The sequence below is a fragment of the Accipiter gentilis genome, chromosome 17 (genome assembly GCF_929443795.1).
Source record: "Accipiter gentilis chromosome 17, bAccGen1.1, whole genome shotgun sequence".
NCBI classification, from domain to species: Eukaryota; Metazoa; Chordata; class Aves; order Accipitriformes; family Accipitridae; genus Astur; species Astur gentilis.
In genome coordinates, this window is record NC_064896.1 from 12,318,220 (window position 1) to 12,388,619 (window position 70,400).

General features: G+C 44.6%; 2 protein-coding genes across 4 annotated transcripts; both read left to right on the forward strand.

Moving 5' to 3' along the window:
• The first annotated feature begins 244 nt into the window (after nt 1-244).
• Nucleotides 245-14,249, forward strand: TNNT3 (troponin T3, fast skeletal type). Of its 2 annotated transcripts, none has more exons than XM_049820789.1 (10): nt 245-290; nt 4,423-4,441; nt 5,262-5,307; nt 6,151-6,267; nt 6,597-6,674; nt 6,923-7,036; nt 7,240-7,349; nt 8,211-8,301; nt 11,299-11,339; nt 13,836-14,249. In XM_049820789.1, the coding sequence occupies exons 1-10, from the start codon at nt 260-262 to the stop codon at nt 13,882-13,884; spliced, it is 696 nt and encodes a 231-aa protein (XP_049676746.1). In that variant the 5' UTR covers nt 245-259; the 3' UTR covers nt 13,885-14,249. The 2 variants fall into 2 exon arrangements, with proteins under 2 accessions (XP_049676746.1, XP_049676747.1); XM_049820790.1 differs by lacking the exon at nt 245-290 and adding an exon at nt 428-470.
• Nucleotides 14,250-15,763: 1,514 nt separating this feature from the next.
• Nucleotides 15,764-27,279, forward strand: MRPL23 (mitochondrial ribosomal protein L23). Of its 2 annotated transcripts, XM_049820793.1 has the most exons (6): nt 15,764-15,858; nt 16,047-16,169; nt 17,027-17,109; nt 18,997-19,070; nt 20,170-20,244; nt 26,934-27,279. In XM_049820793.1, exons 1-6 carry the CDS (start codon nt 15,833-15,835, stop codon nt 27,096-27,098), a joined length of 546 nt encoding a protein of 181 aa, XP_049676750.1. In that variant the 5' UTR covers nt 15,764-15,832; the 3' UTR covers nt 27,099-27,279. The 2 variants fall into 2 exon arrangements, with proteins under 2 accessions (XP_049676750.1, XP_049676751.1); XM_049820794.1 differs by lacking the exon at nt 20,170-20,244 and having other exon boundaries at nt 15,824-15,858.
• Nucleotides 27,280-70,400: the final 43,121 nt, after the last annotated feature.

Genomic DNA, 70,400 nt, shown 5'->3' on the forward strand with positions numbered 1-70,400 from the left:
TCCATGCTTACTACTACTTTAACCTTACAGCATCTTTAACTCCTGACAGCCTCTCCAGATACCTTTTCTCCCTGGCTTAATTCACTAATTCCTTTATTTTCTTTTCCTCCTTTATTCCCCTCCCCCCTTCATGCATTCCTTGGTCTCTTTCTCAGGCTTCCAAGAGCTTTAAATATCTGTTCTGTTTTGTTTTTTTTTTTTTTTTTCCCTTTTTTTTCTTTTCTTCTCTATTTCCTGTCTTTCCATCACTGCCTGCACCATGACACCAGCAGAGGAAGCCCCTGAAGAAGGTATGTGATGCATCTACAGACTCTCACCTTTTTTCTCTTTCAGCGCTGAGGAAACAGTGTTAAAAACACTGACCTTGTTCAAGAGCAAAGAGAGCACAGGAGGGAAAAGGTCTCTCTGGATAGCTTTGGATGAACATGGAGAAAAGGGCTGTATGTTTGCCAAATCAAATCACCAAAAAGGTGTTTTTTTCTTCTTGTTCGATCTCTGGAGAGTCCAAGGTTCCCAGCGTAGCAGTGAGGGAGTGGGGACAGTTGCTCTTAGGAGAACAATGCTGGTTGTGGATTGACTACTCTGCTGCTTCTCTTTTGCTTTTATCCTTCAACCTACAGCTGATGAAGGCGGCGAATACTATGATGGTAGCTTGGTGTTGTCTTAGGACAACAAAGTTACCTTTCTAACATCTCACCCTTTTTTCTGTATTTGTTTTTGTCCCTCACTTGATTTTAAACTCAGGAACTGGGCCAAAACATCTCTGCTCCAAAGAATCGCTCACTGTGCATATCCAATCACTCTTGGGGAGTCACTGTTGCACTGAGAGGCCTGTACATCCTCATTAGGATAGTAGATGGTGAAAACCAAGCTCTAGAAGCTTGTCCTGGACTTGTCTTTTAGCTAGAACCTATCGTGTCATAGGTTTCATCAGCAAACCTTCTCTATCCTCCCAAAAATCAGGAAAGTATCTCTTAAATCATAGTGGCATGCTTGAAAATGGAGCTGAGCCCTGGATAGACATGCCTTTCTCACCCAACCTTAGAAGGTCATGGTCTCCAGGCCTGAATCTACAGATATTTAAACTTCTGCTCCAGCCATGCACTTAAAATTGTGCTAAACATCAAGCATGTGAATAAATTTATTCAGACTGGTGGGGCTGGCCATGGGCTTAAGATAGTGTGTTCATAATACTTGGTTGAGTGGGTGCTGGAGCATGTAGGTGGGACAAGGCTGATGTGAAAGGACCAAATCTAAATGTTTGCAGAGTCAGTTTTGCTCTTGTATGTGTGTAAGATAACTTAGGCCCCCTGGGCCAAATTCAAAACAAGTTTAAATGTATAGACTGACTCACAGGCTTTTACAGGCCTTTGAAGTAGCTTGGTTGTGTTCTGACTGCCCCAATCCCTAAAACACCTGGCCAGCTGTTTTGAAAGACAAAGCTCAGTGCCACTTGAAACCACCCTGCATTGTCTCTGTTTCCTTGTTTTGTTTTGTAATTTTTTGTTGTTGTTGTTTGTTTGTTTTAATTTTGCTCATTTTTCAGGCTTTTTCCTTATTTAGGGAAATATGCTGAGGACCTTTCTAAGCCCCTTTCTCTCCTTTTTTTTTCTCTTTCTTTCCTTTTATTTTTAATAGCATATTAACCCCCCGCCCCCCCCCCCCCCCCCAAGGACACAGTGTGAGTTAGATATGTTGCTTCTGAGAAGTGGGATTAAGGGAGGGTGTTTAGGGATTTCTGAATGAACTAAAGGCAGTTCAGATGGATTCAGAGAGAAGGGGAGCACTGTGTGAATATCTCATAGATTGCGCAGGAGAAAGCAAGGTTGTAATTATGGTTGTGTACTCTCCCTGTGCTAACCCTTTTGGAAACCAGAAACTCAGAAACTGTCTAACCACCAGGGCAGTGAACTTGGATTTCCAGTGGCTCTTGCCTTCTTTTGGCAGGGTTGTATGTGGGGATTTTGTCACAGTCCCATGGTTCATTGGCAGAATAACCAGAATGTCAGTGAAAATCTGCCATAGGAACAGGAATTGGCTATGACAATTCCTGCTTGTCAACCAATTTTGGCCCAGTTCCTTGACTCAGTGTCTTGAAAGAAGGGCATTTCAAAATAAATCACAACCATGGGCTGCTTTTGGTGCATACAGTATGGACCAATGCTGGGTCATGCACTGCAAAGGACAGATTTATTACTGTTCGTTTTTTTAATAAAGGCTCCTATTTCTTTGTCATCCCCTTTTCTGGTTTTCTGGAGGTACCTTTAAATAGTCTAACTACAATTTCTTATTTCAAGACCAACTAACCTTAATTTTTCTTTTTATTTTTACAATTGTTTGTTGGTTTAATTGTTTAAAGTGCTGATTTGGTGGCAGCTGAAACCAAATTTGCAGTTATTGACAGACAGATGTCGATCCTGGCAACCAAGGTCAACAAACAAAACCAGTCATTTCCTGTCTACACCCCCCCCCCCCCCACCCCCCCCCCCCCCCCCGCTCTGAAGTGTTGCTAACTGGCAGAAACGTTTCTGAAAATTATCTGGGTATGTCACGAGGGAAAGGAATCCTGTGTGAATAACATCCCTGATAGACTGGTTAATCATCATTACTTTTCCTCTCTCCAGATTAAAAAAAAAACAATTTAACTAATGTGTTAAGAAGCTCACTGGCTATTTGAAAAGCAAAACAATTTAAAAAATAACTGGAGAAATATAGAAGTATGCTGTTGGCTAATAGTATTTTTCTTCAGGAGCAATTTGTGGCTTCCTTTATACGAGTGCTCTAAAACACTTTTCTAATTACATGCTGTTTATTTTATTAGCATTGCTTTGGCATCTAGAGGCCTCAACTGAGATTTGTTTTGGTAGGCAGTGTTCTTGAAGTAAATGAGAAAAGTCTACCCCCCCAAATTTCATTACTGAAATTGGTATGGGAAAGTGTGAGAGAAAGGAAAGGTTGGTTTCTGATCTCTTTTACGCATGTCTCATGTCTTTTTTCTTAATTATCTCAATAACCCATTTCCAGCCACCTTCTCAATTTTTTATTACCCAACATCCTTGCAACTGATGTCTCTAAATATTTTCCAGTATCAGTTTTTGCTATTTTTTTCCTCTTATAATGTTTCATTTTATTTTATTCTATTCTGTGTCATTTGCTATTCCCAATTTCCTCCATCAGTCCCAAAATAGCTGGATGCAATTTGAAAAAATATAATAGCTTTCTGTATCATGATATGGCTAGCAGGGCTTGTGCACCGCTCCTGAGGGGAGGCTGTTTTTACTTTCACTTTACAAAGCTGGTTTTTTTTAAACCAGATTCAATAGACACTGAGCTTTTTACCTCGGTTCCTCCCACTGAACCAACACAGGGAGAGTCTTGTACCGCAGAATCCAGCAGCATCCCTGAAAGTTCAAATGTAGTGTATGGTTATGAAAGTCAACCTGGGTCCCTGTGAGACTGGGTTTAATTTACTTCTGTTTGTGAGAATAACAGTGCTGAACTTGCTGGCATTACACTGGAGTTAATAATTAAAGTTTAAAAAGCATAGCAGGGAGGGGAATTGAGCACAAGCAGAAATGTTAAGCAAGTAACTCGTAAGACAGCACATTTCTGAGAGGCAGGGAAAGGTCACTTGTTGCATGGGAACACTTCTGACTGCCAGAGGGCCCAAGGTGACGGTCTCTGTGATGGTTTAGCCTGCCTATCAGGGCATTCTACCTCTCCTGGAGAAGCAATACGCGAAATTTGCATGTACCTCAGCAGGAGAGGATGCTTGCTAGAGAGGATGGCCTTTTCAAGCTGGGTTTGAGGAGCACCACACAGTGCAGAACAATAAGCGTCTTCCCCATGGCACCAAGGTATCTCAGGGACATGTGCCCTAAGCTATCTTGGGAGTCAATGAACCTGGAGAAAACGTGTGTCAGGAAGCTTTTTGCCTCCTGGCCTCCATGTGGGGCATTTGAGCAAAACTGGCAAAGCCTAGTTATCATTGACATTACTGTGAATTCAGGTTAACTTTAGTGAAAGAAGTGCTGATTGGAAAAGGCAGCATTTTCTTCTACCCTCCAGCCCAGCTGTCCTCCTTACAGCTTTGGTAAGGATGGTTTGAGAAAAATAATTTTACATTTACATGAAACCATTGCTTTCCAGATGCTACGTTTGGGACTTTTACACAGTCTCTTGATTCTTTTCTGCCAAATTCTGTTTCAAGGGTAAAAACAGATTCACTCCTAGCAAAAGGGGTTTGTGAGTGTGTGTATTTCTTTTGGAAGTCCTTGAGAATTAACCAGTTTCTCTGGGATATTTTCCCCAGGATTAAATCTCCCTTCCCTCCTTTTACTTTAGCAGCTGGCATGATCTCTGTTGTTCTAATTGTTCTCCCTCTTTTTCCCTTCCTGTTTTGCTCCATGTTTCCAAATACAGAAGAGAAGCCTAGAATAAAGTAAGTATGAGGGGCAGGGAGTTTCAAAACCCTGGCATCATTTTTCTGATCTAGTAGAAGCTGTTGTCTATTAGGCAAATGGCCACTAGAAGCTTTTATCCAACCCTCCCTCATGCAACATCCAGCTGTTCCTGCTTGCCGTTCCAGGATGTCTGCTTCTACCAGAGGATGCCTTAGCAGTAGTTACCGGCCAGGGTCTTAAGGCCAGTTCCTGATAAAGTCAGAGGACTCGTGAACTGTCCAAGATACAGTGGTCTCGCAGTACCCCAAGATATAGGCAGCTCAACAGTAAATCCTCTGTAAATCCCTCTGGCTGGGAAACTACCCATCCATCCAGGACTGCTGACAGTGGGAAGGGTGGCAAATGTTGGGCTGGGCTGACTTGAACTTAACTAAGGTTTCCTATGGACGTGTGGCTCTGGGTCCCAGCACCTTAACTTCCCACTCTGCCAGCTGCCCAGAATGGAGCGTGCAGCGCTGCACCAACAGCCTCGTGGACCAATGCCTTCCCATGTGATAGGGAATGACCATAGGCTTTGGGAATGAAAAGGGTTTTTAGGGGTAGCTCCCTGCCCTGCGTGACCTTCCAGGAAGGACAATGGTCCTTAGTCCTATTCTGGAGTAGTTTTCCATTGACTTGCTGTTTCACCACTCTATCTCCATCAACATTCCTCCTTGTCAGCATCATTCCTGAGGGCAGGGCAGGTCAGGATGTGGTATTTAAAAAAGCTGCCTGTTCTTTAAGATGAAAATCCTTTTTTGTTGTTGTTTGTTTGTTTTGTTTCTTCTTTCTTTTTTTTTTTTTTTTGACTCTCTGCAGACTAACTGCTCCTAAAATACCAGAGGGTGAGAAAGTAGATTTTGATGTAAGTATTCCTGAAACTGGCTGTGTTTGTCTGTCTGTACCTGAGCCATATACACGTGTGCAAACCCACATAACTCCTCCTGTATTGGATACTGCTGAGGATAAAGTAAAGGACAAAAGTATGGATGCTTTGCTGCCCGTTTTCAGTGAAAGGCTACTCTCTGCTCCCTGAAACTCTCTGGATGCATTCCTTGCTAATGTGACTAAGCTAAAATCATGTATTTCTTTTTTTTCTCCTTGAATCTTTGAAGCCAATATGTGAAGAAAGGAGAAAGTAAGTGTTCTAGAAGATCCCAGATCCCCTGTCCCATTGTTGTAAATGGTTTGAAAGTTGCAGGTTGAAATAAAACAGGCCTATATGCATCTGTTGCTGAGAAACACTACCTAAAATGACAATATAATTTTAATAATAAACAGAGATCCAAATACCTTCCTAGAAAGTTGATAGAAAAAAGAAGCAGGTCTGGTGTTGAAAATCTCCACAAAAACATCTGCTTTGCCCAAAAATGCAGGAACATTTTCTAGGTAAGATTCATATCCCAAAGAGGAGGCAGCTAAGTATATGCAAATATAGGCAGCTAAGCAAAGCCAGGGCTAAAATACAGTGTAGGGGAATGGGAGATGTGGATTCTGTTCCCTTCGGGGCTCCTGACTGTCACCTGGATGAGTCTCTGACTGTCTCTGTCCTGCATCAACAGCCATTTAAGCTAATGCCATAGATTTCTACAGATACCTGCAGACATTTTCTGCTTTTGTTTCTCTGTGTAGGCAGGGTGCTGGGAATGTCCAGGGCATGTTCCTAGAGCAATATAGGCTTACTTAATGCATTTGCCTGCTCTTCTAGGACATCCAAAAGAAAAGGCAGAACAAAGACCTGATTGAACTGCAGGCCTTGATCGACAGCCACTTTGAAGCCAGGAGAAAGGAAGAGGAAGAGCTGGTTGCCCTCAAGGAGAGGATTGTGAGTCCTTATACTGCCATTTCCCTGTATTAGATTGAGAGATCCTCTGTAGATGGGAATTTGAATCCATTAGTCCACTGTCAGACTTTGGCAGAAAGCTGTATTGCCATGTACAGAAGCGACTGCTCATTCACCACCAAATGGCTTCTCCCCACATCTGTCCCCTCTCTCAGCCTCTTGTTTTACACCTGAGAATTGCATGAGACCGTTCTGGCAAGGGAGTAGGTAGCTCACTCTCTACGAACCAAAGCTCTTGGTGGTAGGGTGTAATACTGGAGGTAGATAAAGCCACAATGATGACTCAATGCCTCTGCCACTGCTTCTTGCAGGAGAAGCGCAGAGCTGAAAGAGCAGAGCAACAGAGAATCCGGGCTGAGAAGGAGAAGGAGCGTCAGGCAAGGCTGGCAGTAAGTGTCTTTGCAACTCTTGACTTGTCTCAGCATCAAATTGGAGATCTCTAGTGACAGAAAAAACCTACAGGTTCTGCCTCTCAGTGTGAAAAAGTGACCACCTTCTTAAAGCAGGGGCAGGAAACAGGAGTTGCCAATTCTTATCAACATGCTTATCTGATCACATTCCCTGCAGTGACACTGACTGTTGGCGAAGCTGTCAGTCTCCCCTAGAGTAACTTGCTTGTGTGTGTTGCACTCCACAGGAGGAAAAGGCAAGGAGAGAGGAAGAAGATGCCAAGAGAAAAGCTGAGGATGATCTCAAGAAGAAGAAAGCTCTGTCCTCCATGGGTGCCACATACAGTAGCTATCTGGCTAAGGTAAAAAGCATGGATTGGTGGATGAAATATTAAATGTTAAACCACAGGGTTGACTGGGAACAGTGTTTATTACAAGTTGAGAAAACAGCTCAACTTTTCTTCTTCCGGATCCCTAGCAGCTTGTCTTATATGCTCTGTCACTGAAATAATTTAATTCAGCCTGAATTTCTGCAGTCTAATGTTAATTAATGTTCTGAAAATAGGCTGATCAGAAGAGAGGAAAGAAGCAAACAGCTAGAGAGACAAAGAAGAAGGTCCTGGCAGAGAGGCGCAAGCCCTTGAACATCGACCACCTTAATGAAGACAAGCTGAGGTAACATGCTTATGCTAACTTACTGGATATAATCCACTGAAATTTGGTCTTACTCTCCTGGAATCTCTGCTGGTAAAAATATGAGGTAGAGGAGAGGGCCTTCCTTGAAATTCATCACAGGACAATGTTAAGTTGTGCCCTTCCTTGATCTGGAGAATGGAGGGGAAATGGGGATGAGGAGAATTGTTGAAATGGTTTGGTAGCCATCTAGCCATGCTCCTGGCATAGCTCCATTAGCCTCTCCTGCTAATTAGGATTAGTCATTTACAGGACTAGGTACAAACTTGAAACCCAGCTCTGACATTAGTTGAACAAGCCTAGAGACTGGTATCTGTAGCATTCCCAGGGGTGAGTTAGAGCTGCTAAGGTACGAGTTTGGATCTCCACCGAGGCTGGAGGCTTGGGTGCAGAGCAGTCATCAGATGATCGTCTGGACTCCACACATTGCAGTTTACACATGATTGAAAGATGAGGTTGGCTCACCTCAGCCCTGAAACAGATGAGATTGCACAATGGCAGCTGCTCTGCTTGCCTGGGTGGCCTTCAGAGTCCTCCTTCCTTCTCATCTGATTCCCCTGGAATCCTTCATTAAGAGTTAGGGGGAAAAACAAATCTGTGGGAAATACGTTAGTGTGTGACACATGCAAGAGTGCAAGTCTTAAAGGTTCTCAAGTGAGAAGGTGAGAAAAATGTGACCTTTAAAATGGTCAGTAGCTTTCAGAGAACGGAAAGGGCTTGCAGGAAGATGTGTGAACTGCATTAAATAAAACATAAAAAGCCTTATTGCTAGTGATGTGAAAATCATAGAAAATATATGACATGGTATGTTTCTCCCATTTTGCTTTCCCCATAAACACACAGGGACAAGGCTAAGGAACTGTGGGACTGGTTATACCAGCTGGAGACTGAAAAGTATGACTTTGCAGAGCAGATCAAGAGGAAAAAATATGAGGTGAGTTGAGAAGCTATTTTGCTAATGGCACCAGGTCCAATATGTAAAAATCTCTGTGACTGCTCTGGCAAAAGCCATGTGGTGATGTCATTTGGGTCACCAATGCCCTTTTGCAATATTTAAGCAGCAAGACACCTGGAACTGCACTCCCCTAACATACATATTTGGACTGGATTTCATATTTTAGGCTGAAATTGAATAGACTGCTCTCAAGGTTTTCAGTGCCCCATGGAAAGGCAATCCCAATGGAAAATGGACTCTCCACCCTCTGCTCAAACACATCTTGTTCATTCTTATTTATCTATACGTAACTGTGGCCTGAAAATTCTGTAATTCTTAATTCACTCATCTCCATTGCAAAGTAATATTTCTAAATCCATCTTTGATTTTACACTTGAATGTTGTAAGTTTATTCCCATTCAAGACAGATTCCCTGTGGACTGAGCTCACTGGGGTCACTGAAAACTGTCTCCAGACAGGAGCATCTGGCTGAAGTGTCATATGGTAACAGAAAGTGGATATGTTTCCTTCAGTCACAGGACAGGGCTGCACTCATCTACGTCAGGTTTCAGTGGCTGAGAAATCCTACTGGATCTCTCTCCTTCTCGCTCTCCTTTTAATTCCCAATCATACAGACACATCCTGACAGGGAATGAGCAACACCAATGTAACTATCTCAATCTCTCTTAGATTTTAACACTGCGTTGCAGGGTGCAGGAGCTTTCCAAGTTGTAAGTACAATGAACTTGCCTGTATAACAGCAGAAACAAAGGCTACCAAATGCATGAGCCTGCTGCATGGTCAGAGGCCAGGTGCCAGACAGAAACTGGCACTTGGCTCCAACTGCAGAGAGAAAAGAGAAAACTGGATCTTGTGTCTCTCCCTTCACTTCCTTTTTCTCTCCCTTTCCATTCTTTGCAAAAAGATGAAGCGGTAATTTAGGAAAAGAGTCGGGGTCCAACAGGGATGTGGCTAAAGACCTGAGCATGCAACCCACTCAGACCATCTTGAAAATAATCCCCTATCCAAAACTCTAGCATTGCGTGTGTATGTGAGTCACCCTGATGCACCTGGGATACATACAGAAGCTTAGGGATGCATGTGTAATAGGTCGAACTTCACAAAAAACAATGGTATGGGGTTTGGAAAGATTCTCCACCTTGTGGCACGTGCTTACCCACATCCAAAATACTGGAGAGGGCTAGCTTAAGGATAACAGGTCAACTGGGTGTGGAAAAACAGGAATTAAGGCAGTGCCAGGGGAGACACATATGCTACGGTAACAAAACCTGTGCATAAACAAAGGATGGGTGGCTGCTGATGAAAAGCAAGGAGAGAAAGAACAAAGAATGAGCAAAGTAGAAGGAAAATGCACAGCTGAGATGGGAGAAGAAAAGTAGAAGAACAAAGGGAAGATGATAGCAGGAAAAAAAGTGAGGAGAAAGGTAAGTACAAACAGCAAAGGGAATGAAGGAGAGACAAGCAAGGATGCAAGGGAGAGAAAAAGGAAGGAACTGGGACACACAAGAGTGGAGCTCTTCTTTAGCTCTAATGTCTGTTGCTCTGGTGCTTCATTGGAAAGTGAGTGTTATAGTCACTATCACAAGGTTATCATTGAAGGTAAGTCTTAAGTCCTTGGGTCAAACTGAAGACAGCTGATTCTCCTCCACTCTTGGGAAAAATACTCAGTTGCAAAAAATAATTTGAACTGCTGTGGCAGATATTAAAACTTCCATGAGTAAGTACAAGAGCAGGTGATTTGCTGATCTTTCCTTTCTTGTGTTGTCCTGTTCCCGCTAATGTTTCAGTCTCTTATTTTGCTTCTGTTTGCCACGGAAAGAGAAGAGCCAGGAAATACCGATTGTTGGGCCAACCTGAATGTATGACTTTTGTTTTTCTTGTTTTGCATGCGGGGAATGTCAAGTCCTGCTTTAAATATTCAAATGTTGGGTCATCAGTTCTTGGACCTGCACAGCCAGTGGAGGACTTCGCCTCTGCTTTTGGTGTAATTCAAAGCATATGTCTTGGCAAGTGCATTTTTCCACGCCAGCAAAACTAGGTAGAACCCTGACTTGGTTACAAATGAGAAGGTGAAGGGGCAAAAGAGGTCTCTCTATCACACCCTAGCTCTTGTGGGCTTTTCAAATACCTGAGCTGGAAGAGTCCTAGGATTTCAGTAGCAAGTCCAGGGCTATGGGCTAGGACTGAGGTGTTAAGTCAGGCCATAAGGTGTTCATCCTATGCAAGGTAGGTGTTTGCTTTCCCATGCATCAGGTTGAAATATGCAGTTTACCCATGGATAAACAAAGAGACACTCCATCTTGTAGGACAGACTCTCTAGTGGCTTGAAGGTCTTCAGAGCCCTCGCTTCAACCTTTTCCTCTGCGGCTGCTGAAGCTCTCCTTGAATATTTTCTTCTTCAGCCCCTTTAAAAGTCATCTTCTCTTATTAGGTGAGTGGCTGGGAAGGTGGTGACTGCTGCAAGGTCCTCACCTCCTGCTCTGCCAGCCAGCAAAGGTACTCCAGCAGAATCTTCCATTCTTGAGGTTCCCATCCAAAGACCACTGAAGCTCTTTCAGCTTACACATTTCCTAATGTGTAGGAGTAGGGGGAAGAGTGAGAAGGTGAGGTTGACACATACAGGTGATGGAGCCATCCAAGAGCTTTCCAGCTAGCCAGGCTGACACTCATTCTGGTTCACTTGCCTGCAGTTTGACATGTGAGTTTGTAGGAGATTAATTTGTATACATAGGAATTCTTCTAATAAGGGCTATAAAATTCTAGCTCTTCTTTCCCTTGACATGTGAAATTGGCTTGCAGATTTATTGCCAAGGAGCAACATTTCTGTCATTCAAGCAAGGGTGAGCTTTTATTTCAAAGGAAGTATTAACCCCTACTATAGGCACCTCTTTCCAGCACTTCAGCAGATGAAACTCCCCTCTCTGTGAGGGAACAAGGTTTATCACTAAAAACCCTGGTCATGTATGTTGTTTGCAGATTGTCACCCTCAGGAACCGGATCGATCAGGCTCAGAAGCAGTAAGTACCTATATCCCCTTCCTAGCTCCTGGCTTGGGGATATCTTCTCAGTGTTCAAAATAGTCACTTCAGCCTCAACACCAACATTTTCTTATTGCAATGAAATGAGGCTAGAGATGGAAGGGCAACTCCCATCCTGCCTCACATTGAGAAAATGAATGGGAAACTGAAGTGAATGTAACAGCTAACAAGAAAAAATCATGTTTCTTCACACCATGTCTGCAAAATTTTCATCTGTTTATTGCTGGGGTTTTCAAACACCTGACTGAGGTGCTTTGAATACTTGAGGGAATACAACCATTGTTTACGACGGGTAAACAAGTGGTTGCTAAGATGATAAGGAATGGTGTGTAACAAGACTAACATCATGTGATTACTGTTGTGAGTTCTTTTCACTTATCATCTCTCTCCCACTTGCCTTCCCACAAGACTTCTATTTAATTAGATTTTTTGAGTCTTACATCTTTAACTGTTCTAGGTATTTACGGTGAACTTAGGACAGACCAGGGCTAGACAAAGTCTGGGGGCCAGGGCATGTAGAAAACTAACAGACTCAGGGAAGGAACTGCGGGGAAGTAAGGGAGGAGAGCTCTCCAGTGGTGGGATTTGATCTTCACTGTGCTTCTGTATCTTAGCAAAGCCATGCCAGGAATGAAGTGGTGGTCTTTGGTGATATCTTTGGATGATAGGAGTGACCAGACACTGCCTTCCCACTTCCCCAAGCCACCCTGCTTTATCAGATGAATGTAACACTGGGGGCTCAGTTGTCTGTAGATGCCAGGCTTGACCTTCCCGTGGTATTTTCTGTACAGAGCTGTAGGCTGATAAATCTCAGCAGAATGTGCAGCTGCAGGAGGATGCCATGGTTTGTCTGGGTGTTGCTGCTCTTCTGAGGGGCACCACCACACCACCCACAACAGGCTGTACCATTACTGCATGCTTGGTCCCCCAAAAGACATGATACTCTCTCAGGACATCATTTGAAAACGTTGCACTGAGAGGCCCACAGCTCATGAGATTTCTGTGTACTTAAATTTCTATGCACACTAGACTGTATCATTCCAAAGCAATGCCCGCTAATGTGTTATACAAGGATCAAATGATCCTTTTGCTTCAGACTTTATTAAGTCTCCTTAAGCACACTCTAAAGATTAGGCATAACATCAAACCTCACAGGCGCTTGTGGAGATAAAAGAACTCTGCCTTCGTTTGAGGACCTATACAGTTTCTATACTGGGTTTTGAACCCGCAGAAAGGCTGGCAAAAGGGACACTGAGATAAGATAAGCAGAAAACGCTTTGCGCTCTCTCTCATATAGAAGGTCAATTTTTTCGAATAGACCAAGTCTTACTTGGTCAAAAGGTAAAGTATCCACTATGTGTACGTCTGTGTCACTGTGCTATATCTTTCTGTAAATATGGCTAGCGCTCTTGAACCAATCCATGGGGCAGCACCACAAAAATCTCCCCAGATGTGTCGTCCACATTTTTTTCTGCTCCCTGGAGGAATCAATGATTCTGAAGAAGGCCTCTCTGTTGATAGCAAGGCCCCATCACCTTGTGCTTGGCCCCCAGCCCCATGATCTGCTATGTCAAACAGCTGCCCCCAGTTTGCATGTGCTTTGGTTCAAGAAGCAGCCTCATCACTGTATGTGTGAGATGGAAAGGTTTGGTGGTGTGCCAAGCCCCCAAAGCCAAGGTGCTGCCTATGGGAGCCAGTGCAGAATCTAACTCGACTAACTTCACGCCTGGCTCCTCTCTGACTCCAGGCGTGCGTGCTTCTCAGTCAGAAGGTAAGTGGCTTGCATGTAGGATTGCCCTTCTGTGTGCAAGAAGATACTATTTGGAGAGAGTTTGCCTCAGGTGTTTTGTGTGGGGAGTGTAGCTGGACTGCTCCCACACACACCACGAGCAAGACGAGGATGCTGATATGAGGGGAGGCCTAAAAAGTTGTTTGGACTGTTTTGGAGTCTCTTGCTTTTGTGACATAAGGAAGCAGCCACTTGGCTTTGCTAGAGCAAAGCAGTTATTAGTTGTATTTAAATTATTGCTCAGCTTTCTGCCTCCACTACTAGATGACTAGAGCATCTGGGGAATTTGACCAGAGCTCCCTGATAATGAGGAAATCTTGTCCAGAAACAGCTCTAAATCCTAAAATCCAGATCATAGCAGATTTGAATTCAGGAAACATAGTCTGCGGCTGGATAGGCCTGTCATTTAGATTTAGGACCACCTGGACTTCTGTCCTGATAATGCAGAAAGCTGGACAGGTCCACCTCTTTCAGGCATGCACATCCTGGCCTTTCACTAAGAGCCTGAGGAGGAATCTCTTTCCACAATATCGACAATATTTTTCTCAGGATGTGCTCTATGACAGGTGTGCCCAACATGTGAGAAACAAAAGCAGCTCAAACATAATCTAGGCACCAGAAACACGCAGTGGTCACAGAGCCCCACCGCTTCCATTGTGCTGACATGTTTTTCTTTTGTATTGTAGCAGCAAGAAGGCAGGAGCCAAGGGCAAGGTTGGCGGGCGCTGGAAGTAAAGAACGAGGCAGGATGGCCCTTAGTGGCATGCCGAAACCATGCTGGTCTCCTCTTTCTTCCTTCATGAATCACTTGTGTTCCCATGCCTCAACGATAACAAAAATTGCAACATCAGTCTGGGTTGGCTATTGCTGCTGCTTTTCTTCTTTTTCTTTCTGGAGGGGTCTGGCGGCTTCCTCAGTCAAAAGGAAGGAGGTTCCCTGTGGAACTGAGATGACTCCTTGCTGGCATCTTCAATTCCTGCTGAGCATGTCCTTTATCCTCCTGACACAAGCCCTATGCTGTCCTGTAGATTGCTGTGTACAAATCTCTGGATTTTGTAAATAAAGCATGACCAGTACCTACTCCAATGACAGCCCTCTGGAATGGTGTTCTCTACTTTATTTAATAGCGTCCCATTTTGCAAGGATTTGGGAGTTGGTCCAAATTCTTACTTACTACTGTTCGATCCAGCTCTACAACTAGGAATGAGGCTCAGTATCATCAACAAAGACCCAAGACTGGGGGCCTGTTTTACAGCTGCTATCCAGGCAGATAACAAAAGCTGACTGTTCTGGCCAAGCTCATAATCTGGATGCCAAATGGAGTTAAAATTGACTTAAAAGTTTGAGTGATGAAGGGAATCGTAGTACCAGGAACAAAGGAACAAATCCATAGAAGTGGTAGTTTTCAGCACACAGCATTTCTTAAATGCAGACAAGTCACAGTGCAATATAGAGAATGATTCATTCAAATACTACATTACGATGTTTATTGAGGCAGTTAACCTAGATATAATACTAAAGCCCAATACTAAAGTGTGAATTACGTGGTTAATTCAGTGTAGATGTCAAAACACAAGTGGCTGTTATTAAATTTGGGATGTGAGCTATTCTGTAGGGCCTTTTGTCTCTGCCAACCCTTGAAACGCCCTGTTGGAGGGAAGTCCACCAGGGGTGGTGGTTCTCTCCTGTGTTTCCAAACTTCTGGCTGTTTCTGGTGCCTACGTTCACACTCTGGCTCTCTGTTAGCACGTGCTGTGGCGTCATAGATTTGAGAGAGTCATTTAGGTGGGAAGGGACCTTCAAAGATCATCTAGTCCAACCCCCGTGCTGTGGGCAGGGACATCTATCACTAGATACGGTTGCTCAAAGCCCTCTCCAACCAGACCTTGAACACTTCCAGTGTGATGGGGCATCCACAGCTTCTCTGGGCAACCCGGTCCAGTGTCCCACCACCCTCATGGTAAAAAGTTTCTCCCTTATATCCAATCTAAACCTACCCTCTTTCAGTTTAAAACTGTTGCCCCTTGTCCTGTCATTGCAGGCCTTGGTAAAAAGTCTCTCTCTGTCTTTCTTATAAGCCCCCTCCGTATATTGAAAGGCCACAATAAGGTCTCCCCGGAGCCTTCTCTTCTTCAGGCTGAACAACCCCAGCTCCCTCTGCCTTTCCTCACAGGGCAGGTGTCCCACCCCTCCCACCATTTCTGAGGGCCTCCTCTGGACCCGCTCTAACAGGCCCATGTCTGTCCTGTGCTGGGGACCCCCGAGCTGGACGCAGCACCCCTCCTGGGGTCTCACCAGAGCGACGTAGAGGAGAAGAGTTGACTCCCTCCTCTAACCATGAGCGAAAGACCGTGTTGAGGGCTGCAAAGCAGGTGCCGTTTTGCAGGCACTTCCCCCTGCCTCCCCAAGCCCCGTGGATCCTCTGGGGAACCCTTCCCCGACCTAAGGCTGTGTGTGTGTCCCCCGAGTGGGCCCAGGGGCCGGCCGAGCCCCGGGCGGGTTGTGGGGGCAGCTGTGAGGGGAGGGGGCCGCCAGGGTGAGGGGGTCAGAGCCCGCCCGCCTCCCTCACAGCCCCCGCCCTGCGCCGTGGCGCTCCTCCGCTCCAGCAGGGGGCGAGAGCTGCCGTCGCTGCCCCGCCGGGAGCCGCTCTCGCGCCGCGTTGCTTCCGGGCCGGGCCTCGGTCATGGCGACGGGTGCCAAGAAGGCCGTGTGAGCGGGCCGGGCCGGGCCGGGCCAGGCTGCGGCGGGGAGGGGAGGTCGGGCGGGCTCGTGGGCGGCGGTGTGTGGGGGTCGGTTGGTCACTCACTCAGTCGGTCGGTCGGTCGGTCGGTCAGTCAGTCAGTCAGTCGGTCGGTCAGTCACTCGGTCGGTCAGTCATCGGCGGCGTCTCCCCGCAGGTACCCGCTGTTCCAGCTGGGCGGCCCGCAGCTGCGGATCTTCCGGCCTAACTTCTTCATGCTGGCGGTGCGGCCCGGCGTGCCGCAGCCCGAGGACACCGTCCAGTTCCGCGTCTCCATGCAGTGAGTGCGGGGACGGCGGGGGGACGGGGGCACGGCATTGCTTACCACCCCGCAGCGAGAGCCGTCGCGGGTCTAGGCCTGCCGCGGAAAGGGCCCAGCGCCGCCGCGGAGGCGCAGAGGGACCCCCGCCGCTTCTAGAGCACACACCCAGTGCCACAGGTCCCGGCACGCTGCCTCTTGTCGCCTTCTTCTGGGCTGCAGTTTGCCTTGTTAGCTGGGGGCTGGGAAGGCGAAGTGCCAGATAGCACCCTTTGGGCTGGGGGCTGGGGCTTCTGCATCGGGGAGACCTTTTAGAGGGCTGCAAGGGCACCAATTTAAGTACGAGCTTTGCTTGACTCCTCTTTCTGAGCGTTAGTGAGGCTCAGCTTTCCCAGGGATGGCCTTCGGAAGAAGGAAGTGCTTATGAAAACGATCCAGAGGGAGCAAGGTGATGTCCGGGTATTTGTCAGGGCTCTTTCAACATGACCAGTCTGGTTGCACATGCTAAAGCTCACAAGCCTGTGGCAGGTCCTGAAAAGATTAGAAACTGCTCTTCAGAAGATTGGAAAGGGTTCTCGGCTCGGGCAGTGAGAAAGCCTACCCACTCTTGCTGAATACACAATATATCTTGTGTTTTGACTGTTGAGGCTACAGAAGATAGAATATTTGTCATTATTACAGTTTATGGATAATGAATTGCTGTAGCAGTGCATGATCTATGGTGAGTTTATGCTTTTGTGCATACCTTGGTTAAAAGGAGAAAACGTACTTACTCCAGAGTATCAACCAGTCTATAAATACTCTGGCTCTGTTTTATTTTATTTAAATGTTTATACTTTTCCTTCTTTCTTTACCCAAAATGTTTTTGCATTGCCTAGAATGACAAAAGTGGATATCAAAAATTACCTTGAAAAAATATACAATGTGCCGGTAGCTGCTGTGAGGACCAGGATACAGTATGGTAAGTGCAGTTGAGTAATCCAAAGGGGTGAACATACCATCCCTGCACAGCCAGAATAGACTTTTCCTATCAGAAGGCCCATTAGATTTCAAGAAACTTTGGTTCCAGGTGCTTAGCTGGTGACATCTATCAGCTCAGTTGTTTATTTGTCCCTTCAAATGAATATGCACCACTTCATATTTGAATGCTTTGGTTAGATTATGACATAAGTTTAGTTTTAAGAAGAAAAATCTGAATTTAAAAAGCCTTGTCATCTTGACAGTTATCTAGCTTGTGCTTTATGCTTTTGTAGTTGGTACTGTTTCTCTTTGAAGACCTATGGGTGTCTCACTTCAGAAGGAACTGCTTCATGTGTTTTAATAAAATTAGTAATTAAACTTAATTTCAGCCATAGCCTTTTTTAAAAAAAAATACGTGAGTTGACATTACCTGGCATGCACACAGAGGAGGTGATGTGGTCTAACAAAAGGCAAAGTTTGTAGAGCAAAGAAGAGTATTCTATTAGACCAGTAGGTAATAGCAGTAAAACATCTTGACAGACTTTCAATTTTTCATCACCTGTTGTTACCACATTTCTGCTACAGACTTGTATGCTTCCACTGATGGTGTTTCTCCCCTGTGCCACTCCTACAAAAAAAAAAACCCAAACCCAAGACCACAAAAAACCCCTCCATAGAACCAACCCAATAGAAAAAGAAAAAATGTTCCTAGTTTAAGTTATGCTGAACTCTGACTTGGAGCAGAAAGACCTATCTCTAACTGAAATAAGCTAAGTTTATATAACGTCACCTTTACATTTGAATGCTTCCTTCCCTAGAGCTGCTCTGACTGCAGTTTCGATGCAGTGCAAAGCCAGCAATATAATTTTCATGTTATTTACTTTTTTTGATCACCAGGCAGTGCATTAATCAAATGGAGAGTGACTTGGTTAGGACATCTTTGATGGCTGGGTTTTTATTTTATCATGCAGTGACTCTAGCAAAGGAATTGATTGATGTGTTTACAATGGTAAGAATAGGGTTGATTTTAAAAAAGGGATAGGAAAAAAGAGCTACAATAATGAAAAATGGAGAATGACAGAAAAATCTTCAAAATAAGGTTGTAAAACTCAGAACATAGAAGAAGAAGGAAAGATCATCTGTCATATGCTTATGTGAAAACCAGAATTAAATAAAGTCTTAAATACCAAACACATGCAGTTCCAAGCAGCACTGAAAAACATTCAGTGAAAAACATTCATGTTTGTCCTTAGAACCATTTTGTCCCCCGCAGGTAATGGAAGTGATAGTAGAATGTATATATTCTGGGGTAAAAGGTGGTTAGAATGTCTAATAATTTTAAAGCTTTAATGTCTGCCTAACATGTAGGGAATCAATTGAACTTCCCACTCAGCTGTGACCAGCATACTTGCAGAAGGTTGAGGTGCTTTGGGTTTTTTGGATGTGGAGTGTAATTTCCTCTTGTATAAACAGTAGATCCAGCTCATTATCTGGGTAGTAAAAATTGAAAAGTTGAAGCTGTTTAATGGTCATTTCCTCCTTGTCTTCCTGAAGCTGTTGATGTTGGGAGGACAGTTTATCACTCCTGGCCCCCTACTCAGGAGACTTATCTCCTTGCTTCTTTGCAAACTTTTATGTGTGAAGTGAAAGCACAAAGGCTGTCAGCAGCCTGAGGCTGGTGATGCCTCTGTTCCCTACTTGTAAACGAGGAGAGTAGTGTCTACCGATTTCAGTACATTTTAGTAATTGTCGTGCTGTGCTGGTACTGGAGAAAGAGTATTCTTCTTAACAATAAATCAGAACTAGTGAACTCCCCTCTTCAGGTTGGCCTTGATTTGGGAAACTTGAAGTCCTGGGAAGTAAAAAGTGGGACTCTTCATTTTTGCAGGTGCAAACAACAAGAGGGATCACAAGAATCGTAGAGTGAAGAAGCCAGATTACAAGGTCGCCTATGTACAGCTGGTGAGTTAACATGGATGCTTGTGGGGAAAGAGGAGGGGACTGTTAACCAGCCAAGCTAGAAGTAATGTTCAGTGAATTGTCCAGTTGGCTGAGTATTTCTGCCAATACTCTAATAATGATATTTTCTTTAATACATTCCAGAATGTAGAGAGATTTAAATGACTCAGTCAAAAATGAAATTCAAACAAACGGTTAGTTTTCAAGTCCTGTATTTGTTTGAGGTCTGTATGTAAGTTATGGTCTGATGTCATATGGTGCTGCTTTGCCAGTGAGTTTCATGCTGACCCTGTACTCTGTGTGTGCTGGAAGGTTCATGACTTGTGTGGTTGATTGCTGAAATGTCCAGTAAGTGAAAGAATATATTGTAAGAGTAGGGAACTTCTTATTAAAGCTTTGGATTTCAGAGAAGACTAAGGCATATTCCTTGGAGAGCTTTTAGTCATGTCTAACAAGCGTGCTTTGTGGCTAAACCGGGTTCTGAAACGTATGTTGGTTGCCCAGTGGAAAAGGATCTTCATGTTCTTAGGAGTTTCTTTCATAACAGGAGCATATTATAGTTTAGACTTCTCTTGGGCTTACCTATGTAAAAAAGAAATGCAACCAGTGACAGAAAACCCCTTCACATACCAAAATTACATTAAAGGAATGCTATTTATGGTTGTAAAACCATAAGCTCAAAATTACTGTTGGCAAGACACCCTCAGTGTTGCTCCATCCTGGGACAAGGATTCAGTGTGGGGGGAACACTGTGCGATCTTAAAGACTGCGTAAGATTTTGTATGGACTTGGGGTCAAACTAAAGAGGCACAGACAATGGGAAATCTGATGCTTTTTTTTAATTTTTCAAAGTTTAAATGTGCTTAGATGTTTTTCTCTAAGACCCTTCTGGGAAGGGGAGTGGAAAGAAAAATGAGGAGAGTGTGTTTTTCTAGACAGCCCTTGCCTTTAAAAGAACAGTCTAAAGTACAATGTTAATAGGAAGTAACAGTGTATTTAGATGACTAACATTGATGTACTGTGCTGAAGGTAAAGGCAACCTCATCTCTGTGAGGATTTTGCATTACAATGACTAGACTAAAAAACACCTTCCTTTTTCAAGGAGGAGTCTCTGCTTTGGTGGGCAAATTCTCCCTCCTGGATTGTCTGTTCTAGGTTTTTGTCTGCGAGAGATCAGGTATGAACAATTCATTAAGAACACAGCTGAGGAATTGAATGCCAGGAGTGATGTATCTTATAAGTTGCTTTCTCTTGAGTGTTGTTCCTTAGTAGGTAATTGCAGGCACTTTGTCGTGGCCTCTTGCTAGTGACTTCTTTGCTTTTAGAAGCTCGTTTCCCAAGATTGAAGCAGACATGGATCTTTAGCAAACTGTGGCCAGGTCTCCAATTTTATTTCACTGTATTTAATGCAGTCTAGTTTTGTTTGTCTGCTGAGTTGAGAAGGAGGTAGCCTGCAACCCATAGATACTCAGGGGGAAGGAGTGGGAAGCAAAATGCTGCTGCTCTGTGGAGCAAGCCACTCATTTAACGCACTGCCTTTGTGCATTTATTTCACGTCAAACTTCTGAACCTAGAATAATTGCTATTACCTTAAGGGTAGCTTCGCGGTGGCATGGGGAGTTATCCAGACTAGCTTGGGTACTGGAGGCAGTTGCACAGAAGTAACTGTGGTCATTCCTCCAGACTCTCATTTTGTTTGCTGGGCAATGCACAGAGCCCTGCTGCACTGTGGCTGAGGACTACTCTTGGTACATGAGACAGCAAGCGTCCCTTACCGCGTTGTCTTATACTATAGTACCACCATAATTTTTTAAAGAATGCCATTGTTTTCTGTCTGTCCCATTAACAGGATCAGGGGACCACCTTTTGATGTTGTATTTCATCTCAGGTGATGGAATCCTGACCATTTACTGAACTCTTGTCGGTGAAGCTTGGTCTGCGTGTTTTCCCCTCACCTCATTCCTGGTCTCTTTGCTCTCTTTTTTTCTATTGTTGTTCATGTCTGTTAATTCCTTTAACATTTAGGTTTGTCTGTCCTTCCCCCTCACACCCCCTTCCTTTCTCTTTTTCCTTTTGTTCTTTGCTTTTCATCACTAGCTCTGGTGTTTCAGACAATGAACTCCCAGTTCTGTGTTCACACCAGCTTTAAACAGTGGGTGAGGCCAGAAACCCAGTGTCATTTCTGAAACTGAAGCTTTTGCCTTCATTCTCATTCATGGTGTGATTCAGGCCGTAACAGGCCCCATGCAGTCCATTGTTAATATCTGCCTAATTTAGAAAAGTCTTTGGTAACCACTGTAAAATCCTTATTTTCATGAGAATTAGTTTGCATCTGCCCTGAGTCAGAGTAGCTGGGCTTTCCCACCATTTTTACCAGCTGTGTTTTCTCTCATTAATCCAGTTTCAAGTTAAAACTGCTTATGACTGGAAAAATAAGGATGTGTTTTTGGAAGGTCTTGGGTTCATCTTTCTGTTGCCCACTAGGTGGAAGTATTGTTCTTTCCAGCATGACTTGGTAGCAGCTGTGGTGTAGTTTACCTGAATGAAATTGAGTCTATTCACGTGACCAGTTATGCTTCCCTGCTTCATAAAACATCACCTTATGTGTCCCAGCACAACATACGTGTCCATTAACTTACTGCAAGTGTCTCAGAGGTGGAAAGTATATGAAGTCATAGTCAACATACCCTTAGGTGTCAGATTAGTGCCCCAGCTGTTCCACATGTAAGAATTGTTGTCCTTTCTTTTCCAAATACTATTTCTTGGAGATTCAGAGCTGTTTACTTTATTCTCAGGCTGTAACTGGACAAATACATGATCTGTCCAAGCATAATATTTTCACACTAAAAAATACCTCAAATCATAGAAGGCTGTGGATCAACAATATCTTGCCATTCCAGAGCCTGCCTGCCTTTTTTCCCCTTTTGGAATGTGGTGAGGAGGGTTTAAGTTAGAGACTTATGGCCCTGGGTATCAAATGCTACTCTTTTTACACTGTTCTATTTTTTAAATTAAAAACAAAGCTATATATCTTTGTGGAGTAGATAAAATGAATGTAATACAGCAACCTTTCTCCTTACTCCAATACAGTTATAATTATTCTACTGTTATTAAAAAAAAAAAAGCCAGTGGGAAACTTTACAGTTGCATCAACATCAGGGAAATTAAAAAAAAACAACATCCCCTCCTCCTCCTCCAATATTCTCACTGGTTTAGTTCAACAGGTGTTAGCACCCGTGGGAGCACAACTGTAGACAAGCCTCTGGAATCCAGACCTATTTTTAATTAAACCTGTTTTGAGAAATCTGATGGAGATGGCTGTAAAAAGGAGTCTGACCTTGTCAACATTAGGACTAACACCTATTTAGCTGTATGAATGATGGCACTGGTGGGAACATTTTTGCAAATGCTTTCTCCTCAAACCCCATTTAGAGTGTCCGGTACATTCATAGTAATTAACTCATTTGCACATCAGATGTGACAGCAATTTTCTTATGACATGTAGTGAATTCAGAGGAAACTTGGGTCCTCTGTATGCTGTGTCATTCCTGTGTGGATTTATGAAGTTGCTTTCTGTGCTGTTTTGCCCTACGTTTTAACATCAGATATTACCACTGCAATAGTAGGAGAATCGTTCAAATGCAGTGGATTATTAAACTTAGCTGCATTTGCTGCTACTGCTGGACTGAATCCCGTGCTGTTGGGAGTCCAACTTTTTTTTAGTTACTATAAACATCACTTTTCTCCTAATTCTGAAGGACAGTAGTAAGTGCTTCAATTATCTAAATAATCAGAAGATCTCACAGTTGTTTACATGATCAGTGTTTGCTGCGTCATTCCTACACAATAATATCTGTGCTGACCTTCCATTCCTAAACTTTCCAAGGGATGCAAATGTCAGAGAAGTATAAGTGAGTTTGTGCCTGATAATCCAGAAATTTTCTGACATGAGGCTCAGTGGTGGAAGGGCTAACACTTGACTTCATAGGCCTAATTATGGTCAGTTAACCACTCGTTAAAATGAATGGAGGCAATTTGTACCACTCGAGGTGGTAACTCCTTCTACAGACTCAGAGAACAAGGTGTGTTTTCACCCTTTCTAATGCAAAGGCTTGAAATCCAAGGGAAAAATACCTGTTTGATACTAAGGTCACTTTTTATCTAAGGATGTTAGCATTTAACAAATGAGTCTTTATAAAGCCTTGTATATAAATCAATTTAAGATTTGGGTAATGCTGAAGCGAGAATTAGAGTTGTGCAGGAGCAGAAGTTTAATGGCTCCCATTTCTGTTATCTAAACACTGGACCACACATCTTGTACATAACCTTAGAATTTGTAGGAAAAAGGAAGGTCTCTGGGAAGACCCTAAATTGAGAATAGCACTTCATAAAATCATCATGTTGCTTTTATTTTTCAGGTGTTTCAGTACCGCCTCTCTGACTTGTTTTGGTTTTTTCTTCTTTTTTTTTAACATTGTAAGGGCTTACTTAGGTATAAGGGCATGTGGTGGTAGAGTTTATCCTAACAAATCAGTATCAGTGCATCACCTCACACTGGTGAAAAAGTTCTTTTGCTGGCAGCGCAGTATTCATTTCCAAGACAGACTAAATTATCTGAGTAAAATTACTTTTTTGCTGGTGTCTGTCTTTTTTAGAGGATTTTCTTTCAGCACAGTTACATCAGGTAGGAAGGTGTTCTTATTTTCTACCCCTTTCTCTGTTTCTAAGTTAATTATGCTGGCAGAAGTTCTAAAGGAGGACCAAGCCCTAGCCTTTTTAGAGCTTATTTCAGCTTATGTGAATTTCAGTAATTCAGTAATTAAAAGGATGACCTTGGTTAAATGGCTTGCAAAAGGTAAAACAGTGAAGAAATGAAAGGTTTATGAATAAGCCAAAATTTTGCTTTCTGATTGAATATGCCAACATTTCATGTTCTAGCAGTTTGTAAACCAGATAAAACCCTGATGAACTTGGTAGAAATTTAGTTGTTTGCTTTATTTCATTTAGGATTTCATTCTGAGGATGCATTTATCACATGGTTGTCAAATGGTTGCTGTATAGAAGGGAAAACTTTTACAAATAAAAAGCATAAGAAAAAGCAGCACTGCATAAAGGAGTGACGATCCCTCCATTCCTTTGGTAGGGTTTTTTTTGAGAAAGTGGCATAGGAGCTTGAACCTAAGTAGGCTCTGGCATTGTGTGGAAGATGCACTTGAATGTAAATATGCCTGGACAGACTCACAATCCTTTATGTAAGTTGATGCCTTTTGGTATTTTTGAAATTTTGAAATACCCAAGATACAGGCTTTTTCTGAAAACTAGCTACTGAGCATGCACAACAGCTATTTTTCATACAGCTTTCATCACTCCAAGGTCTTACAGTGCAGTATTACTGCATAGTATTGTTACTTAAGATTTATCAACCTTCAGTTCTCAGGGTGTAATGTCTTGGCTGTTTCAAATCGTGTCTGGCTGCCAGCCAAAATCAGAATTTCTTCACAAAACAAGAGCTAGAAAGAGCCAACTTGTCTGTGCTGATTTTGATTTATTAAAAGACTCCAGATACAGATTGACATTTTCAGCTCAATATTTGACTTTCACCAGCCTTGAAACGGGAACTGTGAGCACTTTGATAAACAGCTGAAAGGTTTGTCTGGTTTTGCTACAGCCTTTGTGCATACCTTTTTTGGTGGTTTTTTTTCCCCTCCTTTTAAAATAATAACTGTTTTGCAATGCTTAGTGAATTACCATGGATGTTGTTAGTATGCTTTAGGGACAGTTTTCCTTCATTCTCCAATAAGGGAAGTGCATTGGTCCTGGAAGCATACCAGAATGGAAGTGCTGCATAACAAGAACAGTCCCTTACTACACTGTTACCAATATAAATAGTTCTCAAATTTTCAGTGTAGGTGGTATGCCTACCATGTTAGCCTGAACTGTTTTCTGACTTGTTTAACTAAAATGGCTTCCTCTCCAGGGCAGATGAGTCCTTAGAATCAGCCCTATCTGTTCTATAGGTACCAGGGGCCTGAGTGACTCACCCACAGTGCAGTTAGAACACAGTAATTTTTTGTAATATGAACAAATTCTTTTCCAATGGTTCTGTGTGCTAAAATCCTGGGCAGCGCTTGGCCTCAGGGGTTCTTGCTGCTGATCCTCCTACAGGAAGAGTTTCAGTAGGCTGCCGTTTTGGGATTGTTCAAGGACATTGATAAGGCCAGTTTCTGTGCCTCAAAATGGAGCTATGCTTTAATTGTCATGAACAGCTATTACAAGCATACCTGTTGGTAATTTAAAGGTACAAAAGAGTTGAAAACCCAGAGTATACACTGTGGAAAGGTAAACCTTGATTTGTTCCAGTTGATCTTATCCAGGCTAGAATCAAGCAAAGAGCAATGTACACAGCAGCTCCCTTGTTGTTTTTGTAGTATGGTCAGGCTTTTAGGAAACCCCCAAGAAGTATGTACTACAAAAACAACTGGAGCATTGCTGGGTATGAGTTGATATTTCCTAGATTCTAGTCTGGATAAGCTCAACTGGGATAAGTCATGCTTTTTCTTTCCAAAGTGTATGCTTGAGGTTTAAATTCTTTCACACCTGTAAATTACCAGGTTGAGTGTATATGGCTAAATGAAACATAGCACACATTCACCTGGGTCCAGGACATGGTGACGGGGTTTTTTTTGATTTAATTATGTCACATTTCTGATCCCAAAATGTAGTATAGGTAGCTGTGTTGTGGAAGGTTGCTTTCATGTCCTTTGTGGAACCATTTCATAACTGGGCCTCTTGTTTGATTATATTTATTGCACAAATGTAAAGAATGGCTGATCTGAAAAAAAAACCAAAGCAACCCAACTGTTTTCACCTGAAGCAATTAAATGCTTTTGTTGAGATTTCTGTATGTGGCATTCTGCCAAAGAAGTTAATGTATGGTAATGTTTGTAAGTATTTTGGAGAGTAATTTTAGAGTTATGAGCTATCAGTTAAGAGTTTTATTATGCAAAGTCCCATACAGAATGGAAGGGCTAATATTGTTGGGTTTAATGAAGTTGTGCTTAGTGCAAACACCACACGTAAATAAGTAGGTAATGTTAATGGGATACAACATTTCCACAGAATAATGGTTTCCTGCTGTTAGATAAAAACCAGAGACCAAGCAAATGTTTATTTTCCAAGTGGGAGACATAGATCTGATGATGATGTTTCACTAAAATGACTTGTCTGTTAGGCAGAATGACTGATGCAAATGTAATCACTTTAATCTCATTAGTAATGTATGAGACAGATTGTTCCCACTGTAATTGTTTTACACTACAGTCTTTATTCCTGTTGATAAGAGACCACTAATATCTGTTATTCCGTATTCCTACATTACACCCTACAATAACAGCTGCTAGGACTGTTCTTCTCTTACCCTTACCTGAGATCTAAACAGCTATAACCACTACTCATATCTTGAGTGTTAACATAATGAATGCCTGCTTCACCATATATTTCCCTAGTGGTGTTACTTCAGCAAAATCACTTATTTTGCTCATCTTGCTTTTAGCATGCGACTCATATCTCTGAGCTGGTTCAAAGTCTTTGAAGAGGTTGTCCATCTCCTGACCATTCATCTGTAAAACAAAGATGTCAGTGCCTTAATTAGCACACAAAAGATGAGAGGCTGAATGTTAGCTTTTGAGGGGGTGTGGGAGGTTATATATCTATCTTGGGGAGAGGGGTGGAAAGAGATCTTGGGAAGTTAAGAGGTACCATTTTGCACTAGCTGAAACTTCACTGTGGTCTTTCATTGTAAGTGTATGCATCATAGCTACTGCAGAAAGGCTGGAATGTCTCTCTGACCATTTGTTTTCTCTTCAGGGCCAAGGACAAACCTTTCAGTTTCCCAACCTATTTCCAGAGAAAGAACAAGACACAGAAACTCGCTCTTTTGATGACTTCAAGAATAAATATATGGAGAGAGAGAAGCAGAGGCAGAAAGGTGACCCCAGACGAGGTGGAGTCCCTGATTGGTTTGGACTTTGATGCAACAAGCCAGCTGCCTTTCTTTAGGCTCAGAGGGATTTTGATCAGCAGAACTTGTACTCTTCCCTTGTAATGACTGAATGTTTATTCTTGAGCAGCCCTTGCTAGCGTGTCTTTTTTCCTGGCTTTTTGTGCACGACTACAACAAAATGGCCCTAAAGAAATAAAAAGGTAAAATAAATCTTACTGCATCAGGTCTTTCCTGTGAACTTGTGGACTGTTTCTAAAATGTGGAATTGCTTGTTGTTGTTTCTGACTATGAGTGTCATTGTGCTTACCACCTTCTTGTTTCTACGGTTTGTTTTGAGTAGGAGGCATTTAATTTCCCAGGTTAAGTGTAGTTTGCATTGAATACAATGTATAAAAGTCAAGATAGGTCAGTCAGAGGTGGACATGAAGGTGTAGATAACTGAACTATAGGCTCAGGACATAGGGTCCCCTTATTGCCAGTTATTGTGTCCTAATATCCTGTGCATTGCCTTCCTTGCAAAGCGACCCCTCCTTTCCTGGAGATGTGCGTGTGATCTCATTGCACTCCTTTAACGGTTGTGTGGCATTTTGGAGACAGGGTTTATAGGATAGGCTTGTGACCGAGCACGTGTGCATTTGATCCCCAGAAGCATCAAGGAACAGACAAACACAGTGCACAATCTCTGCTTGCTGTTGTGCAGTGCATGTAGTTCCCTTCCGTGGCCAGCCTGCCCCAGGAATGTTCACTGGCACGCTTGCGCTACTATTCCTTTCCCTGTCTGCAGCTACCTTGCAGTGCTGGCCAGAGTCCTGTGTGGACACAGTTGTATTGGCATAGAAATGCTTCTGCTAGTGTAGGCTGTTTTGTGCTCAGGATTAATAAAAGGACTCTTTTTACTTTTTCTGGTGCAACTCCCTCTACTTCCAAGTTGCTGATGCCAGGGCAGTGGTAGAACTTTTCTAGGCCTTCAGGGCTGCCATGTTCAGGTTTTTCATTTCTTGGCTCTGCGGCTGTTTCTCCTTTCCCTCATGAGAATATTTCCTCTATTCCTTTGTCAAGTAATGTGCTCTGCTGTTGTGTCAGAAATGGCAGAGGAAAAGGAGGGCTAGGAAGGACTTCACCACAGATCAAGAAGAATGTGTTTCTGCAGGTCATTGGCTGTAACACCAGCACATGCAGGGTTAAACGTATGGCTAATGTTTCCCTGGCTTTTGAATTCTGCCACTTGGAGCAATTGGCAGGGTAGTGAATGAGCCCATGCCTTGAATGCTTCTACCCGGGTGCTCTCCGTTATTGTTCTGTGTCTGAACTTCTTGTTTGGACAGCTAGCAAGATGTTTATAAGGAAACAGCTGTTCCCCATAGAGGCAATCCAAGTAGGATTTTACGCACCCCCTTCTATTCATTAGTCACCTCTTTCCCCCTGCTACTTCCCTTCTGCACGACAGTCCATCTCCTTCTGTGGTTTGTTGCTTACAACCCCAGTGGCTCTCCCACCCCCCTCTTTGTCCAGTTTCCAAGGGGGATTGTGCATGATGATCCAAGTTAGCCGGTGCTTAAACAGAGAGGTGCTCTCAGAGAGGAGGGAGATAAGGGAGGATTTGCTACTCCCAGCCTGCCAGCAGTGTTACAATAGCAGATGTGGAAAAATACTGACTTCACTGAAAACAGTTTATATGTTTGGCATATCTGCAAAGCCAACACTTCCAGAGTTTTGTAGTGACATGTGACACTCCAGGTTAAACCAGGAGTTGGCCTGCACTTTTAAAGTAGGATGACTGAATTTGTCTAGACACAAGGGTTTCCTCTGCTGTACACAGCATCCCCTCTGGCCCTTTTTAAAATATATATTTTTTAAAGGAGCTGAGCTGTTTTTCAGACTCCCAGCTCAGTGTGGAGCTCATCCATATTGAGGCTGGGGTTTTGTTCCTATGATGTAATATAGAATTTGCTATTTTTTCTTCACTTTCCTTTGTAGTCATCTCCAATATAGGTAACTCCATCTTCTTCACCGTGGTGAAGATAAAATGAAAAGAATTCATCTAGTGCTGCCATATATCTTCCTAACTGGTTGGTCAGCCTTGAGCAGCCAAACAGTCAGGTATGTGATAGTTCTGGGTAAATGAGGCCTTATTCCATGTGTTAGGTGTAACAGCAAGACATATATTAACCATCAGCCTCTCTGCCTTCCCTGTTACGGTCCTCAGGAGAGGTTGGAGTCACCAGCTTCTGTACTGGCATTGAAGACCCAAGCTGAGAGGAGTTTATTTGCAGTCCCAAATATGCTCTAGGCTAAGTGAGTATCAAAAGCCCCTGGGTAGGTCTACCATGCTTTGCTACTCTGTGATTTCTCTGTAGGTGATTAATTTCTAGCTCATGTTCAAGACAGGTTTCTGTCTGGAGTGGCACAAAAGGGAAGAAATAGAGACACGAGTGTACCTATATCTCTTTGAAGTTGCTGCAACCAAATTCTGGCAGATACTCAAGCTGCTTGAGAGCAATGTTACCAGCTACCTCTAAAATAGTATTCCTGTAAAATTAAGGTAAGATTAAAAAAAGAAGGTTCAAAGCCCCTGACCCACCATTATTTTGCTTTAATGCTCCTGATCGCTATGGAAGTGAGATTAAAAAGATCTCGAGTCTTTCCCCAGTCCCTTGTTGGCCAGCGTTTCTGAGCAGGTGCCAGTGCTTAATATGATCTGGTGCTTCACAAATCCCATCCCCAGACTGTACAGGTAGGCTAGAAGATAATGGAGATGACACTTGAATATTAAGGCAGAGATTGTATCTGTACCAGAGAGAAGTACAGCAAATGAGTGGTGAAACTAGGACAAGGACTCAGAATTATGTAGTCTTGTTCACTAAATTGTACTCCTTCCAGCACATCCTGATGTTTATTTGGGGTGATGCAAGGGATCAGCAGATCTTATGAGGTCCCATTTAGTCCTGCTATCAGACGTGTTGATCTGTCCTTGGCTATGTCAGCAGCCATACCTGTGGGCCAAGGACTTGGATATATGTGTGAAAAACTTCTCCAAGGACCAAAGTAATGACTTGGTTGAAGAGGCTGATGTTCACTGTGGTGCAGGAAAAGCCACGTCCCGCACTTGGCGTGCACAGCTCTGCAGCTGCTGGCTTCTCTGACGTGCAAGGGAGACGTTGAATGCAGTTTCTTTCCCCTCTGAATGTGTGCAACCCCCCAAAGAGAGTGATGTGCTGGAACAGTCAGTGAATGCGCAATTGCCTGCGTAGGCCACTCTGGTGGAGAAAAGCATCCGGCTACGATGCATGTTGTCCCAGCAATACCAGTATACTTCAGAGAGAACACGCAATTGCTTTTTTGTTTGGTTGTATTTACTGTTTTTTTAAAACAAACCAGAATGAATTGCAGAGACAGTGAAGTGACTGTGTAAGTAGCTCTTCTAACATTACAGCTTTGAAACGAGTTTTGTGTTCTAGGTCATGCTTGGTTGGGTGCTAGGGACAGGTTCCTTGTTGGTTGAAGTGGATCACATAAGAATGTGTGGGTGTCTGCAGGTGACAAAACTACTGTTTCTTGTGACCAGTTGTCACCTGAGCCTTGCTATGTGATCTCAGAGGGTGCAAATGTTTGTCTTCACAGTTCCCTTGAAGTAGGAAGACATATAGTGCAGCTCAGCTGTGAAGTGGTTAGACACAAAACTGTGGTAGCTTCGTCTTCTGTGTGTGAGCCACACTATGTCAAAGATTAAGTGTGGCCTTCCCGTCAGTGGCCAGTTTTACAGTCCTGTGTGTCATTACCTGTTTGCCAGGCTACTGGTGGTTAAAAGAGAAAAGGCTAAATAAAACAAATTACAGGAAAGAAGGAAGGAAGTACAACCTTGTGGTGGATTCTGGAAAAGGTATATGCTAATCCACTTAGCAAATATTCCTGCTCTGTGCAAAGGAAAGCCAAGTCACAGGTTAGCTTGCTTTCATGGCTGAACATGCTTAAGAATGGGTAATCCAGAGTTTCTGATACCTGCTCCCATTCTGGAACCCCCAAATTATGCATCTGGTGACAGAAAGAGGTATTCAAGGAGTTGATCCACTGTTGACCCACTGTCTTTAGCACTTCTGAATGAATGAAACGGTACGAAAATTTTGCTTACTTTATCCAAGGCTATCTTGCTGTGGAAAATGTCTTCATGGCTGGGGAATTCCCACTCCATCCAGGTTATCCCAATTACATCGAAGTTGGGTTGGTTTTTTTGTTTTGTTTTTTTCAGGAAAATTATTTTACTTATTTGAAGTTTCAGGTTATAGGACAGACTACTTCTTCAGCTCTGGTGTGTTTGTTTAATGGCTTGCAGAGAGTGGTAAGGGTTGGATAGAGGGTGTCTGCTTAGTGTGTGAAACAGGGCAAGGTACACAAAGCAAGCACTATTTTTGCTAGGAGGACTGGAAGCTGTAAAACCGTTATCTTCACAATGCTGCTTTCTCCTGAAGTAGAGTTCAAGGACTGCTCAAGAGTCCAATTTAAAACAGTTGTCTGAGAATGGCTTTCCAGGGTGGCTTATATGCCAAGGCTTATAGGTACAATGGCTAAAAAGGAACATTGTGATAATCCCTTTTGACCTCCTGAATAACACAGACCATAAAATTTCCTGCCATGGTTTCTGTGTATAGGCCAGAAGCTTGTGGTTAAATGTTACCTGGAATGGATTTCAAGGCTTGAACTTGACAAGCATTGCAGGACAAAGTAAGTTTCCTTGAATAAGCTGGGCCCAAACAGCATGAAAGTCAGCAACATGTTGTCATCTGTCCTGTAAATTTCTTAAAGAGGTTGTAATGGGGAAGACTGAGTGTTGCTGTTTAGGAAATTGTGTGTTTGTAGACAAGAGAGGTAATTTTTATAAATATTATTTTCTTTAAATGCAAAAGGTTTTAGACTAGCTAAGATGACATCCTGGCTGAGCTATTTCTTTTACAGTGATTTATGGCTGTTTAGACAGAATTTAGCTCTTTGTGTATAGTATGGATTATCAAAGTGTGTGCTGCTGTTGTGGACACACCCAGCTTGCAGAATTCAGGAGATGTACCACAGTCAGTTATTCTGTGGCCTGAGAACACAGTAATGAGGGCCTGGTGCAAAACTAATTGTTTGTAATTACAAACCAGGACTAATTATCAGTCTCTTAACCTTTCCTGCCTTCAGCTGTTAGTAAATGCTGCAAATGAAAAGTGTTTAAAATTTTGGAGAATTTGTGCAGTGCAGAATTAGGCACTGCATTTTCTTCTGTGGTGACTGGGACTTTAGAGAGCATCTTGAGGCCACACACGGTATTCTAGGTAGGTAGGTCTTGCTTGGGATCTAGCCCTTAGTGCTATCTTATGTTTCATTTTCCAAAGTTCTTGGTTTAGGAGTCAGACCAATGTTAGTGATTCAAGGCTTGGAAAACTTCCTTTCCTAAAAAAAGGCTTGGGAAACTCCTTCTGTTGAATCAGTATGGTTTAGAAGTATGTTGACTGTTGCCTGTCTGTATGTACCTGGAAAAGAAAAGTTTCTCAGAGGCAGAGTATAGTTTTGTGTAGCTAAGCAAGTGAAATGAGCCAACTAGAAAGGGAATGGCTGTGGGGTGGGCAGGTGATATTCTCGTAAGTGGAGGGAGAGACCAGAGAGTTGTTCTGCATCACGTGGCACATTTCCCGTGAGCCTGTGCTGAAAACAGAGCTGGAGAAGGCCTCTTAGGTCATGTAGTCCATCTCAAATGAAGAGAGCCTGCTGCAGATCGAGCTGTGCCAGTGCTTGCACACATGGCAAACCCAGTGTGTGGCGTGTCACAAATGCTGTCAATGACTGGTTGTCATACCCAGAGTCTCTAAACATCCTGTTTATCCTTGCAAGGAGGAACACTTGATTGAAAGATAAATAATAAAAAAAAAAAACACAAAAAAACCAACAAACCCAAACCAACCCCAAAACTGGTGCTAGGAACAACATTTGCCCTTGGGCTAACAAACCTGAAAACAAAAGAAAATAAACATAGAATGGAGGCAAACACATTTCCACACAAGGCCAGATTCTAAAAGGGATTTAGGAGCTTAGCTTCTTTTGGCATGCTTGAAAAAGAAAAAAGCCATCTGAGTGCCAGGATTCTTAGGGCTCTGTGTGTGTGCGCGCGTGCGTCAGGGAAGAGCATGGGGAAAGATGGGGTGTCTGTGGTGATGTGAGGGGGGGAACGGAGGACGTTGGAGCTGCAGAAAGCTTTGTGCAGGGTCACCCTTGGGGCATAGCTTGCACATTTTAATCTATTGGAAAAATTAAACATGCTGAAAAAAAAGAAATCTCCAAGTTGGCAGTGAGATTTTAATTTTTTTTTTCTCCCTTCCCCCTCTGTTTGTTGTTCATTTGTCGCTGCACGGGAGGTCTGTTTACTTTGCTCAAGAGAATGAGGGACCCAAGAGACGCTGCTCTGCATGCAAAGCTTTTATGGAAGGGGCTAGGGGAAGAGAAGGGGAGGAACTTCCAAGCCTTTTGAAACAGAGCTGAAAGAGTTTGTGGGCTGTTTCTTTTGCTTCTTTGCCCAATGCATGTTGGGTCTGATGTTGCTACTGCTTATGCAGACATAGCTGGGCCTTGGACTTCAAAGATGGGTCCTGCTGTTAAGGGCTGATCAGGCAAATCTCTACAGAGTGAGCATGGGGAGGCCTGAGAAACCGTAAGACTTGATGTTGAAGCTCTGAGTAGCTGTCAACGCCACAGTGCCCCCCACTCTGCCTGTGGGATAGCTGCTGGTAGGTTGTTTTCAAACTGGAGGTCATGCTGCTGTCTCCTACCACCTCCCTGTTAACCCTTCTGAATGAACTGGCCCTGAAGTTTGGGGTGAATCCATCCATGCCATTAAGATGCTCCCATGGATGACCCAATGCAGCCCTTTATTCCAGGGATTTAGTGTTTAAAGGAGACTTTTCAGAGTTGTGTGGCAGCCAGCTGATGATGGTGTTTGTTGCTTTAGATGACTCGGTCAACTTCTGAATGCTTCCATTTCCCCAGCTGGGCTTAATAGTGATTGCAACCCGACTGGGGATCCAGGAGAAGGAAGGGGAGATCTGCATTACTTTTGCTTGCTGGCATTACAGTGGATGAGGCAGCTTTGTCCAGCCGGATTTTCGTCATGTCTTATGATGCTGAAACAACTAGAAAAAGACAGTGGGCAGAAAACTAAGGCTGCTGCGCAAGGCAGGGTGAATGTCTTTACAGTAACAGATGGGCACGTCTCTGGGGATACTTCTTTCAAGTGCATTCTTCTAGGTTCTGGGCCCTGAGAGCAGTGGCATGTGGCAGACAGCTTACTGCTGTGTGAGGAAGCTCAAGGGAATGGCTGATGAAAGCAATGAGTATTCAGCTGCAGCAGACTTTGGAGTTATGCAGTGTTCTGCCATTTGGAGTTTTCTTATCCTTTTTGACTGGTGAGAGAGGACAGGATCTGATGGGTCTGCCTATAGCCTCAGTCTTGTGTTCAAAGTGGCTATTTTCTAACTCAAGTCAGTTCTTCTGTACTGCCCTAATCCATACCAGAACAGAGAAATTTCAATTGGCAGAGGGAGTTGACACCTTTTATCTCCATGTTTCCTGTTTTAACTGACAGGAAAGCTGCTCGGCAATTCCAGGATGTCTTTCTGTGTTGTAAAGGATCCCTTAAATACTGCGACACACCACGTTGTTTTGGCCACTTTGTCTCCAAGAGGATGGGGAGTTAAGGAGCCAGCTGTGATTGTAGTTAAGGAAACTAAAAAAAGGCCTCTTGTGAAAAGGGATTGAAAAGCCTGTAAATACTAATTCTAGAGGAGAGAGGAGTGAGAGGCAACGTGGTCAGAGATGGGCTATCTAGAAGTACCACCCTTTATGATATATGAGTGGGGACTGTTGGTGAAACAAAAAAGAGGGCAAGATAGAAACCGACACAGAAATATTTTCACTTGAGGATGGGTTAGATTAGTGTTGTGCAATTCTTTGCCACAAAGTATCAGGGCCAAGAACTTTGCTGGATGCAGACACACTCTGGCTGTTTCTGTGGATAACCAAGATATCAAAGAGCTAATGGTAATGTTAAAAGAACAAGAGTTTTGGGAAGTTGTCAGTGCCACATTGCATCAAGGCATAAGCTGACTCCAGCAGATGGAGGTGGGGATAGGAAGATACTTATTTCCTTAGGAAGCGAAATAGCCTGCAAGCTGTCTTTTACAGGGTTTCTTTTTCTGACCTCTGGATCAGCCTGTCGTGTTGCAGAATCCGAGCTGAGATGGAACTTGGGAAATATGGCAAATTTGGCAGCTGTCTTGGCTACAGTAAGTCTAGTTGTGTGTTAGTCCCTGTGGGAAGGTAGACCACCTTTTGCATTCTTCAGCTATCACTTGTGAATGCCTTGATTTTCCCCCCCAAAAGAAAGGTCATTTTTGTGGCCTGGGAATCAGAAGAGTGAACTGATCTTCCAAATTGTACCTAGCTGAGCTTGGATCAATTCCTTAACCTCTCTTTCTGCCTTTGTTTTGTGTCATAGAAATTATCTAGGGATGATCACTCTCCTCTGGCCTGCACTTGTCTTTCTGGCTAATATCTAGGAGTCCTTAGTGAAAAGTGCCCCCTCCATTCCCTCTGTGGTTGAGTATGATACACTGCACAAAATATTGATATACTGAGGTTGAAGGCTGGTTTCATAATTTGCTCTTTTTTTAATCACTCTTCTAACTATCTGGAAAAAGTAATATGGGAGCTTTGAACACCTTAGCTGTAGAGCCATGCCATTCAGTAACAACTCCTCAGTAAAAGAGCTGGGTTTTTTAACTGTATTTTCTGTTCACTGCTTTTAATAGTTATAAACAACCACTATGTGGAGCATGTCTTGAAACTTGTGACCATCTGGGTGAGGGGCCTTTGTATCAATTTCAAGCCTGTGGAGAGGAGAGCATAACAGGTCCCTGACTGCTCCAGCCACTTCCTGCCTGCCAAGGAATGCTGGAAACAGAGGTCATTATTGCACAAGTAATTAAAGGTTCATCAGCCCTACCTCTCTGATTGCTTAAGGCCATTGTAGTAAGGGACAAATACTCCTGCTTGCCCACTGTTATTTGTTTTCTGCTTGCTCTGTTTTTCTTGGCTTGAGAAGAGGAATTATGAAGACTCTTGAGTAGAATCTGGGAGTGCTGCGGTCTAATGCATTTGGCTGTGGCCCTGGGTATGTTGTGGAACACTCTAGTACTGAGAAGTGAAGTGTCTTCAGGGCCCCCTCTCTTCCTGCTTCTCCCCCAAATCCAGACACCAGAGAGATTGTTCTCAAAAAGCAGGTCCAAGTTGCCCAGGCCCTGGCACAGGGGGAGCAAAGAAGCCAGGCTTAGGGATGTCTGTAGAGCTGTGCCCCTAAATGGCTGAAGTGCCTCGTGCCCTCACATTAGCAGATACAGGGATTTTCCTCCAGCTGAGCTGGACTCCAAGAATGTGATATTGGCTTATAATGGGAGGGTTTCCTATGGATTTTCTTAAAGGGATTCTTTTCTCTTTCTGTGGTTTGAACTCTGAAGTTCAGATTTTTGTGTGTTTTCTCTCCATTTCAGTATGCAAGAAATTACTTTCTTTGTCTTTTAAATAGACGCTGAGACTCACATATGGGCAGGGGCCTCAAAAAAAAAAAAAAAAAAAAAAAAAAGTAAGTACCAAATATTGTGAGTCTTTGACAGAATCACAAGAGCAGGGCAGACTGAGCCATCCACCCTTTAACCATCTGTCCCTTGAGATCTGGAGAGTCTTTTATCTCAGGGGAGCACAGCCCACAGACATGGGAAGTTATGTTGCTGTCCAGTTTTTTCTTCTGTGGGTAAGTGATCATCACCACCACCACCACGAAAGAAATAAGCCCCCATTGCACTGAGTCTCTTTGTGCTTTGAGAGCAGTGGAAGAAACACCCGAGAAGGAAAAGAGAGCTGGCTTTCAGCCCTGTTGGTCCAGTAACATCGTGAGTGAGCCTCACAGTATGGCTGGTACAGTGTGGGCATTTCCCTCCCTCCTACGAGTATAAAAGGGGACTGAGCTTGGACTGTGGTGCTGCCTGCACCCTGAAAGCCTCCTTGTTGCTGAAGATGTTTTGCCCTGGAGAGCCTGGCTGCAGGGGCTTGGCTGTAACTCAGGAACAGCTTGAAGGGCACATGTTGGGTAGGCAGATGGAGCGGGTGATGGAGATGATCTTTTGAAGAAGGGGAAGTGTGGAGTGAGAAGGGGAACAATAAAAGGGCAGCCGTGTGGGCGACCCTGTGGGAGCAGAGGAGGGCATAACTCATCTCAAAAGGAGTGAGGGGCCAGTGGTGAAATTGCCTGGAATAAGCAGCTGAGGCAGAAAAGGGCTGGCGGAATGATTAGGTCTGGCAGACCTGAGGTTATTCTGTGTGTGCATCTGCGGGGGAGTCGAATGACTTCTTGGTCAGTCTGCAGAGGCTGTCTAATCAATGGCCCCAGTGCTGGTCGCAGCCCAGGATGCTCCAAGGTAACACTAACCCTGCCACAGAGCAAGAGGGGTGTCTCCAGAGGTCCCAGGGGCACTGCATCTTGACACGTGAAGGCAGCCCCCAGCGCGGCAGCCTTACAACAGACACTGTGTAACGGCCTGTTTTGAATTTGTATTTCATTTGCCTCCCATATGGGATCAGTTTTTCCCTTTTCTTTATTTTTTTTAATAGCGTTTTTCCTAGTCATAATAATCAGCGTTTCCCTGCCTTCCTCCCCCTTCATTTTTCACAGCTGGCTTTGATTGGTTTCAGTCCTGCAGATGCTCCTTCAGACCAAGGAGAAGGGGCAAAGGTTCCCTTCCTTTTCAGCACGAGGCAGAGAACCTTGCCAGAGGGGTGGGGGAGGCCGGCGTGCTCCCCGACTAGCTGACTCTTCGCTCTGGCCCCAGCCGGCCTCTTGTGCATCTGGTGAGGTTTGCCAAATTGCGATGTAATTTCTCTGCTGAAGGCCTGGAGAAGATCACAAGTTGTTGATGGCGTGCGTGCCCCTTCTGTTCAAGAGCAACCATGCTTGTGAGCGAGAGGGGCAGGATCCCTAAATGTCTCGTGCTCCCAGGCTGTGGGTACAAAGGGCCAGAGTGCATCTGTGGTCTGCAAAGAGTGCACCGGGACTGACTCAGGTTTCTGAGTCTGTGTGCCATCAGGCTTATGGCAACTGCAGCCCCATGTGTCTGACTGTGCAAGGAATGCGGTCCTCCGTACAGGGCATGATTAACCTGTGCAGTAGCGTGCTACCAAAAGGAACTGGCAAATACATGAGTGGAAAGCACTCTGAGTGCATGAATTGGTATGGGAAAAAAATAATTATCAGATGGACAGGCAGACTTTCCTGATTTTTAGGGCATGAGTCAAACATGAATCGCATGGCAGAAAGGAGAAACTTCTGTCAGAGGCAACCTAATCCACAATTGCCCGATGTGGGGTTTCTAGCAACTTCCTTCGAAGCAGCTTGTGCTGGTCACTGTCGGAGACAGACGGTTGAATCGACAGTCGCTTGGCTGATGTGTTATGGCTATTCCTGCATTCCAGGCACCATCCAAGAGAATGAGACATAGCATTGCACAAGACCAAAAGAAAGTAAATGTTTACAGGCACAATGCACATTTCAGCTTGTTACATGTTCCTGAGCAGTGAAAGAAATGAAACAATAATTAAAACAGGTCCCAAGTCTCAGTGTGTATCTTGGCTCGCAGTGTAGTCCTCTTGGAGAGCTGCCTCTGCCTCTCTCTGATCCCAGCCTGAGCAGTACCACTGGGCTGTTGCATCCAGGTCAAGGTCTTTCCAGTTACTCCAAGTACATCATCTTTCTGAGAACCGCAAAAGCCTGTTGATGAGGTGGCTTTATGGCTTGCAATGGAATTGCGTGCTTGATGTTTTCCCTTCATGTGGCATCAGTCATACAGGGATCTCCCCAGGTGACTAGGAGATATTTGTCTTGGGTATCCAAAGCGTCGGTGTGGGGGAAATTATAGATGGATTTATCACCATGGGAGAAGGATGGAGAAAGTAGAACAGAAGTGGACATTTAAATAATTTCTTCCCTGAATTATCCCTTTTTAATGGTCTAGCATGTCTGTGTACATTCAGGGAAGCAATTAGGGTGTGACAAAGCAGATATAATGATGGGCTGTGCTGGCACACCTGACAGCTGTGCCAGGAAGCAAGCATGAACAGCTACCTCTGCTCTCCTGCTCTGGGCACAAGGTTGGTCACAGCACAGCCTGAAGGCTGGGATGTCTCCCTGCAGCGAGCCAGGTGGGTGGCGGAGAGAAGAGGGTCTCTGCTCTGGCTGTGCTGCCCCCTCTTTTTCCAAGGACAGAAGTGGACGGACGCGGTGGGAGGAGTTGTTTTGCATGAAAGGATGAAGCAATGGAGTCTTTCTCCTTAGGATAAGGAACTAGGGAGAGAGTGGAGAGGTGACTGAAACACCCTCTTCCCAGAGATGCTCTGTGGGTGATGGTACCTCCTCCCAAGCTGTGAAGCTCTTGTAGCATTTTCTTGGCCTTCACACCAAGAGGAGAACTTATATCACCCTGAAGGTTAGTCCTTGGCAAGGAGAAAGGCCTTTTTAGTAACGATCAGCCCACTATGCACATGGCATAGGAAGACAGACCTCCACGCATGTGTTACACTGGTCTCAGGCGTAAACTTAATATCCACTTATGAGCAATAGCCCTAGCTGCTGATTCACTTGCATCACTTTTCTTGGTTCTCTCGCTTGAGCGGTGAGCTGGCCAGATATTATTCATTTCATTTGAAATAATAACAGAGATGTCTACTGAAGGTATAAATGTCTAGGCTTCCTGTAAGGAACAGAGTGAAATCCAAAAAGCATACAGTAACCTGTGCAACAGACTGTCTCTGAGAGCACACCTACAGCACTGGCTAGTGCCCATATATCGGGCAGGACAAACATCCACAGCCATTGCTGAGTATGTAAGTAGGTTGGATTTGTTGTTTAATTTGTAATATAAAGGGTACTTTTAAGAGGTGGCATCTACATGGCGTCTTGTCTTACGTGACTGAGTTATTTAAAGATAAAATTGTTACGGAGAAATGCTGACTTTTCTACAAGGCAAGATGCAACCTGCTTCTATGCAGTGTTCTGTTACAGCTTTTCTCTATCCTTGGGAAAACCAGGTTTGATTTGAGACTTGCTAGACTATTTGAAAGCAAAGGATAATGATTGAATGAAGTCAGGGGAGGAAAAAAATTGGCCAGTGTGCTTGTTAATCACTAAGTTACAAAAAATTATTTTCATTTAAGAATTTGATATTTGTGTTCCTTCTGGTCAGAAACAACTTATCACCAGCTCTGCAAAGTTTTTGTATAGTTGAATCTCCTTAATAACTTGGATAGCGGCTATTGTTGAAGAAAATACAAAAAACCTGAGCACCATTATAGAACAGTTATTGTTGTAGAGCGTGCAGGGAGTCTAGCCTGGGAGTTAAGGTCCCAAACCTAGTCCTGTCACCAATGATGGGAAGTTGTTTTGTCCTCTCTTTTCCATTGACGTTTCTGTGGATATAGTACATAGCAAAACAGATGGGCATGATGACATTTCTCTAACTGAGAACTATCAAATATCTTCCTGTAAAGATTATCTGCTTTGGTGTTATTGGGGTAGTAAAGGCTTGTGTTTGTACAGCAGAAGAGCCAGCTTTTTAGAAGTCTGTTTTTTTACAGAATGCTTGACAAGAAAGTCACAATTCTGGGATTTTGGTTCCCTTGTTAAGTCCTCATGCTTTCAAATTCTTGGAGCTAATTTTCATTGACAATAGGAACATTCCTTGAAAAATGCTGATGTAATGAAGTACGTGCTACTTGAGATTAAAAGATTTATTCAGTGACTCCTTTTTGAAACTTTTGCGAAGTGTCTTAACATTTTTATGTTTCTCCAACTGCCAACAAAATCACATTGCACCACACAGTTTGCAACATTAGTCAGATTTTGACACTGGCTCACGCAAGAGGCAGTTTTCACAGTCAGGAATCATAAAATGTTAAAGAAATTGCCATTATTTGAAAACTAGACACAGTTCAGTGAAGCAGATGGACTTGCTAACAGTGACTTAGGAGGTCTGTAACACAGCTGTGTTGACACAGATTATAGACAGTCAAAATTGTATATAAAGTGCATGCCATAGTTTTAGTTTTAAGCATATTGCTAACATTTAATGAAGTATGTAACCTTATATGGTTTATGTATTTTTGTACTGTAGCTGCAAGTTATGCTAAGGCCTTGACTAAACCTTCCCAGAAACCTCTATTGCTATTTGTAATGCAGGCACACAGAGTGAGAGTGCCAATAAGCCTGTGATTGAATCTTGATTAATATAAATACGTTAAGCCTGTAGGTGCCATTCCATCCTAGGGAGCTTCTTACAGCTTTTAACCATGTCCACATCAGAGTTAGAGCCCCTTTGCTTCAGATAATTTCCAAAGACCAACTGGAGAATGTTTGGACTCACTTGTGAAGGATCAGGGATAGAGACGTTTCCTGAAGCCCCTGGCTGGCTTGTTTGCAACACCATCCTAATAAAAATTAAGCCTTCAGACACAAACTTAGGAAAGGAAAGAAGAAAACAGAATTCTGATATGTTTCACAACTGTAGTCTCTGATCCCAGGAGAAAGGTTGGGTAAGAAATGCTGTGATCTTTCTTACATGTCTGTCTGTCTGCAAAGTTTTCAGTTAGTTCTCTTTTACTAGTCAGGTCTCTTGGGTTAGGTGAACAAGTTGCCTAATTGTTTCAGTGCATTGCTTTAACTAATTGGTTCCTCATCTAAGCAAGCAGAGAGGGCATGTAGGAGCACAGTGTATAACCAAGCAGAAAACGAGATGTGTGGTGGGGGAAGGAAGGCATCATGAAGCGTGGTATGTTGCAGTGGGATCTAGATGGGTGAGATGGATCAAGGCACCGAGTTCTTCTGACTCTGGTGCATGGTAACGTCTGGTGCCTTAGTACCTGTTTTGGTGGCAAAATTTGCAGACTTTAGTTTGCCAAGGAAATGTGCTGAACATGCATAACTAATTCTCTGTGTGGAATAGGAGAAGGCAACTCCAGCATGGGGACTAGCTTATTTCAAAGTAAATCTTTGTGGGAATAACTCTCTGGATCTACATTGCTGCCAGCACTTGCTAAGAATTCTGCTACTGAGCAAAAAGTAACTGCAAACGCACATGACGAGAAAGGAGGAATAACGAAAAGAAAACATCCAACAGCTTTTGTCCTTTCTGCTGTGGTAACGGTCTGCAGTGTCTTCTCCTTGTAGATGGCTTCTTCAATGTAAAGATAGTGGACATAATTCTGCACGTTGGATCTATATGCAAAATAAATTACTTGTATCCAGTCCCACACCTTTCTGTCTAGACTCTATATGTTACAGATAACCATAGGCTAGTTCTACTGCTGCTACCATGAGTCTGCTCTTACCATGAAGGGAAGGATTTTAATCTGTCATTCCCTGATTTTACCTGTGGACAATTCCACCTCTTAATGTAGTGTCTTGTGAGGTGTTAGTAGTAAAGAGCTTCTTTCCAACCCACTCAAGCTTGCCCTTTCCCCAGTATAGTTCATATCTTTCTTTGGTGAGCTTCATCAGAGCTTTTCATCTCCTTTTGCCTGTTGGCTGCTGTATCTGAATACCACCAATGGGTCTTGGTACCTCCTTGGCTCGGGTGTCTTTGCACAGCAACAACAGAGAATGGGGGCTGATATCCTGGCTTGTATTTCAGGCTGGCAGGCATTTGGGTCCTGCTGCAGCTCAGCCTTTGGTGGACCTCTTGTCCTCCTTGTCCAAACTCTATGCATGCAGGCATTTTCCAAAGCCACATGCTGTTCTGCAAATGTCTGATCTTTCCTACCTCCTGCCTCCTCCAGGTATTGTTTCGGTGGCCTCTGGCTTAGCATTCCCTGTGCCTTTCTCTATGGCATATTTTGGATTTTCTATCATTTCAGCAGTGTCTGAACATTGTCCATCTGCCACAAAGTTTGTGCTGGGCTGGCTGACGGCTAACTGCTTTACCAGGGTGCTTTTTCTGACTGTTCCAGGTGCCAGTCGTAGTCTGGACTCTTCTCAGAGGCTTAAGCCTCACTATTGCAAGCCGAGTGGTTTAAAGCCCTGACTTCCTCTTGATTTGCACAAATGGGCAGATCCTCAGGAAAGCCTTGTCTAAACCTCTGTTTTTCCAGAAGGCTTTTTTTTTTTTTTTTTATTTGCTCCAGTCTTCCCTTCCATATATCTTAGTTTTGTTCCAGCTGTCCTATCGCATGTTGTTTGGTGTTGCTTGGAGCCCAGGAGCCACAGAGAGCCTACTTCACTGCTTGACTTCTCAGGAACTTCAGAACAGGCCTGTGCAACATGAGCCTCTCTATTTTTAATGGGGCCTGTCCAAGGTATGGTTTCCTATCGTCATCTAGCCTAACTGGGTCACTGTTACACCTACTGGTATAACAGTGCTGCAAACACTTGTAGACTGATGCCATTACTGCGTGATGACATTTCTCTGGCTGTCCAAATATTTCCTCTGACTTGTATTTTCTGTAACATCATTTTTTTCCTGTTTTCTATGGCTTAGTGTATATTTCTCTACTTTCTTTTTCTTTTTTTCCTATACTCCAGCTATTCTTGCAGCACACGCAAAAAAGTGCACAACCGTCAAATATTATTGTAGGACTCGTTGTGACTACCTATCCATTTTTCTGCAAATATGATAGTTCACTTGCCTTTGCAAAACAAAACTATTTAATTGAAGAAATCTTATTAAAAAAAGTAATCCTGTCAGCCTTTAAAACACGCAGTGCCTTGATTTGTGGTTCCCATAAAAACGTGTGTCTTCAGCCAAAGTTGAGATGAATTGTTGCCTTAAGTGGCAGCAGAAATGAAAAATGGTGGAACCTTGTCTCCCTCTAACGCATGTGTTCTGGGGGTCACAAGTGATGTCATACCTGTGGCTGTGTCCCTGTGGTCCCAGCTTTTTAAGCAGAAATATTATTTCCTAATCTCAGTAAAACAATCCAGACAAGTGCATTGTGGTGTAATTACTGTATCTTTCCCTTGGCTGCAGTTGCTGGCGTTCTGGCTCTGCACATTGGAGGAGCATCTTGATTGTTTTACACTCGCTTGGTTATGGTCTGCTCGTTGATCTGCTGCATCATCACAGAGAGCCGGCTTGTTGTGTTGCCTGTGGAGGATGATGTATGCCTATTTGCATACTGATGCTAATGCAGGTGTGTCTCTCTTATTTTGGAAGGAGAAAAAAGGCACATATACCAACAGCTCTAGACTATTGCAAAACTGATGCTGATGCTGCTGCAGCTGGAGAGGTATCTGATCATACTTGGCCTAATAGCCTAGCAGAGTTGGCTCAACATGCCCCAGCTCCTCCCAAAGATTTACTCCATGGCATAGTGTAGGCCAGGCAACAGTGCTTTTGAAGCCCTTCTGTGCAGTAGCATTGCAGCCTGTACCAGGGATACTTAATGAGTAGTCGTCTCTGGATCAGGTACATTGGAATGATAACACACAAATTAGCAGAGTGTTGATGAACTGAATCGTCCTGCATGTGATCTGTTCTTTGCCTTTTCTGCCCCGTTCAGCGTAACTTGAGAATTTGATCTGATCTCCTCTGTGGCCTATAAAATCATAATAAGAGCTTTAGTGACGCCTCTCTAATTAAAGTTGAATTGAATTTTGGACTTCAAGCGTGACTTAAACATTTATTACTCATGAAAAATTATACCATATCCTCCCCAACTTACGCCAAACATTCTTGAAGTACCAAACGATATTTCTGTGAGACATTTTTTGTTGTTGCTTTTGCAAGTAGGAATTAAAAAGGGATCTGCTATGTAATCCATGCATGCACACACAAATTTTAAAGACAGTTTGCTTTAAGCCACTAAGAAGATGCATCTCTTAACCTCCTCTCACTGTGGTATCTGTCCACTTCCTGGATTTAATTCAAAGCTTATTGCCTGTGATGGGAAGACTCCCAGTTATTCCCTTAACTTTTGGTTAGGAATTCTTTTGCTTTGTCCTTCTAGCATTCAGCTTTCCTTTGCTGAAAGTAATCAAAAATGTTGATGTGGAAGGGACTGCTCTCATTTCCTAGACAAAGTCCAACTTTAGTCTTTAGTTTAGATTGAAATTGCTGTGTAAGCAGTTACTCATGAGAAGTACCCAATGGGAGGCTGGAGAATCAGGCTGTTTGATTCAGAGGTGAACAGTGATAGGGCTGGCAATGGACACAAGATCCAAAGAGGGCAATTCCTCTTAGATATTAGGAGAAAAAAAACACTTTGAGGATTGTGGAACACATGAGTAGGGGCCCACGGGTGTTGTGGGATCGATATCCTTGGGGATATTCAGAACTTGAATGGACAAGGTCCAGAGCAACCTGCTCTGAGTTGGCCCTGCTTCGAGCAGGAGGTGGGACTAGGTGATTTCCAGAGATCCTTTGTGACTTGAAATAGTCTCTGATACTAAGGTGTACCAATTTTTGAGGTGTAGGGGGAGAATGTGATGAGACTGAAAATAGTAGTTAATTGCAAAGTTATACAAGGTTCAGAGATAGTTGACAATCACAATGGATAGGATTAAATTGCTTGAGTGCTGGAAAGATGTGAGGGAGAGGAACTAGATAAGCAGTTTTTGACCTATGTTTGAAAAACCTACAGTCTAGGGTTGAAAGGTTGGTAAGAAAAGTAAAGATATTGTCTGTATTTACTGCACAGAAAGTGTGTCTACTGGAAGAACCTTTGCAGTCAAAAAGGACTGAAACATATAGTAGGACTCCTCAGGATGGGAAACGGTGAGCATAGCAGCCCAAATGACCCTAGTAAAGTGACGTGGGGGTGGCTGTTCTTATACACAGAAGAGAGAAGGTCCTTTTTTTCCCCATGTCTCTCCATGGTAAGTCTGTGGTTTGACTGTGGGGACAGGCAGTGGAGATGAAAGAGTGGAAGGTATGATCTTGGCTGGAACCATTAAACCCATGAAGACTGCTCAGGACTGTTTATCATATAGGTGAGGCTCTTCCCTGTTTCTTATTATTTATCTTATTGGTGAGACTCATCTGTGTTTCTGTTCAGGTTTCACCTTATCAGTGGGGAAGCATGAAAGGAACTTCCCTTGCAGGGCCAGGTGGGCCTGGAAGCAGAAGAGAACCAGATTATTAAAATATAAATGAATTGAGCATGGCTGAGAAAATGTAGGGTTAATCTGCAAACCTGAAGGATTAATTTCTTCCCATTATTTCAGTTATTTCACTGTATTTGCATTGTGTGCCTTTCTTGCATTTGGTCTCTCCTTTGAAAAAAATCTTGTAAATTTTTCTAGTGATCTGGAAGATTCTTTTTTTTTTTTTTTTTTAACTTTAGAGAAAATAGTCTGCAGAATAATCTCCTCTCCTAGGCAAATAAATGTATTCTTCAGAATAAAACATGCATAAACAAGAAAATTCCATTGAAGGGGGAAAAAAAGCATACTTGGCTTAGGCCCCTCTCGGCATTATCTGATATACAGTATTGTGTTATCCTTAGATGGTCTGTTATTGTCTTCCTCCTCCTGAGCAACATGCCAGCAACCATATGTGTGCAAGTGGCTTAAACTGTATATTGAACTCTCTGCTGGCAGACTGACAGTGTGGTCAAGTGGACAGCAGGCTCAGGCTGGGCAAAGTACTTGGCTCTGTGGCTGACCAGCTGTGTAACCTCAGGCAAGTGACTCCATGTCTCTTTTCCCTTTCCTGTCCTCTGTCTGTTAGACTGTGATCCCTCTAAGCACCTCTACCCCGTGTGATGCAGCGCCCTGTGGAGATGCCCAAAGTAGCTCCGGTGCTTGGAGGGATATAGTCATGTCAGTGTGATACCTCAGCTGAGCCAAGCAGCTTGGGAGGCTGGCTGGGTTTGCCTGTGGACCATGCTGATGTGGCTCTCCTGGCTCTTCAGAATAATCTAGTCTATCTGTACGGGCCTCCATCACACTGGCTGGATGTCCCAGCTTGTTTGGAGTCAGCTCAGGGAATCTCTGTGAGGAATTGTTGCTCCTGTGAGCTGAGCAGCTTTTGCTGGCCAGAAGGTGGTAGGTAATTCTCCTGGGCTGTCCATTTCTTGTCTCAGTCTTCCAGATGTGTGCGTGTGCTAGACTTGATGCACCTGGGCTTGTCTTCACCACATCTGCATAGCAGAGAGTAACATCAGAAGGGAGTGTCAATTCCCTTTACGCTCACGATAACCATAACTCATACCTGAACTTTCTCTGTGTGCCTACCTTGAAGACTTTGGTCAAATCTAGGGCAGCTACTTGCGTAGGATACAGAAAGCTACCTAAAAACATTGGCCTGTATTGATGGCTAGTGGAGATCAGCACCAAAGATGGTGGAACACCACAAATTGGTCCTAGCCAGACATTTGGTAAAATGCATGTGTTAAGTTGCGATTGGAAGAAGCATAGCTACTGTCACCTAAAATCTCCTAAAAATGATTTTGCCTCTATTTCCATGATATCCATGCCAGATAATTAATAGACAAGCAGGAGCGTTTAGTGTTTTGTGTTGAGCCTGTGTCTTTATCCCTCAGAAACCATTCCTTTTACTGATACCAAATTGTAACAGAGGGATTTGCAAACACTGTGTGTGCATATAAAATGCTTGACTGGGAAATGATCTCTTTGAAGTAGACCCTTGGCTGTGCAGTGTACAGCAGAGCTTCCTCACCTTCAGCTACCCAAGGACTTGTGTGGAGTTGCATTTATGAGTGTACTTGCTTCTTCATGGACTCCCATAGACTGCCAGCAAGATACAGCCAAGCCTCTCATTCTGATGAGGTCTTTCCTTCATGGCTGCAGATCTGAACCTGCAAAGGCTTCGTTGGTCTTCCCCAGACACTTCTGTTAGTTTCCCACTTCAGAGCAGGCCTAAGGCACGGGCGCAGTAAGATCTCTGCTAATTAGTCAGCAATTAAAATGTACTGGATTTTATGCTAGCAAATTAACTTGAGAGACAATTTGGCATTTTTAACAAATGGCAAAAAAGCCTTGGGTGCTGGATTGCTTTTATTGGCCTGGCTTGAATGCAGCATTTTCCAGAAAACAAATCAGTGCCACTGTTGCATGGTTGTCTTGGTTCAGGAGTAACCGCTGGCCTCTGCTTTCAGGGAAAGGTCTGAAAGTTTGTGCAAAAAAGTTACAGCACTCTGCTTGGGCTCCTGCTTTTAAAACAATATAACTTCTTGTCACGATTAACACCAGTATCTCACTGAGAGTATAGATGTGGTCTGTGCATGCCCAAGATGCCATCTTTATACTAGGAACGCATCTACACCAGGGTATGCAACATAGAGAAATCTTTTCAGTCCAGACCAAGCACTAGTTAGAATTGAGCTATACACAAACTTGCATCTGTTAAGTGGAAATTACTGTTAAACAACTCAGTTCTGCGTAATATTCTGTGGGTGAATCAGGGAGTGGCTCAGGCCGAACTAACCCTGTTCAGATAGATCTTTGCCCTGATGTAACTGAATCAATGTAAAATTCTGCATTAAGTGATATTTAAATTGATGGCTAGACTAGAAAATGTGTGACCAGGTTTGAACCTGCATGGAAAAATAAGGGAGGTAACAAAGTACTGTATGAAATTTTGAAGGATTTTGACCCATTCAGTTTTGTACCTGTGTTGTCCCTTCATCGTGCTGTGACTCTAGTGTGGTCGGCTTTGCTTTGGAGCAAGGGAGGTGGTTAAAAGTTTGTCTGCAATATGTGTGTTGGAGCTGTGAGGTTTAGCATTCCCCATGGATGAGAGCTGCCAGATGGAGCTGAGAGCAGAGTTGCCCAGTTCAGTGAGGACAGAGACGATCTGGGCAGGGGAGGTGACCGTTCTTGGTATGCCAGGAATGTGAGGGAAGAGCCCTCTGTGGCACAACTCCATCTGCTTTTACTTATTTCTCCCTTTCATATTCCATGGGGTTTTGGTTGCTGTTTGTTGTTCTTGTCGTCTGGACCTTCCTCTAGGCTTTGTAAGCACCAGAGACACCCCTCCCTCGGTGTTTGGAGACGCTTCTCTCCCTCCAGCTGGGAGCATAGCACGCTCCATCCGTTGCGACTGGGGATGGGAACCCGCAGCTGTGCTGGGGACCGGCATTTCATCCTTTTCCCAGGAGAGCAGCCATGTCGCCTCTGCATTTTGGTGTGTCTGGGGAGGGCAGGTCACTCCCAAACCCAGAAAGCAATGCAGCTTCACCTTGCTGTACCTTCTGCATGATTCCTGTCCAGCATAATGCTCTTCCACTTGTATTTCAGGGTTTTTCCCCTGCTCTCAAATCCGATGGGTCACTTGTGGAAGCCGTGGGTTCCTCATGTTTTGTTATCATTGCTTTGGGGTCCTGTTCAGGTCCCACTGAAACCAGTGGAGTGCTTTCCATCAATGGAAGCCTTTTCCATTGACAGCGACAGGAGTTGAGTCAGGCGTTCGAGCAGTAGTGCCAGAGCCAATCGAGAGACAGCTGGTGGGTGCTCTGAAAAATAAGATTGTCCTCATGCTTTGGTGAAGTGAGGAGAGACCAATGAGAGGGCGGAAACATTTTTGTAATGAATACTAAAGGTCTTCCCCAGACACCAGCTCCCTCATCTGGGATGAGGAGACCATCTAGGAATGAGGAAGTTCTCACACATCGCCAGAAGCAGAGCTGAAATGTGAAGAGCAGCCTGTTTCCAATCAAGGTCTCACACGCACTCCGGCCCGCTCTTGCAGGATGCAGAGACTGCTTTCCATTGGATATCTTTTGGGTGGGCTGTCGGAGGCAAAGGGCTCTTTGTGAGCAGTGGCCAAAAGTTCTTGCTTACACTATGGTCTCCACTGGACCACCCTCAATCATGCAGCGTACTTTCCTAAAGCACTTATTGATCACCTGCTTCATGTTTCCAAGGTGCATCTGTCTCCTGATGCATTTCTCTTTTATGATGGACAATACCAGTTTGTTCAAAGCTCTCCTCTGAGGTTGAGGTTTTTCTTAAACCTTTGATTGTTCCTGTTGCTTTCCTCTAGAACGTTTCCAGTTGGTGCACATCCTTTCTGAAGTTCGCTGTCCCGAGACTAGACAGGATGCTCTGGCTAAGGCCTTGCCATGGTGACCAGAGCAGAAGGGTTACTCCACGTGGTTTACAGGCTGGACACATGTTTGTACAACCCAGGACAACATTTGTTCTTTGTTTGTAGCAGTGAGACGTAGCTGACTCATGTTCAGCTTGCAGTCCACCTTAACTCCCTCCATAATTTTCTGAGGAATTGTGGACAGTTTTTCCCCATCCTTATCTCTACTGAATGGGATCCAGGGTTTTTTTTCAGATGTTTTCCTCACTGCCAAGATCAGAATTCAAACCTGTCTTCAGGCAGTCCTTCCCAGCTACATAGCAGCTGCGTATTTTACAAGCGTGCAGTCTATCTCATGGCCCAGGTTGTTACAGAAAACTTTGAAGAAAGCTGGACTCACAACAAACACAACACAACTCTGCTGGGTTAATCCCTCCATTTGGACAGTGACCCGTTGATAGTTAACATCCAAGTATTGTATTTCCAGTCACTTTTGCATCTGCTGTGTGAAAGTTTATTTGAGACCATTTATTTGATGTCTTAGGAGGATGTTATGAATCTGAAGCTTTACAAGTCAAGGCATGTAACGTCAACAGCCTCTCTGCTATCCACACAGCCTGTCATAGAGGGAAAATAGCTTGGTTGGATGCAATTTATTTCTGATTAAATCCATATTAGCCTAAGACTTTGCTTTATTATCTTCTGTGCTTACGAATAGTTTGTGGTATTTATTAATTATTTATTTATGTTTCAGACCTTTTTCTGGGAATTGTAGCTAACCTGATTTTTCCTTCTTTGCAATTTACAAGCTTACTTAATTCAGGGCATGAAGTTTGCTTTGTTCTCTCTGTTGTGCACATTGGCCATGCTGGACAAGAGACGCATAGGTAATTGCTAATTGTTTCAGCCAGTTTGCTAAATCCTGTGAGTTAAAGTTCATCAGGTCCTGCTCCTTTCCCATTTTAAGTTGAGGTACTACACCTCTGCCATTGTTTTTGGCTGTGCTTCTTGTATCCATTTAGTGGTAAGTGCTGCTAGAAGTCCATTCAGTGTCTCACGGATGCAGCACGGGGAGACAGTTGCATGAAAAGTAGCATAGAGATGGTGCAGTGCATTCCTTGTCACAGTGTGGAAGTCAGGCAAAAGTAACAGACTGAAAAACATCTCTTGGAGCAAAGTGTATATAAACAGGGAGTAGCAGCTGCTTCTTTCAGGCTGGAATGCAATAAGTAAACAAGGGAAACGCAGGTTGAAGGGAGAACCTGTTAGCAACCTTTTAGCTGAAGGTGCTTACAGATAGTAATGACCCATGAGGCTCTCTAGGGCTCTTACTCCAGTCCAGAGAGGGAAGTTGAGGCCTGAGAGTCCAGACTGGGGGATGGACAAACAGAGGTGACCTGTGTCTCTTGAAGTAAAGTGGTCCTGGCTTTTCTGAAACTTTCCCCAAGGGAAAGATTGTCCCTAGTTTTGCTCTGCCTGGGTGCTTTTCTGACTGCTGCAGTGATCGGAGGTCCTGTCTAGCCTGGAGGTCTTAACTGGAGCCTTTGGTCAGAAGGTGTTGTTAACCACTGGGGCAGCAAAGAGCACCTCCTTTGACTTGTCTTGCTGTCTGAAGTGGTCTGCAGTTCCCCACCTCCTTTGTTATCCAGGTCATGGTAGCTGGAGCCAGATCTTTTATTCAACAAGGGATATTTGCAGGGCCAAATACTGGATTTAAAAGAGATGAAGAGACATCTACAGAGCTCCAGCTCAAAAGGTTGTCTGGGGGTTTGCACCACACCCTCTCTTTTAGGAGCTGGAATAATATACAACCTGGCAGGCTGTAAATCAAAGCCCTGCACAGAGAGAATCCTACCATGTGCTGCCTATTTCTTTTTGTAGATGCAGGGACTTTTGGCCTCTTTCTTGCCTTCGTGCACTTTCTTACTCTTCCGTGCTGCTGGTGATTTCTGGCTCTCCTCTTTCCCTCCTCTGCCACGTCCCAAAGCCATCACTACCTTTGCTGCGGCCAAGCGGAGAATGGCTCCAGTGGTAAGTGGCCTTTCTGGCTGAGGTCTCACAAGCCCTTCTTGAGGGTTTGAGACCCATCCCCAACCTCAGTTCCAGTTTTTGGCCTGGCTCCAAAGCCCATGGGGAGGGGCCAGAAATGGAGTTGTTGCAAAGCTCTGGGCCAGATAAGCCAAATAGATAACTATTTAGGAAAAAAAATAAATAGAAAACAACTCAGTCCCCTGATTCATTTTGCTCTGGGAATCCCCATAGTCTTAGGTTTCTAGGCCTGGCCTTGTTTCCACTTCATCCTCCCTCTCTGAAGAGCCTTTTTGTCCTTAATTGCAACTATAAATAAATCATCGTAGCCAGAAGTAGTATTTTTCCAAGTCTACAACTCTAGTGTCCAAACCCTTCAGTTTCCAGGAATTTGCTTCGTCTTGCCCAGAACTTGGGACAAAGAAGTGAAAACCGCATTCAGCCTTTATAGTGCTAGGCTAGAGAAGTTTTCCTCCAGGTATTCCTGTCCTAGATCCGGACCGGACCTGCAGAATAGGATGAAGACTAGTGCATTAGCACCTGCCTGTCTCCCTGGACCAGCTGCTCCCAAACTCCTCCCAGGCAGCCCTGTGAGTGTGTTCAGGTCTCTCTGCACCCCTTCCCTGTGGGCATACCCTCAGGAAGGAAACAAACATTGACTGTGGGGGACAGACCACAACAAATGAACTCAGCTGAGGAAGGACCCTGTCCTTACACCACCTCTGTGTGAGCACATCAGCTTCTGGTAAATTTAGTTTCTCACCTGCTGTTAATTAAGCTGATAACAGGGGAAGCAGTGACAGAGAGAGAGTGTGCAGTCACAGCCCAGATGCAAAAATCTCCAGGTGGCCTTGAACATGTCCTGCATAGCACATGCTGATCTACACTGCTCTTGTTATCTGCACTGGCTAAGGTGAGACAAAATTTGTAAGCGAGTTCTTCACTTGGCAGTGCAGGGTGCTCTGGGCTGTTGCAGAAGTCAGCTAACCTCAAGGAGCTTGTCCCAGAGGGGATAAACTGCCTTCCCATGGGACTGAGTCAAAAAAGAGTTTTGTTGGAGCTCATAGTGCAATCTTCGGTTCATGAAGGTCAGTTAAGAGATCTAAGAGCTGCCCTTGCAATGCTGCCGAAGCTCTGCTCTTAGGTTAGCCTTTCCCAGCCCAGAGAAGAGTGGTGGGTATGTATTGTGGGCCAGATACAGCCCAGCTGTGCTGGGAGCCAGGGAGGGGACTGAAACCTTTTTGTGTGTGGTAGGTGAGTGTTAGGATATCCCCAGGACATGGAATAAGCTGGGCTGATACCGGTCATAAGTTTATAATGTGCTTTCTTTTCTGCTGGTGAAATACTTCAACTTCATTGATACATGAAGTTTGCCTGCTTGTGCAAGTAAGTCTTTAAGTAAAGGGGGGGAGCAAACTGGGAGTGAAAACTGCCTTGTAAGGATAGCGTATTAGTCTTTGTTTCAGCCTAATTCCCTCATTGTCACAGGAACATGTGTGATGGTGGTAGTCATCCTTGCGGATTGTCCTCTTGTTCTTCAAAGATCATTAAACACAATTACAGGAAAAGAGATCTTTGTTTCTGAGCAACACTCAGCTTTTATATAAGTGTTCCACATTTTCTTCAGAATGCTTTACCAATTGTAGCTAATTTTAACCGTTTGGTTGGCGTGAATATAAGCCAGCCCTTTCCTACTGATTCCCATTTGTTTTCATGGGAGTCTAGTGTCTGGATCCTCAAGTCACCTTTAAATATGCCAGCCTCAGATCGCATTCGCTTCATATGGCTTTCTTGCTGCTTCGTGTCTTGGGATGAAAAACCTCCCATTTTGGATAGTGATGGTAAATTCCTAGGGGCCTCTGAGTGCTGAATTTCACATGTGTAAATGGAGAGGCACTCTGTATTAATGAAACCCATCTTCTTTCCCCGGATCTGCTGCTGGTCTCCTAGTTGATCATGGACAAGTAGTTGCTCCTCCGTGGACCTCAGCTGGCCCCTGTGTAAAGGGGACTGGGACAGCCTTCCTTTGCTAAGGGGCTTTTGGAGCCAAGGGGGAGATGTGTTTTGGGAAGGACTGGGCTTGGAAAATAGGGAGTTTCAGAGAAAGGGAAGAAAATCAGGAGTTTCAGAGCCAGCGGCAGAAGGAGGCATGGTCTGGGCAGGGACTGGATGAGCATAGTCAGCAGCAGCTGAGGTCTAACTCATATTTGGCCCTGCAGCTTACATATGTCAAGACATGGACCTGCTGCCTGCACTAGTCTGTAAAGCACCTTTCTGATCAATGGGGTTTTAGTGACGGTAGTATTGTCCAACAAGGCCTCTGTTTAGAAGATGAAGGCTTTCTAAGTTAGTAGAGGCTATGAAAAAATAATAATGAAAAGGTATTAAAAACCTAGTAAGGCAAAGAGAGGCAGGGCAGAACTGGTTGGAAAGTGGAAAGTATTTCCCATGATGAATTACAAATGAAAAGAAGTGTGTTCCTGTGCTTTGAAATTTCTGCAGCGTTTTTCCCCCATCAGAAATGTTGAAACCTAAAAGAGTTTAAGTTAAACAGAAATAAATAAGATCTTAAGCAGCTCCTCCCTCCAGGAAATGAGCTCCTCCATCTCCCTTTTCTATGAAAATGTGTATTTAGAAAATAAACTGGTTTTCTGTTTGAAAATAAAACAAACTATCAAATATAAAAGGTTGACCAGCTCTAGGAAAGTCTGGTCTTGCGCTTAAGGCACTGATCTTTGGATTGAGAGACTTGGGTTTAATTTCCACTTCTGCTACAAACTTTTCCTGCGTGACCTTGGGCTAATCCTTTAATCTTGCTTTGCCTCTGTTCCTCATCTGTCGGATGAGGCTATGACTTCCCTACCTCACAGGGGTGTTATGAGAGTAAACACATCCTCTGTGCCCTGCGCCTCACCTTCCATCCTGCTCCACTCCTGGGGCAGGGGGAAGGGAGGGGTATGGTCTGCACTTTGGGAGCTGCTGAGTTCGCTCCCTCCATGGCAATCGGATAGACTGGTGAAGGCAAGGGTGAGTAGGACCCCCAGCAGGTTCTAAGTGTCCTCGGGGAGTGAGGAACGAGGGAAGAGAAACACTAAGCACATGTGAACCATGGGAAGGAGAGATTTGTTGTCTTTCTGTCTTGTTTTGGGTTCCCCCCCCCCCCCCCTAAGATTTCCCTGTGCTTTTTTCCACCCCTCAACCCAGCACTCATGAAGTGTCCGTAGTGCTCTAACGGCACAAGAACCGGCCCCGTGTTGGGCTGGCTGCTTCCTGAATTAGTCTCCATTTGCAGCAATTACCTTCTTTCCTTTCTAGCCAAATGTTTCTCTGAGCCTGAGGCCCAGCTAATTTTTTTTTGTCAGCTCTGGTTGCGCTGGGCAGCCCTCCCTTCCATACGGGAAATATAGAGATGCCATTCAGGCACCTCTAATCCTGCTTTCACTGCTGCAGTCATTAAAACATTCCTTTATTTATTTTAATTTTATTCTCTCCTCCCCACCACCTTTTCTAAACAACCACTTGTATTATGCTTTTAATTGCCTTTAGATTTCCCTTGTGTAACTTCTCCGGCGTCCGCATAGCCGTAGGCAGAGCGCACAGCACTGGGAGCCTCGCACATGGTCTGTGGGCTCGCTATTGAGTCAGTGGCGTGCTGTGAATGAGTCAAAGATCCGTGGGGATCGCTGGGGGTGGACAAAAGGGCGGGAGGATCGAAAGCAGGGGTGGAGGGGGGTGAGAGGGAAAAGCCAGCGAGACAAATACGCTCTGCTGTCCCTATGTGTTGGCGGAGCATCTTCTCTCGGCACAAGGAGAACAACTTGAGCTGGGGACTGTGAAGCCGGACTGCCCTGCCAGGGTTGGGGGGTAGCGATGTCTGCATCATGGCTCCGTGAGCATGAGCCGTAATATGGCATTATACAGGCATGACTTCATCTGTTTCCATAAGATTGCTTTCTCCCTCTCCCTTTCTTTGGCTGGTAATTGAGAAACGCATGAGCTCACCTCCTAGGAGCGGGAAATGAGAACCGCAAGAGGAAACGAGCTGGAAAGTATACATGGGGCCGGAAAAAAAATATAGATTAGGTGGCGGCGGGGGGGGGAGGAGAGTCAGATATGGTATGGAGAAGAAAAGGGATTCCTCTTGTGTGGGGTCATCACTGTACAGGGCTCGCAGCACTTTCCTCTGCATTGCAGGTGAGGGCAGGGCTGGGGCAGCCCTGTTGACATCTGTGTGACCGTGATTCAGCCTTGAAGGTATTCCCTGGGCACAAGGGGCCCATAGCCAGGGTGAAAGGATAGTATAACATGACGGTGGTATCTCATCTGCAGTTTCTTGGTGAAGACACAACCCATCTCTTCTTATGGGTACAGCTTATGGGACTTGCTGGTGAGGAGGGTTGTAGCCCAGGTGTAAATGGGAGCAGAGGATGAACCCACCCAGGTGATAGGGCTTTAAACGGCTGGGGGGGGAGAGGGGCAGAAGGACTGGTGTTTTAAGTGGAGTTAATCCCCTGAGTGAGGTCCTCCCCTAAGCTGGCAGATCTCATGGTGAGGGCTGCAGGTTGCTGGTGGTGGGAGAGCTGCTTGGTCAAGCCATGCTCTCTGCCCTTGGATCTTGTTCACAGGCAGGTAAGCAGCATCTATTGCCAGGCCCCCATCTCTTTGTCTCTTGTTTCTGTTTTTACCTAAACCTTTAGGATGAGGAGAAAGAAAATGCCTCTGGAGGTAGGTTATTCTCAGTTTGGCTTCCGCGTGGTTTCTTGGCTTTTGAAGTGGAGATGTGTGACAGAGGATGTGGTTTAATGTGATTAGATTGGTGAGGAGAGCCTTGTTCCTGCAGTGCCTTAAATTTCTTCCCTGCTTGTTTTTACTCTTTGCCTTAAGGGTGTCTCACATCTTTCCCCGCTGCTGCTTTTGAGGTGCAGTTTGGGAAGAGACCAGCTGTCTCCTCAGATAGGGTTAGCTTTTGAACCTGAAGGCCTTATTCATTGGCTGATGGGCACTGATACAATGTGACCTATCTGAGGAAGGGGCCCCCAATTTGTTAGTTGTCACCCAAACACAAATTACTGTGACCAAGGCACAACAGAGAAAAAGAGGGCTGTAAAATGAATGATGCTAATTACCTCCAGAAAGCTGGGCTGTTGGGAGTCCTACATGCAGCCAAGTGCAGCTGAGGGATGGAGAGAGCTAATGAACCAGAGAACTGGTCTCTCTGTGGAGAGTTTGCAGCATGTCATGTTGATGCAGAGGGCTGCTGTGATTCACCCAAGGTAGTCTAAGGGACTTGGAACTTTGCAAATTAGCTGTCGATTCTTGATCTACATGACCTTGATTTCAAAGTCTAAAGGAAGACAGGTCAGGATTTAGGATCGGCTGTCCTTGGCATGTGTATCCATCTCTTGATCTCTTCCACTTCTGTATGGTGATTCAGGACTTCTTTATTTTTTAAATTATTTTAAAGGAACTTCTAGCTGAAGGGAAGCCTGTGCAATGTGTTAGGGCTTAGAAGGTCTATGTTGGCACAAGTGGGTGCCCCATATACGTTATATGCTATTTATGTTTCCATTGGATTTTTTTTCCCCTTCTCTTCACTTTTTTTTCTTTTCACAGTTTTTCCGAAGTGAAACACTAATGCAGCAATGTTTAAACCCACAATGTTTGAATGGCCTCTAAATTAGGCAAAACAAGCTTGCCCAACCCTAGTTGAACAGACTGGACTCATTTTCTAATTCATACACACTCTGTTCATTTTACCCTAATAAATACATTTCTGTCCTAGATGAGGAGCGCTGGGGGACCTTGGAAAGTTTGACATTAGCAGAAGAGGGGCAGGTGAGCAGGGGAGAAGAGGAGAGACTGGATCGGTATCCATGATACATCTAGATGCCTAATAGGAAAGGCCATATATCCCAAACAGGTGTTGCATTCAAAGAAGCCCATGTTGGAGATTCAGTAAGAACCAAGTTCCTTGGATGTATCTCTTGTTTTTTTAAGGACTTGTCTTTCGCTGGAGAAACCCAGAAAGTACTGGAACTACAGCTAATGAGCAGCAGAGCAGTCTGGTGCAGTTTCTGAGAACTCATTGAAGATGGGCTGGGTTTTAACCAGGTCTTAGAGCACAGGTCTAGTTTGCATTGGACCTGGTTGCTTTTATTCTTAATGCAGAGTATCTAAACACCAGCAAACTTGTTCCCTGCAGTGCATGTCGCTCTTCCTGCAAGGACTGAATAGTTTTTAAGTGGACTTTCTTGGGACTCTGAAAAGGATGGAAGTATATGGACTGCGGTTACTTCTGAATATGGGCACAGCTGTAGTAAGGCTTGTAGCTGTGGCTTGCAGCCATGGCTGATCTTAGAAGAGGTTCATGTCCCTGACAGAGCTTGGCATTGGTGTCCCTGTGTGTGTGTACCTAAGCTGATGTATGGATGCCACTAGAGCTTTTTGCATTTGCCATTCTGCTTCATGCAGGTTGTTTGGAGTTTGGGAAGGTCTGTGGCCCAGACCTTGCAGTCCTCTTTCCCGCTGTTAACTTGGGAGTGGGCCATGAAAAAGACAAATGATTCTGGCAGTGGGAGATCCCTTGTGACTGACATCTATTCCAGGGAGAGAGCAGAAAATGCATCTGGCGTGTTATGGAAGTGCCATGAGTTCACTTACACACCAAGGGACCTGACTGTGTAGCTTATTCAATCGTGTTACAAAGCCACGTAAGGGATGTGGTATATACCAGTTTTATGCCATGGGGAGAAATTATATGCTTCACCTAACCTGAAGGGTTCAGCTCTGATCACAAGTGTTTTTTAGGGCTTGGTTGCTTTAATTCTAGATATCCAGTCCTCTGAGAAGGAAACTAAAGGGCTTTGTCTCCCTTGACTTGGATAGTTAACACCGGTCAGTTGTTGCTGTGCAGCTTTTCATCCAGTGGTGGCTTGTTTGTGGGACTCTTGCTGGAGACAGTAGGTTGGCATGTCCTCAATGCCGGTCAGGAAAAGTAGTTTCACTCTAGAGCTGTTTTCTCCAGTGGCCTCCTGAGGAAGAAAACACAGCTTTAGAGTAGGGTACAGGTCTGTGGTATAGTCACTGCTTCGTGTTACCAGGTCTAGACCGATGATGAACCTATTTGCTTCTGTCTGGGCTCATAGTGAACATTTAACCTTTTCCATGAAGCACACCAAATGATAGCATGGCTTAAAATAAATATTTATTTCTGCCTTCTGTGCCTCTTCACCCTGCCTTTCTACCTTCAGGCCATAGGGTATGAATCAGAATCTGTTTGCCTGGCATTTTAAGTCTTTGCTTTTCCAACCAATGTCTCAATACCTTTGCTTTTGCTCTGCTTTTCTCTTCTTCCCAGCCCGGCACGTCTCCTTTTTTTTGTCAGGCCCTTTGCCTGGAAAAAGCAGGCTGTGCCTTCTCCCTTACACACCTGCCCTCATCTGCGTTGGCCACGCTGGTATTTTAATTTCTTTTTCATTGGTCCATTGCATGCATGTTGATTGGCTTTGCAGCTGAGGTCAAGGAATTTCCATGTCGTACTTGGAGAGAGGGTTTCCCCTTCACAGCCTCTGCTTCAACCAGGCACTGGTTCATGTAGAAATAGCTTGGCTGCTCTTGGAAATAGGTCTGTGTGAAATAATATTGTCTTTTTGAGGTCAGGAAAAAAAAAAGTCCTTTTATACACTCATGCATATACTCTTAAAAAGAATTCCACAAAGCTTGGTCTGTTCCCCCCTCTCACACCCTCCTCCCGCCCTACCTTTTTCCTAAAACACTGGAGGATTCAGCCTTGGAGTCTGACGGCACCAAGCATACAGCATGTACTGTGCCTTTTGAAATGCTGGCTGCACATAAAAGCCTTGTTAACACTGGACTCTGTTGCTTTATTATGTTGTGTGCACAGTATGGTGGTGGTGGTGTTCCCCACTTGCAGACCCCTGGTGGGGAAGAAGGGATTAGGAGTAGGGGGTGTGGAGAAGAGCAGCTTGGGCAATGGGTGATAAGTGCTGTGGGTCACTGCGCTTCCCAGGCTGGGAAGGGAAGCTGGGAGCAGGCAGCTTGATGTCAAAGGTTGTGTGAGTAGCTGTGGGGTTGTTTGGGGTTTTTGCATCATTATTGTTCATTTTTCTTCTGGTTGTGACGCTCTGTGCTTCCAGGGAGAAGGCTATGTGGAGGTGAACACATGGGAGGGGAAGGAGGAAAAAAGGTCTCACTGTCCTGGGACCATAGAGCAGGTTCTTACCCACCTGCTGTTTCCAAGGGGAAAAATTGACAAGAGCCACACCTTTGGGGATGGATGGTCTCATTCAAGGACCAGGACTGCTGCTCTATGTGCGTGTGCTTGTAAATCCACTATGATGCATCTGTGTGATGGCTTGCCTGGTGACACATTTCCAGTTCAGGTCTGTGGTAGTGTGCCTGGGTGGGCATCCACACCACCAGGCATGCACAGTGGAGCAAAAAAGCCCACTGCCAGGCCTGCATAAGCAGTGGACATCCCACAGGCGCATTGATGGACAGAGGAGCAGGCGGCCTTGTGCTCTGTAATACATGTGGGCAGGGTGGTTGGGGTTAAGTACTGTGTGGTGTCATGCTTTAATGCTTCCTGTGTGTTCACAGTATCACCCCAACTGTTCGTGTTACTGCAGCTGGGGAGAACTTGGGGGAAATCCCTGAACACAAAGGAAAAATTGCTCTATTTCAGTGGCCATACGGGTGTTTCTGCCATCCTTGCCCATACACTCATTCTTGAAAAGGAAGTCAGAGCCACGCGCAGCTCAGACTGACCCTTGTAGCACACACAGAGCCCATTCTCTGAAGGGGTTTGTTGACCCTTGTAGTTAGGTAACTGCTAGGATTGTGCACAGTGACGTGCAAGCTTTGCCCTAACAGGCTTAGTTGCAGGCACCTGATACTGCTCTGTGCTGTCATAGGTCCCTGCGTGGTGGAGGGAAACCCTGCTCTCTACCTATCAAAGACCATGAGGCTCTTGGATGGTGGAGCTGGAGGCTCTGTGGGTAACCTAGAAAAAATGGGTTTTCCACATGCAGCTCAAAATGTGTACCACTGCTGCTGGCTAGCCCTTCTTGCTGGCCAAGTGCTGAAGCTGGTTTCTCTACATCAGCCTAAATCAAACCATAGGCTGAAAATACGCAACAGTGCCTGAAATTTCCCCATCTGCAGGATATTCAGATGTTGCATGTTTATCTTGGAGGTTTGGACGGTGAACTGGGATGCGACGGCTATGCAGTGCCAGGGGATGGACTGGGATGCTGGTGTTTGGAGTGTGGCACAGCAGTGTTGAATGGGGCAGCTCTGTCATGGCTTGGCTGGTCTGGCCACAGTGCAACTGGCTGCGGTTGTAAATATTCACCTGTGGCCAGCATTTGCTGTATTTCCTTTTATCCAGAGGTCTGGGGTACATGCTCTGACACAGCCTAGCAGCGTCTTAATTTCCCCTCTCTCACGTGGAGCGTGAAGGAGGAAACCTCGCAAAACACCTTCCTCACCTTTTTCCAGATTGTTACAAGTTTTTTATCTCCCGTTTTCTTCGCCAGGTGCCTTTTTCTCCTTCAGCCTCTCCCTGCAGTCCTGCCAGTATCAGGTTCCTCCCTGGCTTTCTTTATTGCCTTTGGTTATTCTACGTCTCTTCCTAGCCCCAGCAGCTCAGCGCCTGCCCAGGCATGTGAGCCAGCAGGCATGTATGTATTGTATACATTTCATTCATTCTCATGTGATGGCAGTGTAGTGAGAGATGGCAGATCCCTCTCTGGATACCAGCTTAACTCTCAGCCTGGCACCTTGTGGCAGCAAGTTCCACTGGGCAACGTACAAAACCTTATAATAATATTTTTGGAGTGTTTTACGTGGCCATTATTTCTTTAGCATGGGAAAGGGCAAATGGGAAAACTTTCACTGTCTCCCTCATCATTTTATATACTTCTAGAGCAAGCTATTTTGAACCATTTGGACCTTAATCTCTCCTCCTGACGACCTTGGAAACCTTTCTGTGCCTCTAACGATTTTTTGGCATCCTTCTCTGGCCTCTGTTCCTGCTATCCCTGCCCTGAAATGGGGCGAGCAGACTTCAGCTCGCTTCTCAAAGTGTGAATGTGTCATTGATTTATGTGGTGGCATTTATAACATTTTTTTGGTATTGTTCTTTATCCTATTCTCCTATTCAACCTAATATTTTTGGGGTTCTTTTTTTTTTAAATTTTTTTTTTTTATTATTATTTTGATGGCCTCTGTGCATGGAGCAGATGTTTTCATTGAGCTGTCCGCAGTGACGCCTAGATCTTCTTCCTGAGTGGTTACAGTTAATTTAAAACCCATCAGTGTATTACCTCAGCAATCCCTTGATGTCACTGGTTAGAAGATCCCAGCTGGCTGCTGCTCTTAATTCTATTGCCTGTCTGTTTCCTATTATTTTTTATTATGCTTACGTTTACTTGCATGCTGCGCCAGTTTTTAAAGCGAGGTGGGCACAGTCATTTACAAGTGGCTAACACAGGCTCTCAAATTCTTCTGTTCATGTATATAAAAGTAATGTTTGTGCTTAGGTATTTTCACAGAATATAAGCGCTTTTCCTGTGGCAGATGCTACTGAGTAATGCCAGTACAAGAAAACAAACAAATGTGGCATATGTTTGCACATGCTCATCTTTGAAAGCTCACCTCACTCACTGCAGAGAAATGTGGATCCCTGCATGAAAGAGCAGCTTGTATAGCATGCCCTTCTGGATCGTGCCAACAAGGAACCCGTGCTGGGCAGCCCTGAATATTTGGCGCTACGCTCTTTCACGTAAAATTGTGTGGCTTCAATGAACTAACAGGGAAGGAGAGGAATCCTGGATCCATGGCAGGTTGAAAGCCGTCAGCACAGGCTTAGGCAACATAACAGTGCCCTTTGAGATCTCTGTGTATGTGTGGTTTCATTGTTTATCTGTTGCACAGTTTTGAAGACCTTTTAAAATATTGCACGATGCTTTCCGATGTGTGAAATAACCTAAATAATGCACCAAGTCCTACAGTGCTAAAAGCAGCACACTGAGGGGGTGCTGTGGTCTGCCGTGGTCTCCAGTGAAGTCACATAGCCTGGAATAGGGCAAGCAGGGACATTGCACTGGGTTTGCATTAGAAAGCTACATCCTCCATCCTGGAAGCCAGTAAAATTTCACTCTTGACTCCCAGAAGAGCAGTAGTAAACCAGTGTTAATGAGAGATACTGGGAGCCTGCAGGAAGGAGCCAAATGCTGTAACTCTGCTTAATGATTTGGAAACTTTGTGAAGGCCCCTCTTGCTTTGAACAGCTTTGCAAACAACCTTTGGCAACAGCCATTTTATCTCCTGTTTTGGAAGCCATGTGCCTCAGCTACTCTGCCACTGAGGACAGAGTTGCAAGAAGATGGGACAGTTTAAACAGGAAAACAAAAAGACAGCTGCAGTATGGCCAATTTCCTACTGTGAGGAAGATGAAACCAGTCTAATTTTGCTGAACTGTGACTCAGTTCAGTCCATAGATTCCAATACCATGCAGTAAATGTTACAAGCTCCTTTGAGGGAGGAAAAAAACCCCTCCGATTCAAAGGCATGGGGAGGAAGTACCCAGCAAGAGACAGAGATGAAATTGCCAGTAATGATGGATGAAGAAAGCCCAGTAGGGTACTGCTGAGCAGGACCTGAGAGCAAAAGAGATGAATGGCTCTTGGTGACCAGGCTCCACTGAAGTCTGTGATGTGGGTAAGAACAAAAGCCAGCCACACTCGGCTCCGTGTTGCGGGGAGGGGATGATGACGTGCTGTTGCCTCACTCTACAGAGCTCCTGGGTGGGTGATGGATGGTGTTCTTGAAGGACGAAGCTGCAATTGATTCTTTGGTTCCTGAAAGCAAATCTCAGCTGGTCCCTCTCTGCAAAGGACAGGCGGCTTGTCTGGCTGCATTGGTGCAGCTCATGCCAAAAATGAGTGTGAGCAGTGTGCTATGCCCCTTAGCCTCAGTGGAGAATTGCTGCCATTAATCTTATGGTAGAGCAAGAGCAACTCATCTGATAGGCCAGCGTACAGAAGAGATGAGCTGACTGAATGCATATGCGTAATCCCAAAGAAATGCCGTATCAGAGCTGTGTGTTGCAGCTGAGGTTTTGAATGTGATTGGGCTAAGCAGTCCGGGAACAGAAACAGATGCAAAGGTTTTTTTCAAGCACTTCAGTCCTTGATGTGCTCCAGCACATTGTTGGTGATCATGGCAAGTTTTGCTGATTCATAATAGCAACCCAGAAGAGTGGGAAATGCTTTCCCAATGCACTTAATGTTGATAAACCTGACAAGCGTGTCTATGGTGCATGCGGTGAGGACATACAGAAACCTATTGCTCGAGCCAGGTCTTGGATGCCAAATAGCTGGAAATGGAAGCAAGGGAATATGTCCTGCTACAAAGGGTATAGGATTACAAGGAGGAGGTAAAAGAGGTCAAGGTATTCTGAAGCATTACTGATGTGGCAAGACTGTCACTGAAGAGTCATGTGTTACAGAGGTTGAAATACCCTGGTCTTCTGCAATGAAGGAACAAGAGTAATGCCTAGCAGGTAAAAGAAGGAGGAGGCCTGACTGGCAGCAAACAGGTGGGCCAAAGAGCACAGAAATGGCCAGAAGAAATCCTCTTGCTCTTCTTTAAAATCACATTTCCAACTTTTTTGCTGCCCAAGGAAAACTAGGCTGAGGCTGCAGTGGTCTGAGCCAGCCAGGCTGTCCGTCAACAGGGACAGGGAAGGAACAGATATGCAATAAGGCCAACTGTATATTGAAGATAAAAGGCAGTGCAGAAACTTGGAGGCAGTGCTGGCTTGTAACTGCACTGGAGGGAATAAATTGGCTTCCCTGCAGAAAAAACGCCTATAGCAGACCAAGCAAACCTATGCAAGAGATGTTAGACCAGCCCTGGCAATGATGAGGCTGAACTATGTGGACTAAAAAAGCAGCTGAAACTCTCACGCAGGCCTAGAGTGTGCGCTGGGAAGCATTCTGCTCAATTCCAGCCTGAAGTCTCTGTTGTTACTGGAATAAGTAGTCCTTTATCAGCTTCCTTTTCCCATAGACGTAACTGATTTTGCTGGGGCAGTTGTTTTGCAGATATTACTCTACCGCAGCACGGTTTCTAGTTCCTTCTATTAAAACACAGGCTCATTTCTCTGCGAATCAGCTCTTTGCTAACTTCTTTGTAAACTGCAACAGAGCAGAATCTTCCTAGTGCAGGGCCAGACTCTTCACACAGTTTTCTGGTTGATGACCAAATTCAGAGGCTATTGCTATCTGCAGCAACCAATCTCCGTGCCACCATGGTACTTATTGCTGCTTTCTTGCTGGGGAACTGCTCACTGGTCCATTCTGGGATGGCAGCAGCCATTTTCAGCCTGCCTCAGAAAGGTAACATAAAAGGCTTGCTGTGCTGTTTGTTGATGCAGTTCGCCTTTTTAGGATTTCTTTGTGAGCCCAAATCCACAGGATCCTCTCTTCCTTCCACACCTTTGTCTGCCTACTTGGTAGAAGCCCTCAACCACAGAACTGCATGTCTGTGTATGTGTGCGCACGCTTAGCGAATGAGGACTTACAGATGCAATACCACAGGGAATGATGTGAACCAGGAATGTACTAAAGCCAGAGGCATTGTAACCTAGAGCTGTGCTGAACAATGTGGAAGAAATGCTGTCAAATCTGTGTCTGTGTGAGCTGTTATATCCCCAGCTAGCCCCCCTCCAAAAGTTTGCTCAGCATGCTGACTTTCCAGGAGCTTTCTTAGTGCTTGGAACAAGTTAGCTATCTCCTGCCAGAATCGAGAGAGGAACACGACTGGCTGACAAATACCATATGTTCCAGGCTGGCCAAAGGAAACCTAATTGTATTTTGTTTAGCTTGTCTACTTAACTGTGTTTCTGTAACAAGACTGAGTTGGTTGAGTTTGGGTTTTTTGGGGTTTGTTTTTTTTTTGGTTTGGTTTTTTTGGGGGTGGTGGTAGTGTTTGGGGTTTTGGTTCTGTGGGTTTTTTTTTGTTTGGTTTTGGGTTTGGTTTTTTGGGGGTTTGTTTTTTGGTTGGTGGGTTGTTGTTGTTTTTTTTTTTTTGTTTGTTTGTTTTTTTTTGTTCAGATAAATGGGCCGATCCCTTCTACACAGGAACTGTCCTGGGACAGTTCTGTATTTTGCCCTGGAAATGTGGAGCATAGCCTTCTGCCACTTCTCTAATGGAATTGATCAAGGGAGAGCCGAGTAAAAGGAAAGGCAGTTGCCAATAGAAGCAATCAGAAATTGGAGGGCTAAAATCTCATTCTAGACAAGGAACATCCAGTTCTGAGAATCCAACAAAAATGCTTATGCTGACCAAAAGTTTCCCCTCTTTTTTTACTGGTTGTTAGTCCATCAGAATGGGAAAAGTGTGTGTTTGTGACCTGGGAGTGGGAGCACAGACTGTGAATGTCTGATATCTAAATGTAGATTTGCTCTGTTTAAAGTGGCTTAAAATTAGAGCTGCATCAGGCTGCAGAATCTAAAGACTGATCTCTGTTCTGAGAACACCAGGACAGAGTAATGCCCCTAAAGGGCACAGATTGGAGTTTGCAGAATTTGAGGTTGAAATGATGCTGAGCAAGCTTCAGATCCTAGAGACACAAGGCCCTGGGTGGAGCTAGAAGAGGCCTTGTTCCCTCTTGTCCCCTCTATTCCACTATACTACCTCACTTGGACTTGGTCACTTCTCCATGATGTGTTTCATTGCCTCTAACCACCCTAAATGCTTAGGAGAAGGCACTGTCTTACATTGCATGATTATGCAGCATCTAGCCCAACTTCCACTTGAGGTGGAGGAGAGATCACTGGGCAGTCATGTTGCATACAAAAGTTTTGGCTCACCTAAGACAGGAGATAGCTAGAAACCTCATACCCAGTCTTCTCCTTCAGGTTGTTGGAGCATGTAGACATGTTCTCCCTAGTTTCCTGGACAGCCTCAGCAGTGGTGGTGACAGGGACGTGCAGCAAGCTTTGCATTGTCTAGGAAAGAGTTGTAAGTGGTAAGTGTAAGCTGTGTTGGCAGGTGAGCAGAAAAGGGTGAGGGCCTTCATTTCTAGCAGAGCAGATGAGGGGAAATGGAGCTAAAAAGCAACTGCCACTTTAAATACATCTCTTTCCTCCCCATCTCTTGTTTATCTCATGCCTTCCTGTTTACAGCGTCATTTCCCGCAGCTCCCATTCTGCTCATTTAGAGGTCAGGTCAACCCAAGGTCTGCCCCATTTCTGAGCACCCAGTCGGTGCAAGCATCTCCATCTGATGCCACCCAGGAGATACGGGCTATTGGCTGCTTCCCCCTCCATTAGCTGTATGCTGTCATGCCATAGCAAAGCAATGGGGTGTCCCAGGTTTAATGGAAGGCAGAAGTTGGCACAGTTCTTGACTTGTTCCTCTGAACAAATTCCCTGCCCTGCTATGTCCTTTCACTTCTGACACACGTGTTTATCCATGGGCTGCCTGTGCCCTGTTGTTCTGCCATGCGCTTTGCTGCCCACGCAAGCACACTCAGCTGTGTGCTGAGCGACCCACCTATTTAGATATTCATACACACTGAATCACCCTTCGATGTACACTCATAGCCACACTTGCAGATGGACTCTGATCCTCATGAGCCAGACTGAAGTTCTCTTCCAATCTGCCACCCCTTTGTCCTCAAGACAGGGGATGCTCTTCCCTCCTGGAGGAAACAGACTGTTGTAGTGTGTTTGCTCAACCACCCGTTTACTCTCAGGGCCATGGGGAAAAGCTGGTGATGCCTCCAGCCATGTGGAGAGAAAGGGTGAATGTTGATACCTCATTTTTCCAGCCTACCTATGCTCTGAGATCTGCTTTTGAAGGGTACCAGCATGCTGAACTCCGGTGCTTCCTTTTGGTGGGGTGAAAGACCATTCACCACTTTATAGCTGAATTTACAGTGTCCTTCCTTGGCCTGTCCCCCCCATGCTATCATCCTAAGGTTTATAATGACCACTATGAGAAATTTTGAGGCCAAGCCCTTGCTGGAGGCTATCTGTCCCACACATGTGCCTAGGACCACGCACGGTCCCACTGATGCTACGACGTGCGCATGTTGGATAAGACGCTCCCGGATCAGAAACATCTTCAAAACAAAGCAGCCTGTTGCCTGAACATCCCCTGTGACCACCCTGTTCAGTGCACAGTGTGTTAGCTCCCTTCCCTGCCCCCCTCCTGATTCCTCTACCCACGTTGGACCATTTAAGAATTAATGAAGGCCAGATGCATGTTCTGCAAATGTAAGATCACTGCATTTTGGAGTAGACGCTGGCTTGATGCCTCCTTGTCCTTCGAATCCTCAGTACAGCTAATAACAACCAGAGGCAGCCCTCCTCAGTCTGAGGTAGAGCCCACCTCAGCAGTGACGTCCCTGCAACCACAAAGGATTTCTCAGGGACCTGGAGGGGGAGCAGCTTTCTGCTGTGGAGCCCCAGGATCTGGTTTTGTCTCTCATCAGCATTGGCGGGATGAACTCGGCGTGACTGAGCTGTCCAACAGGGAGGTGGTGAGCTAGGCCAGCACTGGATTTCTAAGGGGGAAGGAAGGAATTCGGTGTATTTTGGTGCATGTAAAAATAAGGGATGGATTGTAATAGTGGGAGCTGTCCACAAGTTGAGATAACAGAGCAGATGTGCAGCATGACTATTGCAGCCTTGTACTACAAGGTGTCTCATGAACTGCTAACCCTTCAGGCAAGGATAGGTCAAGGCAAGATGGAACATTGTTTTTCAGACTCAGATCTGACCTGTTAAAATGCCATTGCCACAGCAACTGTACTTCCTTGCTGCACAAGCAGAGCTTTTCTTCTTGTGGAATGTCTCTTAGCCATCTGTGCTGGCCAATGGATCCAGGAGGTTGTTGCAGGGCTGTTCTTTGGCCGTCTTCATGCAAACACATGGCGTATGCTGCAAGTTGTCTAGCTTCATGTGGATGTCTCTGTGCAAGTGGTGTGTGAGGGTGTTAGAAAGAGGGGGACTTCTACAGGTTGCAGAACTGATTTTGTTGCTCCTTGGAGTGAGAGAGCCTGTAAACCAAGTTTTTTAGGCCTAAAACTCATTCTGATTTGCTTGTGGAACAACACAAGTTTTTGCACATGACTTTTACCCACAGTGTTGCTCCGTGGTGGGAGGCTGGAGGTTGGTGGGTATAGATAACCTGCAGTAAGGTGGGGTGCTGCATGACTACTCATCACAGCTCTGCTATCAACATTGAGAAATGGTTGGGCTATGACCTTGTTATATGTTAATGACCCTAATTTGAGTTTGCAGTGATTTATGGGAAGGCCCTGTGGCTGCTAGAAGCAGTTCATGATGGATATTTCCATCACCCATCGGTCTCTGGCATTCTGGGACTTCCGCAGCTCCCTAGTAGTGGGTGGGATTTCTGCAGAAAAAACCCTCATCCCCAAATAAGCCCAAACTTCTCAGATATTCAGCACAGAACCTTCTCTCTTTTTCCCTTCTCTCCCCATCCCCTTCAAGCATACCTGTGGGTAGAGGTAGTGTTATTGGAGCAGCCTATTTGACTGCTATAATATTTTCCACTCAGATCCATTGACTTCTATTTAATGTTTTTGTTGGATCAACACCTTTTAAGAGCAGTTAAAGCTGCTTGTATTTGAATAGTTGGAGACAGTGTGTCACCCTGCTATCTTTTCTTGGTTTCACCTCTAGAAGGCAGTGATGATATGTCTATATACAGTCACCCAATTGAAATGTGTGTCTCTATGGCTCTCTCAGTGTGGGTCCTTTACCTGTGAGCCTCTGTATACCGCCAAATATGCCCCGAAGTAACAGTGTGATTTTAGAGTGTGTTTAGGGCAAATGTATAAGGGAGGTAGAAATTGCTATTTTTCTAAGCCCTTTTCTCTTCTAAGTGAGAAGAATTTTTGCTGCTCTGACGACAGAAACAAAGGAAGGTCTTTGCTCTAAATGTGGGTTGTTCTGCGTTTTTTTTTCTCCTTATCTGTGATGGTCTGGTAAAAAAGAAAAAGCAAAAAGCAAAAAGATCTCCTGTGCAGAACTGAGAGCCCTGACACTTCCCGCTAAACCCACTGACTTGTTTTGAGCCCCCAAAGGTGGTGCTGAGCCTGCAGTTCCTCCCTCTTAATTTCCTAGGAGTCTG

What these genes read in the sequence shown, in the direction of transcription:
- TNNT3 (XM_049820789.1), top strand. Translation starts at nt 260, where the DNA reads ATGACACCAGCAGAGGAAGCCCCTGAAGAAG. An exon ending in ACAGTAGCTATCTGGCTAAG is followed by an intron (nt 7,037 to 7,239) that starts GTAAAAAGCATG and finishes TTCTGAAAATAG; the next exon opens with GCTGATCAGAAGAGAGGAAA. An exon ending in TCAAGAGGAAAAAATATGAG is followed by an intron (nt 8,302 to 11,298) that starts GTGAGTTGAGAA and finishes TGTTGTTTGCAG; the next exon opens with ATTGTCACCCTCAGGAACCG.
- MRPL23 (XM_049820793.1), top strand. Translation starts at nt 15,833, where the DNA reads ATGGCGACGGGTGCCAAGAAGGCCGT. An exon ending in CAGTTCCGCGTCTCCATGCA is followed by an intron (nt 16,170 to 17,026) that starts GTGAGTGCGGGG and finishes TGCATTGCCTAG; the next exon opens with AATGACAAAAGTGGATATCA. An exon ending in AGGTCGCCTATGTACAGCTG is followed by an intron (nt 19,071 to 20,169) that starts GTGAGTTAACAT and finishes TCCTTTTTCAAG; the next exon opens with GAGGAGTCTCTGCTTTGGTG.